Source organism: Ursus americanus, chromosome 21 (assembly GCF_024610735.1).
Source record: "Ursus americanus isolate L20-20 chromosome 21, mUrsAme1.1.p, whole genome shotgun sequence".
NCBI classification, from domain to species: Eukaryota; Metazoa; Chordata; class Mammalia; order Carnivora; family Ursidae; genus Ursus; species Ursus americanus.
The window spans coordinates 12803032-12875120 of NC_142147.1; the positions used below are offsets into that span (position 1 = coordinate 12803032).

The following is a 72089-nucleotide window of genomic DNA, read 5'->3' on the forward strand; positions in this document are numbered from 1 at the left end:
CATGTTTCCAGTTATTTTTCTTAAAACAAACAAAAAACTTCGTTTTAAATACAAGAAGGCACAAAGAATACTAAAAACAAACCACCTTCCAAAACCCAGAAAGAACAAATATTTTTTAAATGTCATATTTGCTTAGCATTACTTTAATAAAAATAAAACAATGCACATAAAACTGATGTCTCTTTTCTCCCGGCCCTGTCTCCCCCTCTCCTTCCCTTCCACCTTCTCCAGAGACTGGACTGAACATTGTAGGTTTCCTTCTTGTCCTCATTTCGGTCCGTTTTCTACCTCTATACAGAGCCCAGGCGCCAGGCATAGCATCCTTCGGTGTGTCTGTGAAATCTACAACTTGCTTTGTCTACTTGACAATCTAATTCATCCCTTTTAATATTCCACTTTCGGATGTTATTTTTACTCTTCAGTTCGCTAGTGATTCATTGCCCGTTTATTCCCTTACTGATTGTCCCACCGATTAGAATCAGCTGGCTTACTACGGTTATTCTGAGAGCCCTTAGGAAAAAGGTTCCCCGGGTCCTTTGATTATAGAAGTAGATTTCAGGTACTTGGACCGGCCCCAGCCTCACTTATGGGAAGATCTCCATCCTCTCCTCCAGGGCTCAACCACGGGAGAACCAAGGCAGGAAAAAAAAAAAAAAATCCCTTCCTCCTTGGCCGTGGCTCTTGCACTTTATACGAGGTCCCTGTTCCCCGCAGTTTGGCTCAAGCTGGCCGAGCCCCTGGAGGGTGAAACGCGTCCCCTTGCCCAGCGCTCACTTCAGCTTCTCCCACTGGCAATAGAGACAGAGCCTCAATAAAGACGGAAACAGAGGAGGCTTCTGTTTGCAGGGGCTCCGGCCTCTGCAGCTGGGGTGTCTGCCGCGCACCCACGATCTTTGGTGTCGGTCTGCTCCCTAGCGTCGCCGGCGGGTCCAGCACCTGACGGCGGCGAATCCCAAGCCGCCAAGCAGCGGCGCGCCGGCTGCAGCCGCCCTCCTGCCTAAGAGGAACAAAGCCCAGCGGACTATCTCGCTATCTTCTGGGTGGCAAGGAAATCTCAATTATACACCCAAGGGATGTGGTTTATGAAAAACTAGAAAGAATGTTTCAATTGTATACGTAAATTGTTTTGTTTTACAAGCTGGGGTAAATCAGCACATTTGCAGCCCATATTTATCTGATCCGCTCCATAAGACTCTTTTTGAATGTATGCCATTGATGTGGGGGTGGCTGCCTATGCGAAGCATAACCGACCCCGAAATTCAATTAGGGCACGGGGCGGGGGGATGGAAATTTCGCTTTGGGGTTAGTCAAGATTGCTGAGAACTTCTCGGAATAGTTCCTTGGCTGTAACCGAAGATTGAAATCGAAGGGTAAAATTTCCAAGGGATACCGGCTAGTCAGAGCCTTGGCTTCGGCTCGCCCTTTTAAGGAAATGATGGCAAACGAAATGCCCTTCTTTTGCCCGATTTCTAGCTCATTTTAAAAAAACATATCTTCTTCGTGTTGCCCCCCAACATGGCATATTCCACATTTCCTGAGCTGGATAGAGGCTTAATGAACATCCTCGATCCTGATGGTAATAAAGGACAGAAGATGGGAATACCTAAATCAACAGGGAATACTTAATTCCACTATCAACTGGAAAAAAAAAATACCCCGAGGAACAAAATATTTGAAAACAGCGTTTTATTTTTACAAAACTCTGAGCAGCAGAGCACACACCCCAGGGATGTGGCTGATGGGAAAACTCGGGAATGCTTAAATTGTATATGTAAACTGTTTTGTTTTGCACGCTGGGGTAAATCACAGATAGAGGTCACGGCGGAGAGAAAAGTTTGAGGCAGCGTGGAACGTAAGCAGGAATAATCTCTTGGCTTTGACCGTGGGTTGCTGAACCCTAATCACTGATAACAGCCGTCAAGCGGCCAGCCGGGAAGCTCCACTTCATACTGATGTGGCATTTACTTCTCCAGAAAGTCCCCCCACTCTGGCCGGCACTTATGGCAAGATAATTAATAGTCCCCTGAGTTATAGATTCTGAGCGAAAGGTAACGTACATAATAGAAGTCAAGGTCACCCATAATACAGTAGCTTCCATAACAAAGGGGATTATTACTGCAATTATCGTCCTGTTGGAAAGATTTTGTAAGTTTTCCTCATTTTAATTCTTAAATCTTCCTCTTGCCGGTGAAGTTTAAACTCTCCGATTTATGATTTACGGGACAGGAATAAAAGCCTCTCCCAGTACCGCCACAAAAGCTTTGTCTTCGGGGCATGCAAGGGACTTCTGGTGGGGTCAGGAGACGGGGGAATGGAGACCCTGTTTAGCAGAGAGGCCTTGAAAGACTCCTTGCAGACCAAATTTGTCTTCCTTGCATTGTCCCTTCCGAGGCCATGTCAAGCAAAATGCAGTCACATCCCACGTGTGATGTACGTTTGGGGTGGTTTGTTTGTTTGTTTGTTTGTTTTCTTTCTTTCTTTCTTTTTCCATACAGAATGGGAAAGAATTTTCTGGTTTTGTTTATAACATTATTATTTATTTTCAGGTGATCGTGTGCCTTTCGTCCTTTTGGAGCCAGTGACTTCTTTCCCCCCTAGGTCCCAGCCATTTTTGAAGGGCCTTGAAAAGTTTGAGCTTCTGGCCCTTTGCCTGTTGTGTCCAGCGAAGGCCACAGGTCTGTTTGCCAAATCCCAAACAGGAGCTGAACGCGAGAGCACGTTTCCCACCCAAACTATCTAGTGTCTAAATTTGCTGCTGGCTGGAAAAACTCCAGTTCCTGTTGTTTAAACCAAAAACAAAACAAAACACAACCTGTTTTAAAAGCTTCTAAAAAAAAAAAAAAGGGCTCGGGTCTAAAAATTGTAATTAATTTAATAAGACATCCTGCCCAGAGTAGATCAGAAGCTACGTGTGACATTTGGGTGAGCCTGGGGACAGTGTCCTCCGAGTGCTTCCCAAAATGGTTTCTAACTAACACAGCACTCATTTCTATGACCCGGACAGTCTTGCCGTCTTTCTGCTCTGGACAAAAGAGCGAGCAGACACAATCATCTTTTGAGAATGATGGCATCGTCATTGTCTGCATAGCAGGGCTGTAATTAAGCACCAGAAATAGGACAGCTGAGAATGGACAAAAGGAGGGGAAGGGAGGGACTGCAAAACGGCGTTGTGGGGCAAAGATAGTAGCTGAAGTCCAGTAGACACATGGATGAGGTCATCCTGGGAAACAGCATGTGTCCCGATGGAAAAAATGTGAAGCAGGCCAGAAGAAGGGAGGCCCAGCAGCCTGCTTAGTGTTCTGGGCCGACTCACATGCCCCCTCCTCCAGGCAGACCTTGGGGATGTCTCCCGGAAGAATTTTTCATGTCTCAAAAGTTTACTGAGGCCCTGCTATGGACCAAATATTGTTTTAGGTGCTAGGGATCCTCGGTGGAGATAAACCAGGTCCCTTGCTTTTTATGGCTACCTGAATGTCGCCTCCAGAAGAAGCCAACCATGAGAAAGTCTGGAAAAAGAGCATTCCAGGCAGAAGGGACAGCTGTGGCGAAGGTCAGAGGGTGAGAATAAGACTGGTTGGTCCCTGCAGTCTAAAGAAGGCCAAGGCGGCAGAGCTGAAAATGCGGGAGAGGGAAATAGGGGGGACATCAGGTATGTGGGAAGGACCTCATGTCATAGAGTCTGTGGGACTCAGGGGAGGGGTCTGAATTTTAGCCTAAATTCCCAGAGCTGCTATTGGAGGGTTTCAAGCATGGGGCTCACATGTTCCTTCACTCATATGGGGTTATGTATACTCACAGGGGCCCTTCCTTCCAGGCTTCTCCCCACACCCCACACTTACATACAACGTACGCCCATAGCAGTCACCTCGTCAGCGTGCACGCAGTGGAATAACAGGGTTAGAATTCGGCTGAATACATGCATAGACTGTGGATGCCAATGGACTCCGGGCACTACCCACAGACCTCACTTGTGCTCAGCGGGTCAGGGCATGAAGGCCAATGAAACAAGAGCTGATTCTGAAACTAAACTCACCAGGAGGGTTCAAAAAGGACACCCACAAAATCTTCATTTTCTTTGATTTTTCTCATCCCACGGCTGATGAAGCTACATAAAAACGTACCTCTTTCCCGAAATCAGAAGGTCAGTAACGACTTGGTTAATACACACCCAGTCAGTACAACCCTTGTGGATTGAAGGCGAACGTATGCATGAAAGGCGCCCACAGGCATTAGCCGTATGAATGAGCAGGTCAATGAATGGATTTCATAAATTGTGTCTCAGAAGGCTCCAAGGGTCTGGGGCCTGACAAAAGAGAACTGGTTTATTTCAGCTCCTACCAATTCCCCCCGAGTGTTTGTTTTGTTTTGTTTTGTTTTTAGAGATCCTCTTTAGTGAGTAGTATCATTGAGCATGAGAGCAGGAAATTTAAATCCAGCTAGAAACTCTGAGGCTCAGAGAGGGGAAGTGACTTGCCCAAGGTCACACAGCCAAAGTAGGGCTGGAATTCTACAGGGCACGTCCTTCATTGTGCTCTGCTTCTTTCTTTAAAGATAAAGAAGAGCAGGGGAAGAAGGCTCAGACTACACACCAGGTGAGCATTAGTTCACAAAAAGGACCTGGATGACAGGTAGAAGTCTCTCCCACTGTCCTCACGGGCACTGCTCTGTAGGCTCAGCCACAAGAGGGCCTTCTTGGCAGGGAACGCCAGGCTCCCGGGTACCAAGGGCACAGACTAGAAGACGGGCATGGGCTTTGAGTGGGCACATCCTCTTAGTTTCTTCATCTGTAAAATGGGTCCAGTTATAAGACCTTTCTCATAAGGTAGTGGGTATAGTAAATTAACCTAGGAAGTTTATCCCAATGCCCGGCACATGATAAGTCCTCAATAAAAAGTAGCCGTTGTCGACATTATTGTTTTTTATGATAGAAAATATAGAAAAATGCACACAAAAAAATCACCCGTCATCCCAAACCTAGAGAAAACCATAGTTAAGATTCTGGACATTATCCTTCCAATCTTTCTCTCAGATACACACACGCACCCATACACACAATTTGTCTATTAATTTCAGGTATATTATAAACATTTCCCATGTCACCAAATTCTTCCAAAATATGATTTTCATGGTTCTTTTAACCAATTTCTTATTATTGGAAATTTAAGTTTGTTAACGTTTTGCTACTGCAAATAAGGCTTCAGTGATTATGCATATACATAAAGCTTTATAAATATGTATGATAACTGCTTCAGGATAATTCCTAAATGTTGACTTGCCAGGGCACAGGGCATACATATTTTTGAAGGTTTTTGTAGAAATTGCTGAAGCAGCCTCTAAAACAGTTGGACCACTCCATACCCTCCTGAGCAGAATACAGGGGAGTACAAGCCCCGTTTCCCCCAGACCCGGGCATTATCACTTTCGATACCTGTAGTTTTTAGATAGGCCCAAAATATTGCATCTTGTTGTTTTAAATCCCTTGATTGCTATGAAGGTTGACTCTCCATCCATATTTATTCATTTAGAAACTGCCTGGTGAAGTCTTTTACTTTTTTTTTCTCCTGGGATATTTGTCTCGGTCAAACAAGCTTGAAGGAGGGTAGCGTCTATATACCTGGGATGTTTGGGCCCCGTATTCACTGAAACACCTCACCTGTCTCATGCTTGTGGGCTTCTAGTATTTTAATCAAAACGTTAGAATAACACGAGTTTGGCTTGAGGTTCGCGTGGCTCTGGCCCTCGGTCACTGGGGGCTGGACAATCTCATTCCTGTTGATCCCTGTCCCCAAAACTGTTGTTCCCGTGGGGCCCAAGCCAGTCCAGTGGGGTTTCACTTTTATGACCATGGGAGCCCTTCTTTAGCTCCTAGCAGAGCCCCACCAGGCGCCGGGGCAACACCCACCGTCTGGAAACAACGCTCTTTAGGAAAATGTTGGTAACACCACTTGGACTCAGTTCCTGTCCTCATGATACGAATTTAGCACCCGAAGTCTCTTGTGGGTCCCAGAGAGGAATATTGTCTTAGAATAAAGTGAGGAGGGGGTGGGAAATGGAAGAGTACTTAGTGTTTGTTGGTTTGTTTGTTTTTTTTAAGTAACCTAATTTAGGTGTAAAAATCAACTTTCCCTCTGAACAATGTGGCAACAACCTGAAAGCTGTGAATGATGGTGCTAAAGCTTCGGGCTGGTGAGGAAAAGCTTTTATCAAAAGCCCCGGGGGAGAGTCTGGCTGTTTCTCTGCTTACAGAGGACATTCCCGACCTGCACAGATAACGCGCTAAGGCTCTTCCCTAACTCTTCGAGAATCTTTTCTTTGTCCCCATCAGTGACCCCTAAACAAGAGCTACATGTCTTCCGGTGGAGTAATGGACATTCATGCCCCCAGCTTCCCTTCCCCCTCCTTCTGGTAACTGGACTCCTCTTGTCTTCTGGCCAATCCCATTCTGGGTTCATGGGTTTGAGGGCAAGTTGACTCCAAGCCTAGTTCCAGGGGTGGGGGGTTGACTCACACCCAGGCAGAGCTCCACGATATTGTGGCCCAAACCATGAAGAGAGCCCTCTCCTCGGCCAGGCTCAGAGCTGGGAGAGCCTAGACCTGGAGCTGCAGGTGGCCATCTTGCCACTCTGGGCACCCACAGAGAGAAGCCCAGGGGATGGATGGAGATAATGGGCCCTGAGGACATTCGCGAGCACATAGATCAAGCCATGCCTGAGACCCACCGTTGGACTTTCCTGCGATGTGAGCCAATCAACTCCCTATTTTGGCGTAAGCCCTTTTGAGCCAGATTGCCTGTCACTTGCTATGGAAGGAGTTCTGATTAATGCAATCTATGCTATAAATTGCCTTGAACATCTGAATTATAGACACCCATTAGTGGTTCTGGGGTTCTCGGCTAAGGCAGGGTGGTGGGAGGTGGGGTGAGCAGTGGGTGGGGCAATGAGCTCACAGAAAAGGGACCTAGAAAAACACATGTGAGGAATAGTTGAAGAAACACAGAGGGGGACTCCAGGGAGATGTGACAGCTTGTTGTCATGGAGACCCCACAGCATAGACCATTGGATGAAGGATTTTTAGAGCTGGATTTTAACTCAGTAGGAGGAAAAGTTGCCGAGACTCTCTCGACTCTGGGCTGTGAGGAGGTAATGAGTTCCCCTCCCCTGTGGGCATGTAAGAGGAAAGTGTCTAACAGGATGTCATCCGGGGGATTCAAGCGTCAGGTGTAGGTTGAACTAGATACCCTTGACATTCCTGCTAACCCTGAACCACGATGAATCCGCTTTCAGGATGAAGAGGTTAGTGTTTGAATCGGGTCTTCTCATTTGTGACCCAGCTTTTCCAGCAGAGAAATTATGTTTATGAGGGTAGAGTTGCTATGGAGACGATGAAAATGACAGATTCAATGCTGAAAGCAAAGAAACAGAGATACTGCCTTTAAGAATATGGCCCCCACTCCCCCACCCCAAAGCCCTCATGTACTTCTCCTGTTACCCGGCACTCGCACATAAACTGGGAGGCTCCTCGACCGGGAACTTGGTTCCCGAAGATCCAGCATTGCAGGCTGGGGAGAGCAGGGACAGAGGGACTATCCGGCTGCTACCCCCAAGGTTTGCTCTATGTGGGTGTCAGGAGGCCCAGCAGGGGGGTGTGGCTGAGGACCCTTCTCTTGGGTCAGTTCCCACTCAGTGTGGAGTCCCCGACCCTGGGGCCGGTCTCTCTCCTCCTCGCAACCCAGAACCACCCTTCATTCTAAAACAGGGGTCAGAGTCCCCGGCTCTCCCATGCTCTCAACCGAAATGGCATTACTGTGTCTTTTTGGCTTTTGTGATTTTTCGGAAACGTGATAAATCACCATGGTACATGCATTCATATTCGGGGCATTATTTTGAGAAGCAGTGAATAGTAAAAGAATTTTCCTCCAGTTGCTGGTGTTCTGTTTATCCGTTCTGATGCTTTTAACGTGTGTGCCCTTTGTTGCTGTTGGTGACGTCCAGTTACAATTCATGGGAAACAATGTCCAAAATACAGATGAGCTGTTTATGGGCTCCTTCGTTTTTTTGAAGGAATCAATGTATTTTGCCATGTCAGCCATTCCTGAACCACAGGTGTTTTCATGGCATTTTTGTAGGTCTAATGGAGCCGTCGGGAGGCAGCTGTCTTTTTACTAAACTTCCCTTAAACCAAACATTAGAAGCTTCGTCCTTATCTCAACGGCTTCCATGCCTCCTTTTCCTGTTAGTGACTTCTCCCCCTCCCTCCTTTGGGTAAATACTGATCATGCCTGGGGCTCTGATGATCCATAATCCACCAAAATAAAATGTACAGATGTTTTTTTAAATGGGCCAAAATGGACACTTTTCACATCTCACTCCTTTGGGTATTTTATGGTTGATTTTTATGTAGGGGGAAAGGATGTATGTGTCATCCCTCTTGGCAACAAAACCAGAGCTCTTCTCTGTCTTTAAAAGCTATGTCCTTGTAACCTGGACACAAGCACCTTGTGTAAGTGGGTCTAGTTAATTGGGACACGTTTCTTAAAAAACAAAGGGGCCAAAACGCCAACAGCATCCTCTCTGGGGTGGGAGAAATAGGATAAATGTTTATTCTCATTTTTATGCTTTCTTTTGGCTTCTGGATGATTCACAGCAATCATGTGCTGGTTTAAGACTAATTAATTACTATGCTACCGCTTGTTCCTAGAAAAAAAATTAAACATGGAAGTGCGAGTATAATAAACGTATATAAGGTTAAAGTCTCCTTTGACCCAAGGCCTTTGCATTCTGGTCCCTTTGTAAGAGGTAACCACTGGGACCAATCTGGTCTGTATCCTTCCAGATCCTTCCTTTAGCAACTCACACACACACACACACACGCACGCACGCACACATGCGTGTCCATGTATTTCTTTAAAAATCAAGGGAGAAAACAAACAATGGATTGGTGAAAGTGTAGCCAGGAGTACTCGTGAACGTTAGCGCGAGAAAGAGTCTTAAAGACTCCGTAGTCCGACCCGCTCATTGAACCAACGTGGCGCTGGGGTCCTGAGTGCCCCCCTTCGCATGAAGCCGCACTGTGGTGTGAGCCACATTTTGATATGTGGGGCTTCAGACGAGCAGGCAGTTGTGTAAATACTCGTCTCCCAGGCCTGAGTATGATTTTTAATAATCGAATATGGAGCCCGAGCCAACATTTTATTCAGGCACTAAATTTAAAAGTGGAGCCAAGAGACTTTAAAAAATTTATGATTCCACAAACGCAGGGAATTTTCCCCCACGATCGGTATCTTAGAACTTAAAGCGTAAAACCGGCCCTGTGTGGCTTGGCTCTCTTTCCCCAGCTCCAGCTCAGAGGTGCTCCTGAGTCTCAAGGAGCTGCCCAGGCTGGGGTCTCTCCAGATGGCGGGGGGCCAGTGCCCTGGGCCCCCCTCCCACCCCCATCCCTGCCCCAGGCCCAGGAAGGCCCTGGTTATCACCCCCTTCCCTCCCTACAACCCTCCGAGCAAGCCAGCGAGCGCCTGAGTGCCCTGTGATAAAGATAGTGTTTCGACTTGAAAGAGTAATTGCTGACACACATTACCGTTTCCCCGGAGGAAATCAGTCCAGACAAATCCACTACAAACCTAGGACAGCAAACTCGGCACTTTATGATGGCGGCCTGCTTGCTTGGCTTTCCGTCTCCCTTGTGAAGTCGTGCTGCTTCCTTTTCAAGACCTGCGTCCAGACGCCTGCCCAGCCAACAGCACCCCGAGTCCTTCCCGTCCTGCCAGGCCCATCACCGGGTTGGGGACAGCCGAAGCTTGGGGACAGCCCTGCGTTCTCCCCACACCACCTGAGGGGAGCTAGGGAGCCCAGAAAAGCCATCCCGTGTGAGGCGCCAGGGACTGGGAGCTGGTGGGTGGTCTTCCGTTCCAGAAAGAAGACGCCCACTGGACAGATGCTACTTTCCTAAGGATCTCTGCTTGCCAGACCTCCTTCATTCATTCACACATCCATTCAAAACGTATTTACAAGCACCTATTATGTATCCACACAGATAGATATCGGGTAGCGATAAGCTCAAGAAAGAAAAATAAAGCAAGGCAGAAAGGATAGCCAAGGCGGGACGTGGATTTGTTATCGTATCAGTTGGGGTCAGGGATGGCCTCATGGATTGGGTGGCATTTGAACAGAGACCAGAAATGGGTAAGGGCATCCATCATGCAGCTACCGGAGGGAACAACAGCCTGGGCAGTGAAAACAGCACGTGCAAAAGTCCTGAGACAAGAGGAACAAAAAGGCAAGGCTGGCTGGAGCAGAACGTGTGAGGGAGTAAATGGGAGATTATATAGTAGCCGGTGAAGAAGCTCACGTACTGCATTGTAGGCCGTTGTAAGGATTTGACTTTTCCTCCAAGTAAGAGGAGAAGCCACCGGCGGGCTTTCAGCAGAGGAGTGACAGGATGAGATTCAAATTTTGACAGAATCATTCAGACTCCCAGCATTAGAAAGACTATGACAAGATTGGAAGGAAGGAGCCCAGAAGGAAGCCATTGCTGTCATCCACCCAAGAGACGCTGGTGGCTTGGACCAGATTGGTAGCCCGGAGAGGGTGAGTAGAAGTCCTGATATATATTTCAAAGGCAGAGTCAACAGGAATTTGGCTTCAGTGATTGGGAAAATGGAGGTATTTTCTGAGATGGGGCAATTGCAGGAGGACCACCAAGGGGTGGTGGATTCAGGAATTTGGTTTTGGACCTGCTAAGTTTGAGATGCCTTTTAGACACCCCTGCAGATGTATGAACCTGAGGTTCAAGAGAGAGGTCTCATCCAAAGGCATGTTTTAAGATGGGATTTAAAGCCATAAGACTGGATGAGTAGCCCGAGGAGAAATTCAACAAAGGCATGAGTATGAACAGAGAAGAGAAGAGGGGAAGAGTCAGGAAGGGGATGGGAGGGAAAGAGAGGGAAGAGCAGGGGTGGGAGAGGGAGGGAAGGAATCTGAGAACTGAGTTCAGGGATGTTGCAACATTCAACAGTTGAGAGGATAATGGAAGATCTCCAACGAAGAAAGCGATTCTATTGTGGGAGGGTGAGATCCAGGGGAGTGCGGTGTATCCTAGAGCCCGAGAAAAAAAAGGCTTCCTCAACATAAAGGATGATCAACTATGTCACACACCGTACAGGAGTTGAGTAAGATGATGTCTGAGACTTGGCCATGGGCTTTAACCTTTAATACGACCTTGAAGGGAGGAGCTGGGGATGGGATGATCCTGACTGGACCAGGCTCAAAAGAGAATGGACGAAGTGCAAGTGAAGATAGTGAGAGGACACAATTACTTTGAGGAGTTTAGTGTGAAACTCCGTAACACCAAATCTTGGTGTGGCCAAGAGGCCACTCAGTGCCACTGTGGATTTCCATGCAAGTGCAAGGCCCAAGGCCCTGCATTTCTGTGGGCCTACACTGGACATTTTACCAAGTGCCAATACTTTACTCATGCATTTTTTTAAAAATAGAAATGGCATTTCTATAAGGTAGAGCATCTCTAGTGCCCTCTTTTCTTTTCAGTGGAAAAAAATCCTACCATGCCAATGAAACGAGCCTCCTAGCTAACCAGTGAACGGCCTCTTCCAGGCTCGTTCCTCTTTATTGGGGTTTGGAGGATTCTGTAACTCTTGCTTAAAGTTTTAGAGACTTCCCAACAATCTGACTCTTTTCCAAATCAATAACGAAAGAAAAAGTACCTGATCTTGAGAAATTCATCTCTATAAAGAATCATGGTCCACGGGCGCCCGGGTGGCTCTGTGGTTAAACTTCTGCCTTGGGCTCAGGTCACGATCCCAGGGTCCTGGGACTGAGCCTTGCGTTGGGCTCGCCACTCAGTGGACAGTCTGCTTCTCCCTCTCTCTCTGCCCCTCCCCCCACTCATGCATGCAGGCTCTCTCTCTCTCAAAAATAAATAAATTTTAAAAATCCTAAAGAAGAATCATGGTCCAGGTGTAGTGCTCACAACTATCATCTTGATAGTTGTGAGGCTACAAAGTATTGTGTTTTCACGCGCATCGTCTTACTTGACCTTGGCAGCTGTATAAGGTGGCAGGAACCACTATCTCCGTTTTACAGAGCAAGAAATGGAGGATGACAGAGATCAGAGATTTGTCCAAAGTTCTTCAGAAGGTAAATGGTGGCCCTTCATGCAGCACGACTTCTGGCTCCAAACTCCAAGGGTCTTCCAAAGCTTCCCAATGCATACCTTCTATGGGATGAAGGGACAACAGCCCTGAGGGTGAGGCAGACAGCCAGAGAATTTCTCGCTGGACGTTTTCCCTGCAATGTGTGGAATTTTCCACTGAGGTGGATTTCCAATGATCGCAAAGTGGCTTCCTCAGCCCAAGTCTGTATCTCGGGATGACATTGGGTGAACATGGAAACCCATCTCTAAATGCCTCTGCGGGCTCTCAGAAACCAGCAGAGCTCACCACGTTCTTAGCACTCCACCTGACCCTTATCTTTTACAAATGTTTCATGATGGTTGCCAAGACTTCCCACCAGCCATTTGGACAATGAGTCAAATGACTAATTGGCAAACGATGTTTCCAGAGCCTTGATGTACCACTGTACTACTCTGATGGAAGACTGCCCGGGCATGCAAAGTCCTGACGGTAATGGGTCCATGTTGTCTTTGACCTCACATCCAAAGTTCTCGGTTTTGAGTATTATTAAAGTGCAGACATTGGATATGGATTAATTTTGATCAATGAGCAACAGCCATTGTGGTATCAAAACACGAGTAGACAGACATCCCCAGAGGAAGAGGAAGTTGAGAAACAAACTCAGATTTACATATTCATTTGTTTGATAAAGGAGGTATTTCCAATAAGTTAGGAAATTAATAATGATTGAATGAAACTGTGCCAAGGAAATTGATTAACTATTTAGAAAATACAAGGTTAGAGCCTCACCTCACTTCCTGTACTCAAATAAATTCCAGTCCAATTAAAGACATAAACGTAAAACTAAACCAAAGCAAGAAGTAGACCAGAGGATAAGGCGATTTTTATCTGACCTTGGACTGGGGAGGCTCTTTGTAAATATCCACACAAGGAAGGGAGCTGTGTATGAAAATGTTAATGGTTTGACAACTTAAAATATTTTTCTGTTTTTATTAAAATGGAATACTACTCCCTTTGGCCTTCCCCCACCCTTCCTGCTGAAATCCCTTTCCACTCCTCTCCTCTGTCCCTGAGGCCTTCCGGAATCCAAGGCACATGGGGGGAAGACTGTCCACTCGTCTTGAGAAGGGAACTCAGAGACCCGGAGAGGGGAAGCTGCTTACCTCGGAACAAACAGCTTGAGAGCGGTAAAGAGCGAGACTGCCTGGGTTTGAATCTCAGCTCTACCACTCACTCGCTGTGTGATCCCGGGCAAATCACCTTCCCTCTCTGAGCTTCCATGTCCTCAGCTGTAAGAGAAGTGGAAATAATATTGTCATAGTGATTTGTTACGAGGATTAAATGCGTTAACCAGCAGCAGGCCAGGAATTAGGGTCAACTCACGGCAAGTGCTCAATAAATATTAAGTGCATTGTTAGGGTAGGGCTAGCCTTATAAGGGGGCAGGATTTAGCTCATACATGTCCTCACAGCAGTAGGTGCCACTGAGGGCTCCAAGCCCTCAGCAGATACATATTTTAGATAGAAGCGGAGTAATTGTGCACAGGGCCATTCCTTTTAGATCTAGTCTTTTCTGTTAGCCTCACAACAGGGGGATGCAAACAGGGCAAATGGGGTTGCACCTGTTTCAAAGATGATAAAGGTGAGATGTGAAAGGCCCTGCCCACAGCCAGAGTTGGGACTAGACTCAAATATCCCGGCTTCTCCACCACAGTTTCACTCTGAAACCTTCACCCTGCCCCCTCACCCCCGCAAACCAAACAGTAGCCATGGTGTGCTTGATGACGTCATCAAAAGCCTCCATTGATAGAGCTTGCTATGTACCCAACCCAGCATAACTCATCCCCTCTAATCTTCAGAACAACCCAATGGAACGGACATTATCATGCACAATTTACACATAAGACAACCAAAGCCTGCAAGGGTTAGGGGAGGAGCTCACGGTCACACAAGGCATACAAGATGAAATCCCTCTTCAAACGAAGGCCTCTATGATGGCAAAACCCTGGTTCTTTACCATGGTATGAAGCCAGGGGAGACACTGGGAAGCCTGAGGCCCAGTTCTTGCCTTAAAGTCGGCAATAATCCACCTCGGGGAGTGAACATGGCTCAAAGAATCCACATCGGGGTTCAGACTCAGGCCGTCTGATTGGGGTTCCCATGTCGTCCTGCCAACTAGCCTGAAAACACTACTACTAAAATACGACATGATCTTAAAACACTAAAATAGTAATACAGATAGAAATCACTGTGTACGTACTAAACCAAAGCCCCGGGCCACGCTAGGTGGGAGCCAGAGAGGGAGCCGCTGATTGTGAAATCACCAGTGAATTCAGCCTGCATAGGCTGAGCACCCTTCTGAACACGGGTGACGTAAGCCACGGCTTACCGAAGGCTTTGCAAAAAAGGCTGGGGAGAAGAGACACAGGCAACTGGACAAACAGGAATTGAAGATGAAAGTGCTCGCTCAGGGCAAGAGTTGGTTGGCTTCCTGGTTCTTAGGCGATGGATCTGTGGTCTCTGCCCTCCAAACACTCAAGACCTTTTTAAGGAGAAAAGACACACAAATCACCAAGAGGAGAGTTCAGAGATAAAAGCCAGGAGCGTTGACGACTGCGGTAGGAAGGCAGTAAATGAATTGACAAGGAAGGAATTTGATCGACACATGATTCTGGAAGGGTTAGCAGAACTGGCCTCGCTGGGGAGGTTCCGTGAGGGCTTCGAAGCCCGAGCTGGTAAAGCTGTGACTGAGATCCATAGTTAGCTAAGATCTTCCTGAGTTTAAAATGAAAAAATAAAATAAAATAAAATAAAATAAAATAAAATAAAATAAAATAAAATAAAAGGAAGCCGGAAAGATGTTGTCCCCCTTCCCTCCCTGCCCTTCCTCCCCTAGTCCCGATCTTGCACGCTGTCTCTCTCTTCTAGATTGCCTGTTCCACAGATCCCCGGCCTGATGGAAATTGAGGCAGGGAGACATTGTGAGGACATGTCCCCTTTGCCTTGCTTGCCCCTTCCCCAAATCACTCGTGACCCCACTGCAAGGAGACAATATTGAAAATAGTCCAAAATAATCCCGCTAAAAACATGAATCAAAAAGTCGCGGCTCCTGGACATGTTTTTAAAATTGCTCAGCTGCATGCAAGTCCCTTTAGTGCTCGGAGGACTTTAATAAAATTGATTTTCTGAGTATAGCCTTTTAGCAGCTACTGTATAAGCTTGAAATATGAACCCTTCATTGTTGAAAGTGTTTCATTTTTGCCCTGTTGCTAACGATGAAGGGAAAGAGTGGGTTTGGGATTCTCCGTGGCTGACATTCTCATAATTAAATAGTGTTAATAATAAAGCTTTGCAGATTTTAAACAAACCGGCACGGAAGTGGCACCGTTTGCCATATTTCATTTAGAGACCACGGCAATTAGCCCTTAATGAATAGTACACAGCGGCATATAAGGGAGTTATTTCTACACGTCGTTTATTTGCCAAATCACAAAAGGCGACATTTTCATTCTGCTGATTGAAAATGATTCTCGGGATTTCTTCTGAAGGCCTCTTAAGTAATTGCCTTGTGAAACTTGGAAATAAATAAATAAAGCTAAAGAGAAGAACATTAATGGCTTTTAATATCTGCAGTCTAATTTCAGCAAAGCTTAGCACACCAATAACTCCTGGATATCAAGCCATACAACAATGGGTCAAAAATAGAAGGCTCATCATGGATGATATATTTAGAGCTGATGTTTTTCTTTGATAATTTTAGGAGAGCTTTGTTCCCGGGCACGATGTTACTCCTCCCTGTGAACTGACATGGGGGTGTTTTTATAAGAGGGCTCATGGGTGGGGTGACTATGAAGTCGTTGCCAGAGGAAAATGACAATGCTTGTCCCGAAGGAGAGACAAGAGAAAGAGCCGTCCAGCTGTCAAGGTTGTGAGTGACAAAGAAATGATTATCCTTCTATGGTCTTCCTTCAAGCTCTCGAGCAGAAGAATACATGATTTTTTCAAAGGTAGGTGGGTCCTAGAACAATTTTTACACACTTGAAAATATTACTTCTTTCTTACCTTTGGGGCTCAATTTTCTCGTTTTGGAAGGATGGGAAAAGGCAGGATATATTGATTTAGCTAGACAATGTCTAAAACCACCTGGATGCTGGGTCAGACATCAGAGTCTCCGTTTCCACATGCATTCTCCTGAATTGGAGTTTCCAAGGAAAGGGCTTAGGAATCCCACCCCTTGTGCAAGCGTGCTAGACGACACTGAGTGTCTGGTAAGTTTGGTCAGCAGGTACTCAGGAATCTCTGGGCCCTTCCATTCCACAGTTGTTAACAGACTGAGGGTTGGCCAAGCTGCAGTGCATTGTGGGAGAGGGCAAGGGCAGCCTGTGCGCGGCTGCTTGAGGAAATCACAGGTCCCAGCCTGAGAAAGTCCTTCCGACCAATCTACCAGGTCCCCCCACTGAGGGCACAGTTGACCCTTCCAGGTGACTCAGAATGAGCAAACGGTTATGTTGAACGAAATTTCCAGGCCCAAGATGGAGTCGCTTCTGCCCACGTGCCACATCAGCAGACCAAAACACAGTCTATCCAGACCCCAAACCAACCCACTCTGGGCTCTATACTTAGTTTCTTTGTTCCTTGTTCGTTTTCTATTCTTCTCTTCCTCCTTCTTTATTCTTTATCCTATACGCACTTCCTGCTTTCAGCCCCATTTGGCCGTTCACTCAACTCTTGGGAGTGGAGACTGCCCACTTGAGAAATAAACGTTGTCACCCAAATTGTCTTCTTGAATCATGTTTAACAGTTATAAGGAACAGGATTAAGGAAAAGTAAGTTTTAACAAGGACTGGAGGGGAGGTCAGCTGACAACAGGGGAGGCAGAAACCCCCATGGGGACATAGGTTCTCAGCAGGGCAAGGTACAAAGACAGATGAGCAGAATATCATGAGCGCACCCCCTTCTGCAGCATAAATCCCTGAACGTTGCTCAGGGTCCTTCCCTTTTCCGGGTCACGGGTTCCCTAGCCACAGAGTGAAAGGCATGAACCAGACACCAAGGACCCCTTCAGGGCCTGACATTAAGCTCATAACACTTGGCAGCTTGGCTGAGGGCTGGTCCTGACTTCTGCTCGGACGGTCCAACCTAATCCCACCTTGCACTGAGGGCCCGCGGAAGGTGCCTCGGTCTGGCCTTCTAGTGAATTCCAGATGAGTGTAACAGACGCAGGCCTGATTCAGGTGGCCAGTGCTCAATTCACTTCCAGGGGTTTTAGGAATGAGACACAGTCTTAAAAACTGAGAGATAGGGTAGTTCGGCTTTTTTTTTTTTTCCCCCTTCAATATCCTGGTCTTTCTAAATGAAGAAAAACTCAGAACAACCCAATAGAAATACCTGTCATCAGACACGAACCTGCTTTTAAACATTTTCATATTTTATTATCACTTTACCTTCCCCCTCACCACCCAGCCCTCTTGCAAGCTCACTGGTAGGACGTGGTCCCTATAACCCAGATATGGGACATCTTATTGGCATACAGCAGGTGCTCAATACGTGTCAGGTGAACTCACTGACATCTTAATAATTGATTTAAGGTTTCACTGTGCTAAATATTTTCCATGTATTTTGTTGCCCAGTCTTGGTGGTCACCCTTTGAGGTAAGTGGGTAGTTGTGAAATGGTATCTCCTTGTGGGTTTGATTTGCATTTCCCCCACGATGAGGGGTGTGGAGCATCTTCCCATGCGCTTATTTGGACCTTTGTATATCTTCTTTGGAGAAATAGCTATTCAAGTCTTTTGTGCATTCCTGAACCCGTGGCTTGGGTTTCTAAAGTTGTTGGGCTTCTAACTCTTGATACCTTCTGGATATTGATCCCTTATCAGATACGATTGCAGCCCCATTCCGAAGGGTGCCTGTTGGTTCTGTTGATAGTGTCTTTTGATGCAAAGAAGCTTTTAAGTTTGATAGCCCAGTTCATTTTTTTTTTCTTTTGCTGCCTGTGCTTTTGGTGTTATATCCAAGAAATCATTGCCTTTGTGATTTTGATGTAGCCAAATTTGGGAACTATGAATCTGGCCCATGTCTAAATTTTTTTTTTAATAATGTCACCTTCACCTCTTGCTCTTTTTGTTTCTCCAAACAAAAACTCAAGTCAAAAAACCTGTCTGTAAAAGAAAGAACTGCTTGGAGGACCAGTTCTCCCCCAAACGAGTAACTGATCCCTGGTCCATGGATGTCCCCCAGCAATAACTCCTGAACAACCTCCACAGGTTTAAAAAGCATTGCTCTAGTGATCTAACCCCACGCCTTTTTAAATGGGGACCCTGAATCCTTGGGAAGGAAAATGAGTTTCTAGAAATGGACAGTCCCTCTGCTGTCTGTCCCTTAGTTCTCTGTTGAGGGGCAGCTGAGGGGACCTGTGGGGGCAGCCAGAGGTGGCGAGAGCCCCTTGATTCCCCACTGATCAAGATGGCCAGTTGGTGTCAAGATCAGTGAAGAAGATAATTCTGTGCATATGGAGAGCTTTGGAATGAAAGCACAATGCTAAGGTAAAGTAAGATAAGTTTTCTGTCTTTTAAAGAAAATACCACTCAAGTTTAGCTAGGTAATTAATTAATTCACACGTAGGTGCAGAGTGGGAGCGATTACTGAACAATGACTAATGGTAAAGAATAAACCCTAAGGGAAGCGATGATCAAGAAGATGAAACAGTTTTAGTTTGGAATCCTATTACAATTCTATTTCAATATAAATAAGCCGACACCAGAAGCAAACGATTAACCCCAAAGCCGCTGGCTGTTCATTAGCTGAGGAATAATTTTACATTTCATTATTATTCATGCTGGCTAAATTTCCATTAAAACCAATTTAGTAAACTGGCCCTCTGATGGGCTTGAAATTAAAAGGAGGTAGAGAAGACAGGGAGGGGACAAAGCAGAGGCCATCATTTGAGCATCTAGGGATGAGAAACTCATGGGGGGCAGATTGCCACTTTAATTAAAGATAATGTCTCAATTCACTTTCAAGATGAGCCTCCGGAAAGTGCCTGGGAAATTTTCCCTGGCCAGAGCCTCTGGCTCATTCACGGAGGGGCGATTTCTGTTGCCGGGATTTCTGATTGAAAGGAGGAATAGCCGGCTCATTCCCAGATCAGCTCGCTTCCCGAGCCTCTGGCTCTCGGCTGAGCTGTCTCCAGCGGGGGAGAAAGGGCTTTGGAGCTCCCCAAATAGCTCTCCCAGAGCCTGGGCAGGGAAGTCGCTGCTTCATTCTTTGGGCCATTACGCAGGCTTAAGGGCTTTTATTTAACATACCAATGTGACCAAAATACCAAAGACTGGCTTAGCTCACCCTTCGCGAGCACTCGCTTTGGCCGAGCCCTGAACTAAGTACTTCCACGAATTAACTCATTTAATGCTTTTAAGCTCTCTAATGAGGTAGATTCTATTACTGTCCCCATTTTACGAATGAGAAAGCTGAGACACGGGGCTGAGTAATGATGTTGCCCGGTCAAGACGGCGCAGAGCTGGAGTTCAAACCCGTGTCATTGGACCCTAGACCTGGGTACTTAACCGCTGGCTCTACAGCCTCTGGACAAAACAACAGAACAACTTTACATTTTTTGTTGTCAGTGGGAGACAATGGGCCAAGGTGAGTGGGGGACAATTTGTGGGGGATTTTGAATGCCAGGCCAAGGGATTGGAACTTGACTCTTTTTTGGGGAGGGGCTCCCCAGAGTGCAATGCCCAGCCCACTGGGAGTCCGCGGACAGAATTTAAAACTATATTTAACAAGTACATGCTGGTTTTTTTTTTTTTAAGATGATAAGAAATAGGGGCACCTGGGTGGCTCAGTGGGTCGAGCATCTCTTGATCTCGGCTCAGGCCTTGATCTTACTTACGGTCCTGAGTTCAAGCCCCGTGTTAGGCTCCATGCCTAAAAAAAAAAAATGGGAAATAAATTTAGGTTGCATATACAATCGGGTGAACAAGACAATCCTTACTGAAGAAAAAAGGCAAATTTGTTTAACGCTTCCCACGTACTCTTCCCATTTATCAGGCATCGTTTCAAGTGATTTGCAATTTAACTCTGAATTCTTGAGACTGTGTAAATCAGGCACTTGTGTTCACTTTACTACAAATGAGGAAACCGAGGCAAAGAGAGGTTAACTCATCCTAGATCTCATAGCCAGTGGATGGCAGAGCAGGGATCTGAACCCAGGTGTTTGTCTGTAGACTCTGTGCTTTTCGCAATTATGCTCAGTGATTAAGTGTATAGGAGGCTGGGATATAAAAATCACGAAGGTGGCTGCCCCATGATGGGCATCTGCTCCAGGTGACGCACTCGGAAGTGCAGTCTTCCTGAGGACTGCCAGGGGATGTCGCTGAGAAGCTAGCTCCGGCCTGCGGGAGCCCTGGAAGCAAACCTGTGGTTCTTAGCCAACAGGGCAGGATTCCCAGCACATTTCAAGGATCAGGTGTCCACATCAGCAACCAACCCAGCTCCAGGAGCCCAAAATCACTTTGTGGGGAGAGTGGAGCTTTTTCTTTCATGGGCCTGGACCAGTACCACACCCACTCTGGAAGCCAGAGGTCCCCTGGGACTGCAGAGCCCAGCTGCTTTGGAATGTGGCAGAAGAAAGAGCAAGAGTCTGACTTTGGGTGGCTCCAAATGAGCAAGAATTATGTATCCACAGAAGAAATAGCCATGCCTTCTCCCCTGGCCGACGAGAGTTCTCGAAGGCTAGCTCATCAGCAAGCCATGGAGCAGGACTGGTGTCGGCCCTCCGCTTCCCATCAGTGGATAGACTGTCCATGTCCACCGGAAACTCTATGGTTGGTGAGTTCGCTACTTGGGTCACCCTCACTAAGGATCCCCACTGCCGCCCGGCCTCACCTGCTCTCCCCTAAGCCTCACTGAGTGAGAGACTGTGTCCTGTGCACCTTCCCAGGCCTGCATGGTCACCGGAGGCATCTGATGTCTGATCCAGAAGAGCAGGGTGGCCCCCGACCCCGGCTCTGCCTCCACCCTGCTCTCCCACCTGCTAACTTCATGGCCCTGAGCAAGCAAGCCGTGTAACCACTGTGCCCATTCTCTTCATTGGAAAAGGGTACCGTCAGGAGGCCGACTCCATGTGGCTGTGTTGTGAGGGTGACCTAGATAATGTATCTGAAATGTTTAACCCAGTGCTGGGCACATCTTAAATACAAGATAAATAATGGCCATAAGTCCCAATAATATGAATGCAAGTGTCAAGTTCGACGGCCAAGATCTGGGCTTTGGAAACACGTAAGCCTCATTTACGAGTCTACCACTCGTGCCTGGACTGGGTTCCGCACCAAGGATCCACCTTAACCTCCCAGACCTGACGCCTTCTTCCTTTTAATAGAGCCACTTTCCCTCTGGCCCCTACAAGCCCTCACTTCTTTACCTAACGGGAGAAGCGATTCTTTGCCAGAAGAGGGGGAGACATCCTTAGAAAGGCTAGTCTAAAAGCCTGCCATTTACGGTGCAGAGAGAAGGCCCTAGCTACTTTTTCAATGACACATGCACAAAAGCTCTTGCTGCGGACACAAATAAGAAAAGTGGAACCCTTGGCCCGGTGTAATTCACTTCATTTATTGACCGGGGTTCTCTCCCCCAACCCCCGGTTCCTTTGCATTTATCAGCGGTTCAGAGACCCCTGGCATTCAGAATGATTTGTAATGTAAATTATATAATTGTACTTTCACATATTTTAACATCAAATGAAATGATTGACTACAGAATAGGAGCTGTCTACAGGTGGGGGTCAATTACCATCTGAATAATCACAGGGCCACACAAGAATAGCATAGCCGCTGAGCGTGACATATTTTTATCTCTATGCATTTCAATGAAGTCAGGCTAGTACATAAAAGGTTATCACCTAGGAAACATATTTTCCTAAGCACAAGTTAAACATGCAAGTGAGATCAGCAAAGATATTCAATTTAGCCAGTCAACCCTAACCTATTAATATTTTAACAAAATCCAGTGAGGATAATTTTTTTCTTTGATCCCATTTCATGTGAGCAGCCGGGAAAGGGAAGAAAAATTAAAAACAAAATAGTCAAGCATACAGAATGAGGTTATGCATTAAGTGGGCTATTTAATGTTTCTGGCATTTCATAGCCCAGGGGAAAGTGTGGATGGATTTAACAATCGAGAGCTGTGTTCCCTTGGCCACAAAGTTCGAGAAACATAAAATAATCTATACTTCCAAGCTGACAAATCGTACCTGACACCCAGCTTCAGCTCACCGGGACTCCAGAGATCAGCATTAATCACATGTTACAGGGGGTAAAAAGAAAAGTAAATCACGCCAGCCTGAAAAGTGAGATGGAAGGTCTTCGGGCAAGGATTTTAATCAATAAGATGTGGGATGATCACCAGAAGCTATTGTTTTAATCTTCCAATATGAAAAGAAATGAATGCAAAACACAAAACTACCAAAAGCCAGCGCCGCTTGCAAGATTACTTGTAAGAACGGAAACCAGTCGGGCAGCTCCCCTGTCCTTTTTGACTCACGACACACACAAACGATTTCTTTCTAATGGGATAAAGTCAAGCCCGTCCTTTAAGTTGCCTGCTCTGGAGCCTCAGCTGTTGCCCAGCCCCTGGGTCATGGCTTCTGGCTTGCTCGGTTTCCCTCGTGCGGTCAAGGTCCACTGCTCTTGCATATCTGGCGTTCATTCATGCTTCTTATAAGGGCACCATCGTTGTCCTCGAGTGTCTCCCCTCCCCAGCTCTCAGTCCCCGTGGTTTGGGTTGTGTTGGCTCCACCGCTGACTCTAGGGAAAGACATGTCTTCATCCTGGCATCGCAGCGATGAATTGGTTCAGGGATGGGTGTGGGTGATTCATTAGAGATCCATGAATTGCTGCCTTGAGAGTCCTTGGTCTCTTGAGAGCCGTCATGGAAGAGGCTGCTGAGGGTAGAAATGTGTCCCCCTCCTCCCCAAATTCATATGTTGAAGTCCTAACACCCAGTACTCCTCAGAATGTGCCACTATGCCTTTATTTGGGCCCAGGGTTGTTGCAGACGTGATTAGTTACGATGTCGTACTGGAGTAAGGTGGACCCCAATCCAATATGGCTGCCATCCTTATAAAAAGAGGACATTGGGACACGAAGAGGTGTGCACGGAGAGAGCACCCAAAATGAGGACGTGAGGATGATGCTTCTGTAAGTCGAAGAACACCAGAGATTGCCAGCAAAGCACCAGAAGCTCCATGAGAGCCTGGAATGGATTCTTCCTCACGGCCCTCAGAAGGAACAGAAGGGGTTCAGGACGAACCTCCCCAAGACGTGCCACGTTGGCATGTGGATTACTGTGAGCTGACGTTGATCAAGGCCAACAAGACTAAGCAAGAGCTTTTACCACGCCCGCCCCTGCCCCTAACCCCACCCCATTAATTGCTTAGATTATTTTACTAAAGGGTCTGGTCCAGAAGGAGACCATCACGGGACATAACTACAGAGAATACAGGCTAAGTATGGTAAGCTGTGGGGAAGCCCGGCAAGACCCAGACCCCAAACACCTCTCTGTGTCCCGTGGTCTCTGCGTGGCCTGGCAGACACTTGTTTACCACACATTTACTCTTCCTGTCTTCCTGTCAGTTGTCTTCCTCCGCTTGGAAGCCCCAGACCCCTACCCCTTTCTCCTTAGCTCAGGATGGCAATACAAGCCTCAATGAGGCCTGGGGCGCTCCTAGTCTTCTGGGGCTCCCATAAATAGGTAATTAAATTACTTTTTTTCCTGTTAATCTGTCTTATGTCCATTTAATGAATAGATCAGCCAAAAGAGCCTAGAAGGGTAAAGGAAAAATTTTTCTCCAGAACCAATCCCGGCAACATTCTGATCTCACGTCTCCAGAACCGTGAGACCATCCATTTCTGTTGTTTGAGCCACTTGGAGTGTGGTATCCGTTACAGGGGCCCTAGCAAACGAATCCAGAGGCCCACTCTCTTTTATTCCCGTGTATTGGGAGCTTTGAAAATTTAGGTTTAGCATGTGCTGTGGTGCGAACGTGTCCTCTGAAAATTCATCCATTAGAATCCTAACGCTCTCAGATGGTGGTATTAGGAGGTGGGGCCGTTGGGAGGTACTTAAGACACGTGGGTGGGGGCGTCATGCACAGGATTAGTTTCCTATAAAAGATGATCCTGGGAGTTCCCTTCAACCATGTGAGGACACAATGAGAAGTCTACAACCTGGAATACAGTGCTTGCCCTACCACACGGGCACTCCGACGCCAGACTTCCCATCTCCAGAACTGTGAGAAATGAATTTCGGTTGTTTATAAAACTCCTCAGTCTGTGGTATATCGTTATAGCAGCCCCAAGGGACGAGGACCACGTGGCTGGCATTTATCTCGCCTGGCAGTGGAGCCAACAGTTGGAAAAGCTGAGCCGTATTTACAGAGATACCTCCCTCAGGCGAATGTTGCCGGAGCCCCTGGATCCAGCCATACCTGACGTTCAACTCTGATTCTGTGGTTACGTGAGCCATTAAATTCCCACTTTCATTTAAGCTGCTTCAAATTGAATTTTCATCACTTACAACCAAACAGCCCTAAATGATTTATTCTGGAAAGCAGTCAATGTGATCTGAGGATGAATTAAGAGATGTGAAGTCTTTAGAACAAAGGACATAATCATGTTAATGAGACCACAGGAAGGTTGCATTCAGTTTGAGGCATCATACTTTCAAGAGGGATGCAGATAAATGTGAGCAGAGCAACTGGGTGATGAGAGAATGGACGCGAATCTCAGGAGGAATAAGGGATGCTTGTCCTAGGGCAGGAAAAGAGATTTATAGAAAACATGGTAGATGGCCTCGATTATCCACAGGACTGGCAATTAAAGGAAAGATTGAGATTTATTCATGTGTCCCCTAGGATAGAACAGGGAAACCACAGGAAGACAAATAAAATGGTGATTTTCCAATGCTTCCAGTCATCGGAAAAGGAAATGAGATGCCCGGGATAGCAGTGAGTGCCCCGTCACAGGAAGCATTCCAGCAGCAGAGGGGAATTCCAGCACCTGGTGGGTATCCACTGAATGGGAAGATTGACTGGATTACCTTGAAGCCCTCCCAGCTATGACTTTTAGTTCTATAATCCTTTCACTAAAACCCAAGTGAACTTGGACACGTCCTTCCCCATTTTTGGACCTCAGTTTCCCCATCTGTAAAATAAGGAAGTTGGGCCCAGTGGTCTCTAAACATTCTTCTGATGGGAACATGCCATGATTTCAGGATTCCAAGTCAGTTCTTTCCACCTCAATTTCCATCCAGACCCTGGGAAAGTCTTGGAATCACTCCGAACACACAATGTCACACCACTAACCTTTGATTAAAGCAACAGCTGACACATGGATGTGGAATCGGTGGTGGCAGAATGCAAAGCAGGGATCATTTCACATTCTTTCCCCCTTTGCTGTAATTAAATTACCCACTCCACAGCTGAGAATTGAGGGATAGTAGTAAACTTATCATCAATCTGACTATAGAATTTTTTTTCTACATGGCCTATATTAGGCACACAGAACACTTGAAATCAACGGGCCAGTTAAGCCACAGACTGGCTTAGGAAGATTCTGGGACTTAGGAGCAGGAAGTGGGACATTCAACTTATCTCAGGGCCGAGTTTGTTCCCTTCATTTCTATTGTTACCCTTTGCAGCCCCTGGTCAGATTACCAGACACCCAACTGCCAACTCAGCCCAGCCTCCGGGTTTGAAATTGCAAAAGAGCCTGAAAACATAAGAGAAAATATTCTAGTTTTGCCCAGCATGGATGTGGGCTGAGCCAACAGGGAAAAGAAATGTCTGTTTATAATCAAGAAAGAAATCAAGAGCTGATTATGGGAGAGTTTCTGTCCACTGTGCTGGAGAAACAGGCTGGAGACCTGCTCAGTGAGTCAAATCCCAGCCATTTTGAAGAGACCCCATGGTGTTCTCCACGATTTTAACATCTGCTTATTGTCTTGGTCTAATTAAGCTCTCCCTTGATGCCGAATTATTTTTTGAGTTCAACAATCTTTTTTCGAACATAATATTTAAAACCAACCTCCCCCCCCCCCCAGCCCATGAGCAGGAGCGCTCTGTTAAGACCATCTACGAGTTGCCGTTATTTTGAGAGCTTTGCCTCCTTCAGCAAGTGAACCCATTTCTCAGGCTGGGAGGGGTTCCTGGAGACTGAGAAAGTCACAGTGACTTTTTTCTCAGTAAAGACTGATGCGTCATGAAAATGAACCTTACGGTCTCAAATTGTGAGGGTCTTTCACCTTACAAGTCTCCCAGCAGAGGACTCACACATCGAAAAACATGAATAGACCAGAAACAAGCCCCCAAGAGCCTACAGTCTCAATAGAAGTCTCTCGTACCTGCATGGACGGTCTTGAGTACGTGCATGGCTGAGGTCACTGGCATCTCCCCACACCCCTGTTCGAGAAGGAAGGCTATAATTATTATTCTCAGCTTCCAGTGGGATGGGGGCGGGGAGACTGAGATTCAGAGAAGGCAAGCGTCTTGCCCAAGGCCACAGAGCTGGTAATGCAGGGTCAGGGTTGGAATCCAGATGTCCTGATTTGATTTCTACCAGACCAGAAGCTTCTAAATATCATTTAGAGCAGCCCATATTTTAAAAGCAGGCATTTCTGACTTTTTAGAAACCTGTTTGCTGGGGCCCCTGGGTGGCTCCGTGAAGCATCTGTGTTCGGCTCAGGTCATGATCTCAGGGTCCTGGGATGGAGCCCTCTGTTGGGCAGGGAGCCTGCTTCTCCCTCTCCCTCTGACCCTCCCCCCTGCTCATGCCCCCACTCACTCTCTCTCTCTCTCTCTCAAATATACAATCTTTAAAAAAGAAAAAGAAAAAAGAAAAGAAACCTGTTTGCTAATCCCTTAAAACAGTGGATCCTAAAGTGTGGCCCCGGACCAGCTGCTCCGGCATCACCCGGGGAACTTGCCAGAAATGGGAGTTTCTCGGGCCCTATTCTAGACCTTCTGAACCCAAATCTGGAGGGGGCAGGGGAGCCAGAAACCTGTGTTCTCAGGCCCTCCAAGTGCTCCAGAAGAACTCTCAACCTTCAGAACCTCGACCTTAGAAGATGGGGAGATTTGTGAGGTTACTTGAAGGGCTTCTCTGAAATACAGGCACCGAAAACATGAACGCATCCCCCCCGAGTTCTGTTTGCGAAGGCCAGAGCCCAAAGCCCTGAGAAGCTTGGTGCGATTCAGAGCTGCCTCAGTTGGCTCTGAGAACACAGGAATAAACACTGGCTCACACGCACATGCAGGGCCGGCCCCGAATTCTCTGCCAGTCACTCACCAGTGGTGCAGAATGGAGCCCAGCGCAGCCGTGCGGCGGACTGTAGTCTGGGACAGGGTGACCAGTTACTCTGATCCTGTCGTCTTCGGGAAACAAAGAGCCAAAGTCTCCTGGATGTCTGGGGTCAGCAGAGGAGACCGCAGGGGTTCCGGTCTCATCGGTATTATGCCAGACGGACTACGACTGCGTTGTGCATTCCTGCTACTCCCCACACTTGGTCCCTTTTGGATGTCAGCGTTCTGCTGAGGGACACATTAATATGCAAGGAAAGCAAACATCACTAGAAAGATGGGAAGGACAAAGAGGCAGTGGTTACTCAGTTGGTTCTTTTCCCCGCGCGCAGATGGTCTCCAAGGCTCGCTGGAGAGCAGGCTTGCTTTGGAGCAAGGGAGAGGATTCAGTGTCCAAGCATACCAGGCTCTCGGGTCTGGCCACGGTTCCGCGTGCAAAATCTGCTCACAAGGCCTGCTGTCACGGACGACGCCAGGAAAAGAGACAGACAACACGAAGACAAGTGCGGTGTCTTCCAAAGGCGGGACAGTTTCGGACAAAGTTGAACGTTACGCCCAATGATCTAAACCGAGGATCTTTGCACACGGGTGGTTCTCGGGCTGATCTTGGCTTGCAGAAGAGTTTCATTTCATCTACACTTGGTCCAGTTTGATGGTTTCATCTTAAAGGTGAATTTGTTGCCTCCAAACAGACATCAGGACATTTTATACAAAAACTCAGGATTGCTCCGGTCTTGAAAAAGACCACAAAATCCAATCACACTGGGTCCGCTTCCCCATGTGACAGTGACCTCCTGGTCCCAGGTCTGGCCAGCTTTTTTTTTTTTTTTTTAATATGACTCACCTGAGCTCAGCAAACATTTGCATTTGCAAACCCTAATTTTAGCACACCCTGAGTTTCTACCCTTCAGTGTCTGAAACCCGAACTGGTTTTCGTCCCAGGCTATAGCAGAACTGTTTTCTCCTGGGCGCTTGCTTTCCAGTGAGTAATCGGCAACGAGACATTGACAATAAATTTGGGATCTTTAGAAGGGAAGTCATATAGAAATTTAAAATCAATGACCCCATAAGTGTTCACATTCTCTGCCAATAAAATCAAATGAAAAATACCATAATCTATAAAATGCCAGTTATTAAGAAAATCTAACCAAATTACTTAAGAGTGTTTCTAGCCATTTATGCGTTTATTACCCACCTCCCTAGGTGACTAGAAGCCCCATGAGGGCAAGAATTTTGTTTTGATCGCTGCCGGATGCCCAGTGCTCAAAACAATGCCTAGTAAATTGTGGGCACTTAGCAAAGATTTGTCGGGCAAACAGTAGGATTTATGGACCCTTCACTGATGCGAGGCTTTGTTCCGTGCGCTTTATGAGGATTAAGACTTCAGAGATGCTCTTAAACTAATAAAGAAATGGAGACAAAGAGCAAGTAACCAATGTGCCCACTGTTGCCCAGCGGGTCAAGGATGCAACAGGACTAAGGGGCAGGTGGCCCAGATGTCCAACCACTGGGCTGTCCTGCCTCCTTCCTGAAGCTCGTACTATGGCTCTGTTTCTTGGGCTGGAACTAATACACTGAGGTTCCCTGAGCCAGTCCAGGCCCTTGAATCTCCTTCCGGAGCAAAGTAGCTATTCAGTAAGAGCATGCTGGATTTGCGTTATTAAAATTACTGTTTCTCTGAGAATAAGAACAGCAGGACTATTAACGAGACCCTGTAATCGAATGAAAAAACAAGAAGTTAGGACACTAAAGACCCTCCCGGGGCTCTGTTTCTATTTTTGTGTCTTCCTTAAGCCTTTATAGGTTTCTGTTTTCCCATCTATAAAAATTGGGAGCATGCTTTTCCCCAGCATCCTTTCCCTGGGAACATTTGAAGGGCAAGATGTGATGGAGGAAAATTCAAAACATGGAAATATTTATAATAACACAACGTCTCTGATGAGTTTAAAACACTGTTTGCAATTCATCGTTTCATTGTCTGTCTCCCCACCACCCCCTTCCCACCAAGAGCTCTATTAGCAGGACAAGGATGGTTCCCTCCGTCAAAATGGGGGAAGTGAGACCAGGAAGCATTGCCTCACCCATCGACCGTCACAAAGTCTGCCAAAAGTAGGTCTAGAACCCAGCCATTTCTTTTAGGCCGAGTGTAGCAGCTGAACAAAAAATAGAGGAAAATGGGTCATTGTTCCAGACAAGCTCTGTGAAGTCTGGGCCTGGAGAGGCTATGGCTCAGACAGGCACAAAATCAACCATAGTAAGAGGCAGGAGACCCCACCAAGAAGAGGAGAGAGCAGGCTTTCCAGAGCCGTGGCAGACCGTGAGCAAGATAAGAGAGGAAGGACGAGGGCAGAGGATCCCAGGTAAAGGGCATCTGCAAGGTGCTTTAAGGAACATTCCAGAAATGGTTAAGTGGGCAGGCTGTGTTGGAGCAGAATTGCTGACAGAAGAAGGGACAGGTGGGTTGAGACCTTGAAGGCCGAGTCTGAGGGCTCCCCTAAACAGCGAGAAGCCCGGAAGGTTTTCTCAGTGGGAAGAATTTGGGTACCAACAGTAGCCAGTCCCGGGTTCAAATCCTGAAGCTGTCTCTTTCTGGTTCCAAGCGAGCATCTCCATTTCCTCACCGGTTTGGCTGATGTGAGGTGGGAAAGAGGGAATGTCTGCAGGCCCCCAGAGCCTGGCATGCAACAGACAACCGTCCTGCTCTGGTCCTCCCGAGGCTGGCTGGACAGGAGGTGAGAAGAGACAGGCAGCGGAGATGAGAGGCTCTCAGATGCCGGGCTGCGAATTCATTAGTGATGTGGAATGTAGCGTCACTTCCCCCTCAAGCCCCTGCATCAGGCAGACGCATCTCAATCCGTCAGCGCAGGGGGGCTTCGCAGGCTCAGGTGTGGGTTTGCGTTCCAGTGTTTTATACAAAGAGCTCGCTCTCTTCAGACTTGCACCAGTCCCGTAATTGGGGAGACACGGCTGAGCGTCTCCCTTCACATCAACTTTCATGTGTGTCTTTGAGGCTTCTCTTCCCCGATTGTTCAGGGGAGTCTTGTGTGAATACATAATCACCGCCCTCCTCCTTGCTGACCGGCACTCCCCTTCCACGCACTTGGCCGCCTCTGTGCACCGGGCAACGCATCCTCTAGAATCAGTCTTCTTCCGTGGAGAGGCCGGCTATCTTGTTATTATTATTTTTTGAGAGCTAGGAAACAGATTCATTCAAGGGGGAAGCAGGCAGCTACTCGCCATTAGAGGGAAGGAGATAAATAATTGCTTTTTAATACATTATTTATCGCCCGTTCAATTCTCACATCTTTCTTGCGGAGCTTAGAACCTCAGCCACGCCGAACGAGGCCCTTATTTACCCACCGCTGTATAAATGTAGATCATAAAAGTGCATTGAGACTCGTGGCAAAAGCGGGGATTCGTTGAGAAATCGCTGTCCTGGCATACAAGTTTTCCATACCACTCCGATTTGAACATTTTTTTTTTTCTGTGTCAAGTCATTTCACAGGTGGTAGAAAATAACTTCTTTCTGGGCTCGAGCCCAGTTCTTAATTAAACAGCCTTTCCGTTCTAGGGTGTCTGAAGGATGTGTGCTGGAACATGGGTATGCGTGTCTCACTATCCACTGAGGGTTTGCGAATTTGCTGGGGTAGTATTGGGGTCTGGATGTGTGTGATATTGGATTCCCTGAACTTCCTCTGGGGCTTTGCAAACTCCCCGAGGCCCTGGGAGCACAAGACAGGAAGGAAATTCACCAGGAGGCCTGGCGCTGGTGGCCCAGGCTTGTGTCCTTGAAGCAAGGTCATATCCATGCCCCGTCATTTTTCAAAGCACCCTTACACTCAGCTCTTTATTTGATTTTCACAACCACTGGCGGACAGGATGGTGGTTGTCTCCATATCATGGATGAGAAAACCAAGGCTGAATGTCTCAGGCCAAGCATCCCACGTTTACCAAAGCCCAGGGCTTTTCTCATTTACCGGGCGTGGCATGTGGGTATCACTGGGTGCTACTGGCTGGGCCACTGTCTAAAGAATCATCTGCGCTAACCGGAAGAAGACCCATTACATGCATGTTGCAAGTGTCCTGGGCACAAGGATGGGTGACATTGAAAGGACACTTGAAAGTCACCTAATACACCAGTCACAAACTGGACGTAAGCAGGAGCAAACGTTGGCCCCAGACTTTTTGGACCCGCAGTGCTGTGTCTGGCTTTATAACCATGTAAATCAGTTGTAAACACTTAAGCATCAGAAGAATTCACATTAACATGCGAATTTCTATCTCTCTTGAGAAGTCAGGTCTGGCCACACTGACGCCCCACCTCCCCCTCCAGCCACCACCGCCATTAAGTTGGCTGAGTGACAACTGTCCCTTTGGGTAGACTTGAGCACTCCAGTTCAACAACATCCCCGCTGCTCCCTGACATTTTATACTCAGCCTATTTTGGTCAGTGAGGTTGCCGATCTGGTTCTGCAGGCATTTAAAATATTCTACAATTTAATTTAATGTATTGATTTAATCATGCCTATGGGGAAAGCTTCACATCATACCAAGGGAATATACCATGAAAAGGAACCCTCCCTTCCGCTCGGTCCTGCAGTTTCCCAGGACAACCACTGTGACCAGATCCCTTATGCGTTTTCTAGAGATGCCGTATGCACCTGCAAGCATATTATATCATCGTCTTTTTTAAAAATGCAAATACACACAACATTCATCATTTGACATAACGATACTTTAGGTATCGTGCCTTATCTACGTAGAGACCTGTCTTGTTCTTTCCAAAGGCTGCGTCCTATGCCTTTGTGTGGACACATCACAGTTTATATAACGAGCTGCGTGCTGATGGATATTTCGGTTGCTTCCATCACAAACGGTGCTGGTGTGAATATCTTCGCCCCTGCTTCTCTGTGCAAGTGTGAGTGCATCTGGAAGAAAGACTCCTAGAGCTGGAGCTGCTGCATCAGAGAATGTGCCTTTACAATTGCGATGTTGTCGGGGCGCCTGGGTGGTTCAGTTGGTGGGGCATCTGCCTCCGGCTCAGGTCATGATCTTGGGGTCCTGGGATCGAGTCCCGCATCGGGCTCTGCTCAGCGGGGAGTCGCTTCTCCCTCTCCCTCTGCCTCTCCCCCCACCGCTTCTGCTCTCTCTCTTTCTCTGTCTCAAATAAATAAAAAAATCTTTAAAAAAAAAAGTAAAAATAAAATCGTGATATTGTCACATGACCCTTGAGAAGCTATGCCAATGGGCACCCCCACGAACAGTAAATAAGAATGCTTCCTAAATCTAGGGCCTCTTATTCCAGCCAATCCATTTGACAGGTGAGCAAACTGAGGCCCCGAGATGGCCAGCGACGTGGTTGTTAAATAGCACAGCCCAGACTTGAAACGACCCAGGACCCGTGATGCTCTTCGCCGCCTCCCTCCGCTAGGCCCCAGCTGTTCTGCTGTCCCTGTCTGCCCCCCCCCCCATAGGAAACTAAACCAAGGGGCCCTGGGATTAGCTCTGGGGTTTGGCAACTAGACCGAGGCCAGCTCTGGGGGAGCAGATGTTCTGCTAACAAACACTTCCATCGTGACTGGCACACGCTGTCACCTTGGTGGGCTCGCACAGCAGCCAAGGCCAAAGAGTAAATGGACCATGGAAGCTGATTTACCAGCCCAGCCCTCAGTGGTTTTTAAATTATAGATTTTTAAACAAAGCTAAATATAGAGCAATTAAGAAATGGCTCCACGTTCTACCCCCAAAAACAAAACAGCTGAACTGGAGCTAACGCGGCACATGCATATGCATGTGAAATTGGAGATGAACAGAGGTTGCTGCTTAGAGGAAAATCCAAGCCCCTTCCCTAGGTTTCTCTGGCTGAGCCACATATTCCTGCCCCAGGGCCTTTGTACACGCTGTTCCCACCGCCTGCTAGGACCCCTCTCTTCTCCATTCTTCTCTTAGCTGACTTCTCTTTCTTTCCAATACAGACCTCAGGTTTTCTGTCTCTCCCAGTTCCTAGCCCAGCCTCATTTTATCCTTTCTCGTGGCTTTTGGACAACTGGCATTTTCATTTTTTGCTTTTTTTTTTTTTTTGGTCTGATTCCCCCCACTAGTCTCTGTTTCTTCCTCTCTACTTTTATAATAATAGTTCCACTCTGCCTGTTATTGTGAGGACAGTTGAGAGCCTGATGGCCAACCACCCGTGGGGATCTCTTCTCCTTCGAACTCAGCAGGACTTCTAGTCTGCAGCAGGAAATTTAAATCTGTGTTTCGTACTACGGCAATCCCCCGAACATACACTTGTACTGTGGAGAGCATATACCACAACGTCAGGTGGGATGGGGAGAAACGTCAACTACATTTTTAATGGTATTACCTTCCGCTGCCACCCTGCTCGGAAGCGCATAATTCCTGTCCTCTCACTAGTATTCCTGCCTGCCTACCTTGCTTCTTCTAGTCTATTCTACACTCCAGAGCCAGAAGGACCCTGTTAGAGAAGTCTGATCATGCCACCCCTCTACTCAAGTCCTTCCATGGCTCCCAGTTTCGTCAGAGGAAAGTCGCAAGTCTTGACAATTATATAAGTGGGCAGCAAAGCCAGGCCATCCCTTGTCCCCCCCTCCTGGATGTCACCTACTGTTCCCCCTCCCCCCAGCTCACCCATCTCTAGGCACATCGATGTCCTCAAATATATCACACATTCTTGCCTGAGCACCAGTGCATCTTTTGCTCGCAAGCCTGGAAGCTTCTCCTCCCGGCTGTATTGCATGGTTTGTGTTCTTAGCTCCTACCAGTCTTCAGTCAACTGTCAGCTTCTCATGCAGCCTTCTCCAGCCACCTCGGTTAAAATGACTGCCAACCCATCCCCTCTTCCTGTCCCTTTTCTCGGCTTCCTTTTTCTCCAACACACTGACCCCCCTCCCTGTGTTCCATCTATCTTCCTTATTTCTCTCCCACATGGTCTGTCTCCCCTACCAGAATGTAAGCTCCAAGAAGACAGGACATTTCTGTTTTGTTCACAGCTGCACTGCTCATGCCTTGAACAATACATTTGTAGGAGCTCAATAATTATGGTCAGCAGAAGGAACGATTCTGGATTTCTGAGAGTTAGCAACAGAAACTGACTCTGGGTAGCAGAAGCAGAAGCAGAAGCTGCTAGTTACCTGGAAGGTTGGGAAGCCCCATCAGGGTTCAAATAGCAGGCTCAGAAGGAGCAGGAAGCCAGCAATCTCGGGAGAGCTGGGTTACAAAATTATAGCCGAGCTGATGGAAGAAGGTGCTACTTGTGACAAATGACCTCCCCGAGCTGCAGCCACCTGCCCGTGTTCCAGAGTCCAGGGAGCCATGCCTGGCTGCTTGTGTCTGCCGCCATCATGGTCTGGGGGTGGGAAGGCGGACTTGGCCGTGGCGGCCTCTGCATAACGGGCCATTTCCCGAAAAGAGAGATTGCGATGCTTTAAGAAGGGAAAACTTGGATGTTGGATAGAAAAAAATAAATAAATAACAGCAATAAATTGTTCCCTTCTTTACATTCTTTTCTATGCAGAGCGAGTACGGTTGTCAAGAGTGCAGTCTCCGCTCTAAAAGTTGAGGGAGAAGAAGAGGAAAATCCCACAATGGGAAACTCTATTTTGTCACTCACAATCAAAGGTGTACCAGTAATCCTTAAACACGTGAAAAGATGCTCAATTGAACTTAACATAATAGAAATGCTAATTAGAAGCAGAGCTTAGACACTGTCTCTCACCCATCACATTGGCAAAAATCCAAAAACTTACCAACACACGTTGCTGGAGACGCTGCAGGGAAACAGGTGCACTCTCGGATGGCTGGAGGGGGGGCTGGAAGGCACGCCTCCAACGGAGGGATTTGGCGTACCTAACAAAACTATGTATGCCTCCACCCTCTGCCACAGCCATCCCCCATATAGGAATTTACCCAGAAAATACACTTCCACAAATAAAAATCACATATGGAAGAGGTTATTCACTGTGACATTTTTTGTTACAGGAAAATACTGAAAACGACCTAAATGCCCATCCACAGAAGGCTGGCTGAATAAATGATTGTAAATCCATACAACAGAGTCCTATGCAAACCACAAAAAGGAATATGGAGTGACTTCCAGCAAATATTAAGTCACAAAGCAAGGTACAAACGATGTATACAGAACCTCGAGGACGGTATGCTAAGTGAAATAAGCCAGTCATAAAAAGAGAAATGCTGTGTGATTCCATTACCTAAAGTAGTCGACTTCATAGAAACAGTAAGTACGGTGGTTGCCAGGGGCTGGAGGGAGAGGGGAGGAGAGTTGTTGTTTAATGGGTGTAGAGTTTTAGTTTGGCAGGATGGAAGGTTCTAGAGGTCTGTCACACCACAGTGTGAACATGCTTGACAGGACTGAACACTTAAGGTGGTTAAATGGTAAGTTTATGCAATGTATTTTTACCACGATTTTTAAAAATGTTTAAATATATATATAATATGCTTTTGTGTAACAAACATGAGGGAAGAGGAACATATATAGTATTTGTGTCTTTTTCTAAAAAGAAACCCATGAAAGATAAACCAGAAACAAAGAAAAATGTTTTCCCGTGGGGTGGGCTGAGAAAGCCCTTAAAGTCCTTAAAGAAAGTCCCTTAAAGACAAGGGACGGAGACTTGTCTTTATACACCCTCTACACGAAAAGCCTCCAATGCTTGAAACTTGGGAATGTTTTAAAAGAACAAAATAAATTTAAAAGGGTCTAGGAAGCAAATCCTAACTTTGAACTCGAACAGAAATGGATGCACTGGGCTGTACGTCACAATGATACCATCACACACACACACACACACACACACACACACACAGTAATTGTGGCAACTTTTGAACACCATATTCCGACTGCCCACCTATAGTGGGATATAGTCTGGGAACCGAAAAAGAATGAAGAAACCTTCACCTGCATTCGGAGTGCTTTCTGCGGGTAGGGGTACAAGGCAGCAATTCTGAACCTATCGTGTGTGTTTTGCAGGCTGGGGTGAACGACTAATGTATCAGTAACCTTGGGACCCAGAGTCCTCGTGGTGAGAAGGGGAAAGGGGGAGCAAAGAAGAAAGCCCTGTGAGTATTGAATTGAATTGTAGGCATCCTAGAAACTCAGGAATTGTTACTTGGAGCAGAAATGACATGAGATCAAAACTGGTTGGAACTATTCTCCCTAAACAGGGCTCCCAGAAGAAGCATCCCATGGGCTCCTACTATTTGGACTTCCAGAATAGTCCCTGATCCTTTCCGTGTGGCTTTTCCTTAATTCTTGGAGTTACTCCATGATGGTCCATTGCATGTGTTGGCTCGGCTTGCCTATAGTCCCCAGGTATTTATTCAAATCTAGCTGTCACAGTGAAGGTTTTCTGTAGCTGTGATTAAAACCCCTAATCAGTTGACTCCAAGGAAGAGAGCTTATTCAAGATCACCTGGGTGGGCCTGACCCAATCAGGTGAAAGTCCTTAAGAGCAGAATGGAGGCTTTCCAGAAAAGAAGACATTCTGCCCATGGACACAGCTACAGTGCCTCAGAGCGCCAGCCTGCCCTCCCAACAGCCTCGCCCTCGGACGTAGGACTTGCCTAGCCAGCCCCACTGGCATGTAAGCCAATTCCTTGTGATAAAACACTGAGTACATATCTTCTACTGGTTCCATTTCTTGGATTGAACCCTGACTGATACACCTTCTAATAAATGTCTTTGATTTCTCCATTAATTTAGTTTATTTTGCTTATCACCCCGGAGTAGAACCCCACTTAAACTAAGGTACTGGGAATGTCCCCATCATACTTCCCATGGAAACTTCTCAGCATGGAGAAGGCCATGGGTTCCATGTTTACCAGGGCCTGTGCCTTCCGCATTCGGGGGGGGTCCCACCAGGATTTGATGAATGAATAACTGGTTCTATTAACAACAGGCCGTAAGGTCGGGCAGTTCTGGGTTCCTTCCTCTGTGCCTTCCTGATCAAGCTCAGGATTTGTCAGAGGCCCTGAAATATTCATGAACACCTGCTCCGGTGATTTTAACAGCTGCATAAATAGAGAGGGGCCCACAGGGGAAGCAGGGAGCCAGGGGACCTGGGCTCTTCATGTCACTTCCCACCTGTTCTCAATCCCACTAGCCAAAGAAAGTATTTAGGAGGTCCCGAGGAGCTCTGAGATCCAGAGAGGGCCAGGCCTCAGGCAGGAAGCTGCAGGAGCCCAAGGGCCAGGGCATCAGCATCCCCTGGGGGGCCTGTGAAGACACAGGTCACTGGTAAATAGGCTGTAGGTCATCTGAGTCAGTAGGTGTGGGGCGGGGCCCCGGATCTGGCATTTCTAACAAGAGATCCTGATGCCGCAGGTCTGGGGAACTCACTGCTCTATGGTATTAAAGCAAAGGCTGCGAAAGAGAAAAGTGTAGACAGTAGATGCTTTATCCGTCTACAGCAGCCAGCCCAAGTCTACACGCGTCCGAGGCTCTTCTCTGCACTGCAGGGCTTGCGCCGAACTGCTGGGGCTACCTGCCTATTCCGGGATGTGGCCAGAGGCCCCCGAGCCATCAGTCCGAGCAAGACCCACCTCACTGTCCCCAGATTCCCATCACTCACATGAGACCCGATCCCTACCTGTGCACCTTGGCTGATGACTTAACGTCCCTCTCTTCGGTGTGCTCATCTGTGAAATGGGGCTGACAACGGGCACTACCTCGCGGACCGCTGTCAGGACTCCGTGAGGTGACGTGCACAAAAGCACTGACTCCCAGCAAGCCGTTGGACCGGGCAGGATCCCGGCAGGAAACGGAATCCCACTCCGCGGGTGCTAATGAGAAGCCTCTAACGAGCGAGGCAGGAGCTACTCACAGAGGTGTGCGCAGCGTTCTGCGAACCGAGGAGGTATATGGAGGCACCTGGAGGCTTGGCGATTGAGAACAACTGATTCCCTCCCCCAGCGCTGAAGAGGCAAGGAGAGGAACTGGCTACCAGAGGCCAGAGAGGGCTGGGGCTTGGAGGAGGACCGGCCTGGCAGGAGCTGAGCTTCGGAGGGAAGCCGTTGCCAGATAAGCTACAGCCGTGTCGGGAGGTAGCAGGGAAGAAATACTCTGACTTCTCTCCCCTCTCTCCCTCAGATCTCCTGCGAGGCTTCCCACTGGCAGCGGCCAGAGGACAACGAAGCCCGGAGATGTGGTGCAGAGAGATAGAGACCCACTCGCTGGAGCACAGGGCAGGGAGAGAAGGGCAGAGAAGGACCGCGGTGCGGCCGTGGAAGTAGAGAATCGGGCACACAGCACTTCGCACGCGTGCACTGTCGTTATCAGCAGGGTGAACGTGCGTTCTAGCTTCCCGGGACAATTCCAGCTGATGTCCATTGCACATTTTCATCTCCAAAGGTGTCCCCGTTGCGATAAAATCTGCAGTCACCCTACTTATTAGCTATTATCAAAGCAAGAGAAAATCTGCTCTGCAAGGGGAAGCATTGCAAAGAAATCACCTGATCCTTTGGGTACGTGTTCAAACCCAAGGTCTGCTCATTGACGCAAGTGGGGGCGACTTGGGTGTATTCCGTTGGTGAACACATGCATATACAACACACGGATAGGAAGGTGCCCATGTACGGCTTACAGAAAAGTCTCTTCTGTATTTGTCTCGTACATCAAGAGATAAGATTATTGTTTTTACGTACCTAAGCCACACTACTTTGGGAAACTCTCAGCTTAGCTGAGCCGAGAGCCCAGAGAACGGCTACTTTACCAGAGCCTTCTAGGTGCTCTGTAAAAACCCCTGGGTGAGGGGCAGCAGGGCCCCAGGCTCACACAAGAAATCCCCCAAGGAGGCCACAAGGAGCCAAGACAGAGTGAAGTCTCTGGGTCCAAAGAATCTACCTCTCGTCTCCTACCGGCTTGCTTTATCTGTTTAGCAAACTCACTCCACATCTCGCCTCCTCTTTGAGCCTGACATCTAGCAGGATCTTTGAAATTTATTTTCTCCTTTTAGCCTGCTGTATTTTTAATGTCTGAGTGAAAGAACAAAGGAAGGCGAACACAAGACAAGATCGTTTCATTCCTTCAACGGGCTGTTGTGTAGCCCAGCTCAAGCTCAGCCAACATAAATGTTTTAAAATTCCGCCTTTGCACGAACCAAGTGCCGGTGTAGTCATCAGCTCCCAAGCCAGGCCCTGTTTCTGCCTTTCATTTGGTGACTTAAAAGGCCCCCGCATCAATCATTAACAACCTATTAACACAAGCAGCCCAGAGAAGTTTTCCTGGTCTGGTCAACCACAATGGAAGAACTCCTGTTGCCCAGCTGGCTGGCCATCCGCCGGAGCAGAGCGGCTCACGCAGGCTGCTTTCAGCTTTGAAAAGGGCCTGCTGATGCCTCTTTCATCTCTGTCTGAGTAACAGATACCTGGTAGGGCTGCTTTCCTCCTCCCCCACCGCAAAACTATCCACCTGCCTCCCCGGCTTCTGGTGTTCAGAGATGCTTGCACAACACCCACGGTATCGATCGCGTGCAACTGACATGCGGGGCTGCAAGATGTCCTCTCGGCATGTGGGCCACAGCTCACGTCTGTGTTTTCCACTCATGTCAGACCAAGGAGGGGCTCGAGGTGTCTTGAGAAGACCCTTTTCTGCCTGGTGTTTCCAACTCTTGTATTTAATTGGTTTTGATTTGAAGCAAAAACAATTAACATGAAGAGCCTTTTGCTAGTCAGCTCGAACCTGGCCTTTTTTTTTTTAAAGTCCATGGGATTTGGACAAAACACATTCTGGAACTTTGCAGACCTAGAGAATTGGATTCGAGGCTCGATGTTGACACTGATTCACCAATGACCTTGAGGAAGTCACAGGTACGCACCGGACTGGTTTCTTTGCCTTGAAATGAGAAGGTTGGTCTCCTCTGACTCTAGAAACTCTGACCACAAAGTTTTCACGCCAGCTCTGGCACTGAGTCTGGCTGAGGGTCTTACTCCCCTCCATGCTTTTCCCTCGCATATGGGGACAATAAGACTGGTTTTTCTTCCCTCCAAGAGCTGCTATGCTGGCCAAGGATGGGAAAGCAATTTAAGGGACTTTGGAGGACAAAGGAATGAAAGCACCAAGGACTTGAGCAAAATGTGTGGTTGTTTCATGCAGGTGCTGGTGGACTCCCTCCAAGGACCTTGGACATGGGAGTGAAGCGCTCACATTGGGTCTGTCTCCATAGGCTCTGCAGGGAGTGAATAGATCGTGTCGTATCCATCCTGTACCTAACCCAGGAGCTGGCACCCTGGAACTACTCCCAATATCTACGGGCCGAGTGACTGGGAGAATGTATGAATGGATAAGAGCAGAGCGCAGCAGATAAATTAGCACTTTAAGCCATGAGAAAGGAGAAATAGGGAAAAAATACTAAACACACCACGTGCTGATTCCCCTGCCTCATTTTATCTCCGCTGTCAAGTATTCATTCTGTCTTTCCGCCCTTTTTTTTTTAACTACCAAGGCACTGCTGATTCAATATCTAAGGGTGATATTTTAAACTCTAAGCCTGCCAATGAAACCGAGTTGAACAGGCACCAGCATTCCCGTTTGGTAACTAGACCATCTACTTCTAGATCCAACCTACCCTTAACTCTGTCTCTATTCCCACCCTCACTCGCTTCCTACTCCGTTCACTTACATGATATCTGCTCCTTTTGAAGGTAAGGGAGTCTATCTTCACTCGTACGCTAATTCAGCAAATAATTATTAAGAGCCCACAAGGTAGAAGTCAGGCACCATACTGAATTCAGGAGCCAAACACGTGACTAAGACTTGGCTACTAGTCAGGAGAGGCTGGATCATGCCGCAAAAACAAGCAAGTTCACAACCTCAGAAACCTGTTAAGTACTGAGTCGACCTCTCATTCATGCTGCGTGTCCATCCGTCTCCGGTCACCAGGGGGCGCTGCTCCTCCAAGTCTCTGAGACCCCGTCTGGCCAGGTACTTCCACATTGCCGCTGCAGTGGGAAAAGGACCTTCCTCGCTCTTTAAAGCTTCCTCCTGGAGGTGATATACATCGCTTCTACTCACATGTCATTGCCCATGCCTGGCTTTACAGACAGGCAGGAAATGCAGTCCTACTATGCGCCGGAAGGAGGAAAGAATTGGAACGTTCATGGTCAGCACTAATGACCACCCCCGACACAACTCCTGCCCTCTGGGAGGTTACAGCTAGAGAGAGACCCGGGTGTGTAAATCCACCGAACACTAGAGTCTGATCGACCCCGGCCCTGGCAGAGGGCCACCCAGGGAGCCATGGAAGGGTAGAGAAGAGAGGCTTGGTCCCTGTCTCTGCAGCATCGGGAGGAAACCTCACCTTTATCCTGCTCTGTTTAACAGAGGTCTCTCAAGTCAAACTGGGTTGGGCCTATCATGTCAGTGACAGCAAAAGGAAATAGCATTTGGTGATGCAAACAAAATTCTTCAGTACTTTGTCTTCCAATTTCATTTTCTAACCTATTTCCCCTTTTATTCCAAAGTAGGTGGAGCTAAGTTTTCTCTTTTAAGTTCCAAGCAATTAGAAATTTCGAAGGCCGACCTGGGCCACCCATTGCTCATTTAACAAAGATTTCAGGAGTCCTTACAATCTGCTAGGCTCGGGGCCCGGACAAAGCGGCGAGCTAAACAAACTGCTCCAAGCTTTGTCCTTTGAAGATGAAGAGACAGACATGAATCAAATAAACACACCAATAGCCAGATGACTATACACTGTGATACGTGCATAGGCAAAGCACAGACTCCTGTAAGTTGAGTCAAGGGAAGGGAGACAATCTCTCCTTGCCAATGACAAGGCCCTGGACAGCTGATTCTCCCCCTATCATTTATTCATTCAATCAACAGACATTTACTATGAACCTCCTATGCAAGAGGCCCTGGACAGGGTGGGATGGGAGAGGAAGGCTCTGATGGGGGTGGGGGTGGGTACCAAAAAGCAGTAACGCCCAGGTTTCACCTCTGCGAGCTCACCGTCTCGTTGGGAGGCAGAGAGGTACATCCATCAATGGTTACGCAGCAGATTTGGGCTCTGCTGCAAAGGGACGGTCTGCGTACTTAAAACAGAAGGAATTTAATGCAGGGAATTGGTTACCAATGATAGAGAAAATAAGCCCAGTATGAGATGGTGAGGTCCCGCCAGCAGCTGGGGAGGAAAGGGAGAAATATCCAGGCGTCTCCCTTCGCCCCGCCCTCCAGGCCCCTGACATGCCTCCCATTGGTTGAATCCAGCTGGACGCCAGTTGATCAGGACCTGGGGAGATGTAGCCTGCAGGTGTCTGACTCTCCCTCCCACCCCTCACCGCTGCAGTTCAGAGCAGAGGAAGGACGGGGAAGAGAGTCTTAGCACAACAGTCATGAACAAAAAATCCAGGAAGCCTTGAAGGATGAACATAGCTTAAGAGAAAGTGGAAGAACATTCCAGGCAGAGAATCAACAGGGGTAGATGTTTAGGTGTAGGAAAGCACTCTTTGCCCAGCTACATGGCAAAGGCATCCATTGTGGCCAAGCAGAGGCTACTCTCGGCACATGCTCCCCGCTGGCTACGGGTGCACACACACTCATGTACCCACACATACACACCCCGCCACTGGGGCCCAGTCTTCCCAGAATACGGCGCCCAATCACCCTCTTCCCTCTGTCTATGTCTGAAGTCTCTTTGGTCCTCTCGGGGCTCATCCCGGCTCTCCCCTTGTACTGTCTGTCCTGCTTATGGCCTCCGCTTGTGGGAGCAGATGACTGGTCCCTAGGTGACCTGCTGTGCAATACATTAACACTTTAGGTCCTGGATCCAGGGGAGCTTCATAGAGTCCAAGGGAGAAGACAAGAAAGCCAGGACAACAACAGCCTACGGGGGGTTATGTGTTGGATAATGTCCCCCCTCCCAAATTCATGTCCCCCACAACCTCAGAAAGCTGACCTGATTTGGAAACAGGACCTTCGAAGATGTCATTAGTGAAGGACCTCAAGAGTAAGGATGCAGCCCAAATCCCACGACTGGTGTCCTATTAAGAAGGGGAGAGGACACAGAGAGACACACACACAGAAGAAACCCATGTGGAAACAGAGGCAAAGGTTGGCGCGACGTGGCCACAAGCCAGGGAACGTCCGGGACCACCAGAAGATGGGAGAGGCAAGGAAGGACTCTCTCCTAAAGCCTGGAGAGCGAGTGTGATCTTGCGGCCACCTTGACTTTGAACTTCCAGCCTCCAGAACAGTGAGAAAATAAACTTCCACGGGCTAAGCCACCCAACCTGAGGCTATGTGCTACCCTAGCTCTCAGAAACTTCTTACCAAACAGAATTTCAACAATTAACAAATCGTACGGTGGAAACTTAGCTTATCAGCCCAATCTAGCCCAACCTCCTCGTATTCTAGGTACTAAATAGCCGGGAAGCTGAAGCCTGCCATTAACAATGGGTCACGGACGACGTTGGACCGCAAAATCAGTCCTATATTCCTTCTCTGGCATTCTCTAGCTAAGGCAATGGAACTGGGAAGGCAGTGGGGGTGTCCCTTCTCTGTCCCCAGCTCCGTCCCCTTCCCCCCGCCCCCTCCTCTGGTCTGTTTGTGTTTCCCCAGCCACCCCAGGCCACCCTGCCTTGTTTGCCTGCTGGAACCTTTGCCAAAACCCGTATTTAGTTGTTGAAAGAACCTTGCCTGAGTGCCTCTGAAGTTAATGATTGGATCTTTGAAAATGACATTAGAAGCAAAACATAAGCAGCAGAAGACAGGAAACCACCTCGAGTCCATCTGTTCCAGCGCGATCCACCTCGGAGCTCCCATTTCTCATGTAAAACAGAAGATATGATTTATAATTTATATCTCACCAGTACAACCCCGATTGAAGCAAGGCACTTTGATGAAATGTTGGTTTTCATGCTAGTGGAACACCATTCCAAATCAGAGACTATTTAGAACTCTAACTCCTCTCCTGCCACTTTGAAGTAGAAAGATTTGTATTTTATGTGCTTTTCTTTAAATAAAAAAAAAAGAAAGAAAGAAAGAAAAAAGAAAAATATGTACCCTCCAACATGCATGTGGTGGAAATATGAAAACATTTACGTGCGAATCAGCCCCGAAATGTAATTACCGCTTTAAGCATCGAGAATATTTATAGACTCGGATCTCGTGTTGAAGACCTGGTTCCAATAATTCTCAGAAAATTGCAAAATTCATACTTTGTTTTCTTGGGACTAACTTAACTTATTTGAAATCTACAACACGTGAAGGACAAAATCAAAGGGCGTCAACTTTCCATCACCTCGACTAATGACCTAATAAAGTTGTTCTGAGTCGATGTACGCATATATGCAGATGTGACTTTGATTGATCGAAAAAGTGAGAGACAGCGTCAGAAAGACAGGCAGAAATGGGAAGGGAAATAGACTGAAATTTGGAAGACGATTCCTCCTATACTTACAGGAACATCTAGAAAATACCGGCTACCATACAACTAAAAGATGGATCAGGTTAAATCTCTTAATTATGTCCCCAGGTGACAAAACTAGCCAGTGAGTCAACCTCATAAAAATCCTTCTTTCACAGGTGTTCACTGATCCTTTTTTGGGCCGGGCACCATTCTAGAGGCTGAAGGGACTGAAGTGAGTGTGACGAGCAGAAAACCTCACTCTGGAGTAGGGAGAGCAGCTGAGGGGAAAGAAGCACGGGTGAAATGAGGGCGATCTGATGATCCCTAGAAGCCTAGGGAGGGAGAGAAGTTGCTGGTGGAGGTGACGGTAGAAACGGGAAGAAAAGCGAGCAGGTTCAAGAGAGAGATTTAGGAGGATGGGATAGGTGTCAGGCTTGTGTTGGACGTGCCAATGGGGCTTGGGAGCAGAAGTGACATGTGACAGTTCCAGGTGGAAGGGTGATGGCCCACACTCTGTCTTTCCCTTTGAATGACATTTGTCACCGTTTCAAATGGTGGCCGTTTAGATATCCTGGGTGCCTCGTGCAGGGGCGATACGGAGCAGAGCCCCAGGTGACCTGCTGGATATGTAGCAGGAATCGGACTTCAACTTCTGCCCACTTAAGCCTCTGAGGTCAGGGGATTGCTTGTTACTACAGCCTAACCCTGCCTGTGCAGCCCCCCAAAAAAGAAATAAGAAGGCATGATGGGGACACAATTGTGAGGAAAGAGAACGGAAATGACAGTTATCCTGAGCCCTCCGGCGCATGTTTTCAAGCACCACTCAGCACTCCGAGGGAGTCCCCCCACTCCGCGTCCCCTCCAAATTCAATCTGACGCGATCCGGTGTGACACAGAGGAAAGCGAATCTATCTTCGGCAAATGTGGCCTTTAATGGGAGCAAAGTGCTTTGAAGATGAAAAGTTCTCTGGGAGGGCCAAGCATGACTATTCCACATCAGATGTCAGCACGCACTTAGAAAAAAAAAAAAAGGATTCAATTAAACTGCCTCGCCATTGTTTTATGATACAACCATCAGACGTTTTCAAAAGGGTCAAGTCATGACAGGAGTATTTAACTCCTAGGACGAGCAGAGGGTAATTGGAGTGGACCGAAGGATGAGCTCGAACTGAAAAGCTGTTCAGTTAGCGTGGGATTCATGGGCGAGAGTGGCCACACAAGAGAATCAGGGTTCAGGGTGCTCGGTGAAGGAGCCCAAGGGTACAGAACCTGTGGGGGGACTGGCTAAGTGGGTCTGAGGCCCCAGCGTCTGTGTGTGGGCAGGGGAGGGGGACACAACCCATCTTGGGCGTAAGAAAGCAGGGAGGGAGACAGGCATGCAACTGCGGGCACTGCTCTTTCCTGTGCATCGGAGTCTCAGACCAAAGAGGCTGGGAGCTAGGAAGCTGAGCCTCGGCCTCACGACCCCCACTTGCTGTTTACTTCTGGACTACGACAGTCCTTCAGCGCTGGGCTTCTCCAGTGCAAGAGAGACGGAGGACGATGCAGAGGAGGACAGCCTGGAGGAGAAGGCACGCTCGGGACCGTAGGGTGGCTGGGCTGCGCCAAGGGCAGGGATCTTACGGTACAGCGTTCAGTGCTCTGCTGCTACGGTGCTACCTTGCGGGGTGGGGAGACACCTCCTCGGAGTTCACATCATCTCTTCTGGTCCTCACGTGTGTGACACTGGAGGGAAGGGACCTCTGATCCGAGCCGTGCCTTCTGAGTACTTGCTGGCACCTGCTGGTGTCGGCTCTGCCCGCAGGACCAGAGCCCCCCAGCGATCTGTCCCATCTGGACAGTCGAGGTGCTGCTCTTGTGGAGAATACGGCGTTTCCCGCGGAGGACGGCGTGTGGTCGGAGCTTCCCTAGCTGGCCCTGCCCTGCGTTTTCCTCTCACTGCTCCCCTGCCAGGAAGGGGCTTTTCACTTCCTCTTCTCCTCCGTCTCCTACCTTCTATCATCCTCCTTCCCAAGGTGGCATTCACTCTTCATTGGAGCAAGCATGGTGGAAGGGTTGTGGACAACGTGATTTATGGAGGGCTTGGATGAAAACCACGGCATTTAATATTTTTAAAATATTTTCTCCATCACGAGAGGTGCATTCCTTTAGCCTAAGGTTTATTTCATCTCATAAAATGCAGATATGCCTCGGAGATGGCAAGCAGGGTCTCTTCTTCCTAAAACACTGTTGGATAATATGAGTTGGTTGCAGGTTCATCTGCACCTGAGACAGCAGAAGCCTTGCCGTCCACCCATCATTCATTCATTCATTCATTCATTCATTCATTCATTCAGCAACTGGCCGGCACAGCCCTGGGCACCAGGGATCGCCAGCTACCCAGAAGGATATAAAAGGACAAGGACAGTAGCTAATGATAGCTGTGAGCAGAGCCACCCAGGGGCAGTACAGGACGCTCAGGGAACGAAGAACTTAGAGAAGGGGATCCGGGAAGGTGACCTGAGCAGGTGACAGGTGGCATGTAAGGACAAGAAGGACTCGCGGAGATGGCGTGGGGTGGGTGGGAAGGCACTCACAGCAAAGCCAGTGTATGCACAAGCCTCGAGCTGGAAGGAGCTTGGCAGGTGCCCTCCAGAGTGGCCTCCGGAAACAGGCTCTAGGGGGAATGGAGAGGCTGGCAGAGGAGAGAGGCTGAGAGAAAGGAGCCAGCGTGGGAGGGAACTGAGGCAGCCAAAGTTACCTTGAGAAACTGACAGGTAAAATCGGGGGCCACTCTCCTAGTTGATTGTCAAAACCCCACAGATTTTTTAGTCCCATCTTCTTTGCTTTCAAACTGAATTTCGATGTCACTCCACCTTGGCCAGCTTTGTGTGTTTTCAGATTTTCTCCTAACTCCCTGGAGGGGGCCTGGCTTGAAGGGACCTCGATGCCACCCTGACCTCGCAGTTGTCGTAACCAGGTCAGGAGCCAGGTGCTTCTGGGGAGGGAACTAACCATGGTCCTCACCTTCGAGGGGCCTGTTCCACCAGCTCCCAGCAGCGGGGAGACTCAGGCTTCCTTCCTTCAGCCGGCATCTTGCCCACCCTTTATCTGGGGGCACAAATCCCAAACCTCAGAGGCAATCTGATGCCTTTTTCTGTCTACACCTCAAGGCTAATCTTCCACTGAGTCTTCCCAATACTACCTGCAAAACACTTCCAGGGTCCTTCCACCTCTCTCGGGCCTCCCTGCCTCCACTCTTAACAAACTTCAACTTTTCAGCTTGATAATTGTCATGACCTCTTTAACAGGTAACCCCAAATCCAGTCTGATTCCCGCCCCCATAGGGCAGCCAAAGTGATCTTGTCCAGTTGTGTATTTGATCATGTCGTTCTCTGCTTTGCTCACTTGAGAGGCTTCCTTGCTCTCAGGAGAAGGAGGATCCCTACCCAGCCCACGAGGCGTGGGGAGACCCAGGCGGTGGCACTGAGCCAGCTTCACATGCCCACCACGCTCCCCATCGCTCTCCACCTCCCAGCCACGCAGGCCTTCTCCGAGCTCCTGGAGGGGACCCACCCAGCAAATGCCCAGTCTCCCCACCACTGTTCCTTCTTCAGGGCAGCCTTCCCTGGTTGCCAGACTCAGTTGCCCCTCTAGCCTCTTACCCCATCACCTTCAGGGTAGTGGTCTTATTCTTGTATCTTTATTGAAGTAATAGCTATCTACCCCCGCTTGATTTTTGAACTCCTTCAAAGCAGAGACGATGGTGAGTGACTATGACATAGAGTGAGTGCTACATGGATACGAACTGGATGAAAAAAGAAGTACCTGCGATGGGACTGAGTAAAGAATCTGGCTGCATCCCCAGCATCCCTGTCCATGAACAAGCTCACAACAGCCTGTAAGTCCTGACATGGTCTGCACCCTTTCCCCAGCCTCCCTCCTTCACTGACTTCTGTTCTGCCACCTTTTCCGGAACACTTAGCTCTGGCCTCGCTGGTGTTCCGGCTTCCTCAGTGTTCGGGCAATGGGCCAAACACGTTCCAGCCACAGGGCCTTTGCATATGCTGCTCCTGGAATTCTCTTTCTCCAATATCCACATGGCTGATTCCCCCTCTTCATTCTGATCTCTGCTCATGTAACACCTTCCCAGTGAGGCCTTCTCTGATCTCCACACAAAAAAATAACCCTTCCTTCACAGTACTTCCTAATCCTCTCTTTGCTGCTTCCTTTTCTTCTCATGTCCTTATCACTTTCTGACATTTATTTTGATGTGTATCATCCATCTCCCCCCACTAGACTCTGAACTCCTTGTGGGCAGGGATTTGGTCTGTTTTGTGCTCTGCTGTATCCCCAGTTCTTATTACACTGCCCGGCACACTGTAGACGTTCAGTAAATGTTTGTGAGTGAGTAAGTGGGTGAATGAATGAATGAATGAATGAATGAATCAATCAATCAATCAATCAATCTTTGGTCCAGAGATGCCCTGGACCTTGTGCTCAAAGACTCCTTTTCCCTTGATCCTGTGGCAAGAAAAATGAAGTTCTAACCCCAGCTGAGCTCTGGAATCCGGGCAGGCTCCAAATTCCCAGCTGCTGATTAATAGCAGTCCTAATAATGACTAAGTGCTAACTCTAGCCCAGATTTTCTGCTAAATGTTGTATCTGTGTATATAATTCGTACAGTTCCACTACGGAAAAGGCAGTTAGAAGCCCCACTTGGTAGCTGAAGAAAATGATTTTCAGGCGGGCTAAGTGACTTGTCCCATGTCCCACAGCTGGGATTTGAACGCCCACTGTCGATTTCGAGAGCAGAGGGGCTGGCAAACAATGGCCCAGAGGCCAACCCCAGCCCTCTACAAGCTTTTGTACAGACTGCAAGCTGAGAATAACCATTCTCATTTTTTAAATAGTTGGGGGAAAATCTGCAACAGGACCATACCCAGCCCACAAAGCCTGAGATGTGCACTAGAATAAATATATCAACTTATGACTCCCCTGGGTGCTCCCCGTGCCTACACAGGGGGGTGTGGAGAAGGGGTGCACACGTAAGTGGCATTTATTGGGTCTCTCTTATGCTCCAGGAACCAACTAAGCCCCTTCGTGGTTATTCTCCTACCGAGGCCCCTAGAAGCTCCGCTGTAGATAGGCGGGAACGGAGTCCTGGAGACGAAGTGACAGGGACCAGGCTGGACGTTCAGAGACAGAAGAGAATGCGGAATCACTAACTCATGGCTGGAGAGGCCTCTAACATTCATCCCTTACCAGCAACTTGTTTTATGGATTCAAAACAGAAAGCGGCCCCGAGTCCCGGGGAGTCCCGGGGAGGCCAGGGGCAGCCGGGTTAATGCTGCAACCCTATTGCCATCCCTTGACCAGAGGTTTACCCCGGTGATGTTGGCCCTTCCCTCCCCCCTCGTTTCCAGCTCCTGGGGCGTCTTCCCCAGCCCTTATCCAGCCCGCTTCCTCTCCCGTCCTGACCTTCCTCCTCACCCACCGCCGCGTGCCTGCCAAGACGACTCCAGCTACAAAGTAAGCGGAGGGGAAAACTGAATTGATATGATCTGAGCGAGGGAAGCACAAAGGCCCCAGTTTCCTCTGCACATTATACAGGAAGATCTGGGCCACGTGGGGAGCGGGCACGGGGCCTTTTGATGTTTGCCTTCCTGCAAGGAACAAGCAGAAGGACATGGGAAGCCTTCACCTCCTCCACGCAAACTCACAAGAGCAGATTTCCAATCATGCTTGAAACACATCCAGAGATGGAAAAAAAGAAGAAGAAAAGAAAAGAAAAGAAAGAAAGGAAGCCAAGAAGGAGGAGAGAGATGATTGTTGTTTAGAGAGCTTTCAGGACGACGAGACCCTTTAAAACTGACTACAGGACACGTTAAAGAGCTTACAAACACCCCCACACAGCGCTGCGCTGAGCTCCTGAGGGGGTGTCGGCAGGAGCATGGGCCTGAGCTGAGGCCCTTCCAGGTGGGGACACCAGGCCCTCCTCCACACACTTAAGCTGGGATTTCTGGAAGCCTGGTCCAGGACGCTGCCACCTGCCAGCTCCCATGTTCAATTTCACCAGCCAGGGCACCTGGTCTGTAAATATAAGTATCTAGAGACCCTCATGCCTGACTCCGGTATTTGTGGTTCAATGCGTGACATGGGCCACAAATCATGGCCGCATTTAGGTGCTAGGGGGAAGAACTCATAGATTGATCTCTCTCTCTCATTCTCCCAAAATTTTTATTGCAAAATGAAGTGGGTGGCTAATGTGTGGGTCCCAAATCACCTTGGGCTTATTCTGTAGCATTAGAAGTTCTGGAACATTCCAAGGTGCCAACTGGAGATCAAAGCTCTTGTACCATTACAACACCTTCCTGCCTTCGTTCACCACATTGGCCAAAAAATTTATTTAGGAATTATAGCAAAAATATACATTGGCAAGAAATAGCGATAGGATGTTCCTTCCAGGAAGTGGGGAGATTGAGTAAGATGAATTAGTCCTCTCTCTTAGTTGAATCATGTGTGGTATGATTTTTTTTAATTTTAATATCCTAACAACTCTATTGTCATTATTCTACAGGTAGCAAAACTAAGGCTCAGCAAAGGTAATCGAGTGGCCCAGAGATCATAGATTTCTAAGTGATGAAGCCGGACATCCAGCCCAGGGCTCTCTGATTTTAAAACCTGAGCTCCTTCAGAAATATCCATTCATATTCATCTTAAAATGGTCATGGGCGCCTGGGTGGCTCAGTGTGGGTTGAGCGTCTGAATCTTGATTGTGGCTCAGGTCATGATCTCAGGGTCATGAGACTGAGCCCTGCGTAGAACTCTGCTCTCAACAGGGAGTCTGCTTGGGATTCTCTCTCTCCCTCCCTCTCTGCCTTGCCCCCGCCTCAAATAAATAAATATATTTTTTAAAATGTCTATGTGGCCCCCTCACTGACAGCCTACGCATTGAAAGTGTCCAGTTGATGTTCTTTGAAAATGACACCAGAGTAACTTGGACTTGGCACCTGCCTGGGCTTGGATGTGTCAGCATCGTCCACTCTGCCAGCAAAGTTCGAAGGTGAAGGTCTGCTGCTGTGGACATAAGTACAGCATGCTCTGTACTCAGATTTCTTTTCCCATCCTTAACCTCAACCCTCAAGTCCCTAGACTCGTATTTCCACCTGACTACTCGACAGTTCGGCTTGAATCTCAAACTCAACACGGCCAGATCCACAGTCTTGACATTTCCCTTCCAAGCCTTCTCCCTGACCATCCCCCAGGTCTTTCTTATCCCAACAATGGCGCTGCCACTCACCTGGTCAATCCAGCCAAATGCTTTGGAGCTATCTATTTGATGAGTCCAGGAATTGGAGCCCAGATCCTGCCCCAAGGGACCAACCGATCTGAACCCATGGGTGCAGAGTGAGCAACTGGAAAGAATGGGGGGGAGTGGGCCTCCCAAGACCAATCATACAGAGAGGAGACTGCACAAGGGAACAGAATGTGGGTCTCTAAGAAAGAATGTCTCAGTAGGAGCGTTTAAATTTCCAGGAGAGAAGAAAGCTTCCAAGGAACTATTTGGGCCCTTCAGTCAAAGCAAGGCCTTGGTGGGAGCTCTAGAGTCTAAACTTACGTGACACTTCCCCTGTGCCTGGCATTGCCTACGCCTTCTAACCACTGTCCATCTATTAACTCATTTAGTCCTCACAATAACACAGGCAGGGGGAAGGTTTATTTCTCTCCCATCTAGGACTTCCGGGGTTGGTGGTCAGGGTTTGATTTGATTCTCTTCCCTCTTGGGGACCCTAGTTCCTTCTATCTTTTTCTACAACATTCGAGGTGGCTGCTGGAACTCCAGCCTTCATGAACAGTCCCAGCCTGCAGGAAGGAGGACACTATAAAGAAAGGAAGATGGAAGACAGTGTCTCTAGGGAGGGCACCCTCCGGAAGTTGCACATCCCGCCTCCACATATGACCACTAACTAGAACGTGGTCACGTAATCACACTTAGCTGCCAGGAAAGCGGGACAGTACCTCTTCCAGGCAGCCAAGGAGCCATTTAAAAGCCAGGGGTCTCTCTTGTGGAGCAAGAACAGAAAATACCTATGAGGGGACAGCAAGGGAACTCTGCCCCACAGATTGAGTAAGCTGACTTACAGAGAGCCTTGGGGCTAGTTCAGCGCTGTATCAGTTATCTCTTACTGCATAACAACTTATCCCCAAACTTAACAGCTTTAAACAATGCATGCGTTCTATCACGCAGTTTCTGAAGGTCAGTATCTATAAGCAGCTAAGCTGGGTGGCTCTGGGTCTCTCAAGGAGCTGGGGCTGCCGACATCTGAAGACTCAGCTGGGGATGGGGTACCCACTTCTAGACTCCCTCACATGGTTGTTGGCAGGGCTCAGCTTCTTACTGGCTGTCGATTGGAGGCTTCCGTTCTTTGCAGGGTGGGTCTCTCCAGAGGGCTTCTGGCAACATAGCAGCTTGCTTTCTCCAGAGCCAAAGATCCAAGCGAGGGAGGCAGGGAAGGAAGAGAGAGAGAGAGGACCCAACATGGAAGTGAATCTTTTATGACCCATTCTCAGATGACATATACCATTTCTGTCGCCAGTTTCTTGTGGTCACACAGCCCTACCCTGGTGCAAAGCAGGAGAGAACTAAACGAGTGTGTGACTATCAGAAGTTGGGATCTCTGTGGGCCATCTTGACGCCTGACTACCAACCGTGGGTAGGCGAGCGAGAGGCAGGAATTAGACACAGGTCATCCGCAGAGAGAGTCTCTTGAAGCCTGGAAGACTGCACAGGCTCAGGAAGTCTCACTGGTCTTGGCCAGCAGCCGGTCAAAGGGTAAAGAGTTCAGTAGAATGTTCCTTGAGACGGCCCCCTGATACCTACCCAATCATCCGTAAGGAATAAACCTTTTTACCAGTTCAGGAGGAAAGACAGTTTAACTAGCACAGGGAAGGAGCGGCACTGGTACCCACATTTCATGCCCCTAAGGCCTCCCCAGATGCAAAGACAAGACCACTGCTCGGGTGAACATCCTTGCAAAGTATGGGCGCAGGGCACCACCAGAGAAGTGAACTCACAGAGCACTTCGCCAGCTCCTGAAAGACCGCTGCTCACCGTCTGAACTCACTAATACGGACAAGCCAGTCATTCCAGAGACTGACAGTCTCCACCGGCTCGTTACTTGAAACTGAGGACCCAATACCACGTAGAAGGTATAAGTCATTACAGAGGCAATGAAATGCTGTCCGCCATAGCCAAATGCCAACACGTAGGCCTTTGTGCGTGGATATCTTAACTCTTGCAGCAGGAGAAAAAAAAATCTTTAATCTTATTTTCTCTCAAGCCCAGGGGTCACTCAGGAAGCCAGCTTCCATGACTTGTACACAGAGGCTAATTTGCACAGCCATTGCCTAAAACTGGGGGACAGGGTGGGGTGGGGAGGACGATGGCACGCAAAGCACATTGCTGGAGACAGTCAGCCATTGAACTCGACCCTTAATATTCTAGTCCATGAGCCAGCACTCACACTAGAGCCTGGTTTTTAAAAAAAAAGGCAGGAAAAACCCACACACATTCTTTCAATTTCTAAAGGGAAATTTGACTCGAGCTGCAGAACAAAGGATAAAGAAATAGAAGTAAAAGGAAATCAAAGAAAAAGTGATTTGGATTCAAGGGGATCAGATGTTTCATTTACTGCAGGTTGGAGACCTTCAATCAGTCAAATGAAAGGAACATTTGTATTAAAATACCTACGAGGCAGAGAGAAAAGCCTTGATCGGGCGCGGGAGAGTAAAGTTACAGCAATCTTGCTGAGAGATATGAACCCACCTTCGAGGCTATCTGTTCCCAATATTGGAGGTTTTCTGTGGTACGAACCTGAGATGAAAGGTAGTCGTTTTAACGTCTGGGTCTGGAAGCCAGACGCTGAAATTAGCAGCATTCTCGAAGTGCGTGCTGGCGGGATGGGGAGCCCAGGAGGGGGAGAAAATGTAGTTGCTTGATTAAGATGAAAAGATGTTAATGTAACACTGAGGGATAGTCACCTATGCAGGCAGGCAGTGGACAGGAATTATGAAAACACCTTCTCCCATCTGGGAGATCAGAGTCTCTGTCTGACCTTATGGGGGCCACAGTCTAGTGCAGGGAAGGCACACTCGACTGGGAGTCAGGGGACCTGGGATGTAGCCTGTAGGACGGTAGCTCTATGATGATGGGACTTGGCCTGTCTGGTTCACAGCACCAGGCATACAGGCGGCGCCCCATGGATAGACATCAAATGAATATATGAATGAGTAAGTGAATGTGACCTCGGGTAAACCCTTCTCCTTTGGGGTGTAAGTCTTGCAAGCAAGAGAGGGTTTGACTAGCTGCGGATTTCCGCAGCGGGATGGGTACCATGATGGCTGGGTACCATCTGGATGTGACTGGGTGATAAACATGAATATGGCATTAAATCATATTGACGAGAGAAAGGGATCGCTATTGAACTACCCTTCGAGCTTTCTGAGTCCCTGCAAGAAAAAGTGTCCGTCTGAAGGTACTATGACTTTAACACTGCTCTTCTGCTTCCAAACCTCTTTTCATCATTATAAGAGGGGAGGCCTCAGACTCCCATCCCTCCTCGGACCTGGCATCCAACTCAAGTTAATAACATGAGGTCTTTTCTTTGTATTTATTTTTATAGCTACTTATGTAGGGCAAGCGGTAATAGTTTTTCCTTTACAGGACTGATTTTTTAAGGTTTCTTTGTCAGACAGAAGTATAGAAATAATAAACAGTTCAAGAGGGATGCGGATAAGGCAAACATCTCGATGGGGAGACTCGAATGCCTTGGGCTTGGGAAAATCTGTCCCAGCTGACCTGCAAGCTCCCTTCTGGCAACACGGACCGTGTAACATCTAGAACGACACACATCTGGCTTGTGAAGAGCAGAGCCAGCTCTCCCCAGCAGAGGCAGGTCCAGCCATCCAATATACATTTATCAAGGGGGCGCCCGGGTGGCTCAGTCGGTTAAGCGTCTGCCTTCAGCTCAGGTCCTGATCCTGGGGACCTGGGATCGAGCCCCGCATCAGGCTCCCTGCAGGGAGCCTGCTTCTCCCTCTCCCTCTGCCTGCTGCTCCCCCTGCTTGTGCTTTTTCTCTCTGCCAAATGAATAAATAAAACCTTTAAAATATAATATTTATCAAGGGCATTCTATGTGTTCACTGCTGTTCTAGGTACTGGAGATACAGCGGTTGGGGGGGGGAATAAATCTTGCCTTTGTGGAAGGCCTATTTTAGTGCCTTGAGACAAGACGGGGGCTAGGTCAAGCAAATGAGACACACCAAGTGCAAAATTTAAGAAGGTAGCCCCTGTCAAGGTCACGCACACCCGGACTTGGCTGGAGCACGGTGCCCCATCCTGACCACGACTTGACATAGTTCATCATTATAGGGGCTGCCGACTCTGCCTCTGGAGGGTCTGGTGTTTGATCTCGGGTGGGCCCCAGAATCAGTATTTTGCCAGTTTTCCAGATCATTCCATGTCCATCATGATTGAGAATCACTGAGTTATAGCTCATTTTTACAGTTTGGCATTTTTCAAAGGCATCGACCTTCTAAAGTTGATCAATGCTTATCAAACGATTTAACTAATAATTGAATAAGTCAGTGAGTTGCCACTCACCCTAATGACAAAAGTAGCTCCTTTCCTCTGTGTGTTTATCGGGTGTCAGGGGCTGTTCTGAGCTCGTTACACTTGTTGCCTTATACAGTCTTGCGACTCCCTACAGGGTAGGTATCATTACCGTCATGACCCCACTTTGCAGATGATGAGACAGAGGCAGAGAGAGTTTAAGGAACTTGCCTAAGTTCACTGGAAGAGCCACGCTCCCAACCACCATGCCCTACTGCCTCTGTGGAATGACCTTGGTGCCTGAGTCCTTGGGCACAGGGGTCCCAGTGAAAGTGAGTGAAGGAGGGGGTCATTTGCCCCTTCAAGCTAGCACAGGAAGCAATCTTTACTTCTACCAAAAAGAAGTAAAGACTCTCTCTCCCTCCAAACGTTGGGCCCACGCCACCTTCATTTTGCTTAAAGCCACGTGTTAAAGCCATGACTATATAATAACAGTTCTTCTAGGAGGGAAAAAACAACAATGCAGGCCCAATAATCCATAACAACTGTCCTCCCACCCTAGTGCAGGGGTTATCTTGGGGAATGGTGGGGAGTGCGGTAAACTGAAAAGAAGAGACTATCTAACGTCTCCAGATCTGATTTATTTTTATTTTATTTTATTTATTTATTTGACAGAGAGACAGCCAGCGAGAGAGGGAACATAAGCAGGGGGAGTGGGAGAGGAAGAAGCAGGCTCCTAGTGGAAGAGCCCGATGTGGGGCTCGATCCCAGAACACCGGAATCACGCCCTGAGCCGAAGGCAGACCCTTAACGACTGCGCCACCCAGGCGCCCCTCCCGGTCTGATTTAGCAAAAGAAACAGGAAGTTCAAACTTAGAGTGAGGTCTCTCAATTTCTCTTTGGGCTCTCGCTTATAAACACCTGCGCGGGGCGGACACAGGCTTTGTAAAATGTGAAAGGCAGAGCTGGAGAAAGAAGTCCCTCAGGATCTGGTCTCCGATCTTCGTGTGATCTAGGACAAGGGCTTGGCTTTCTCTGAGCCTTGAATCTAAAGCTGTAAGAACTGAAAAAGCAGCATTTATTCTTTCTTCAACTTTTAGTGACCATTTCTATACGTTAATTCTAGTCAATACATTGCTGTTTCCAAAACCCAGATCAAGCGTTTCCCCCGGGGAAGGCTTCTCTGGCTGTCACGCCCCCTGGGGCCCGGCAAACTGGGGAGGCAAAGCGAGAGACTGAAGACCATGAGGTAGGTGGGGTCTCGAAAGTCAGACCGAGAAAAGCCTTTCTGAAAGGCCACTTTTGCAAAAGCCGCCATCTGGAGAACTCTGGGGCCAAGCATGGAACCCACCCGCAGAAAGAAAGAGGAAGCAATTTCACGTGCTGGAAAAAGGCCCAGGGCAGAAGAAATGAAAAGCCACCAGTTGGCAACAGGTGCCCTGGAAGTGGAGCGGAAAACCCAGATCAAGTGGGAGGCTGGGACGCGTCTGGGCCGCATATGGGCCCCAGCCCTCAGCAGGCTGACACTCGCTTCTCAGGGGCTCAGACAGCCACACGGGGGGCCTCCTGCTTGGCCAACAGGCGGGGAGGGGCCACTCACCCAAGGCCGGCTCTGGGCTACAGCAGCTGGCTGATCGTTTTAAGGCAAAGCAGGCTCCGGGCTGTGTCTCCATCGGTCACCAGGGAGGAGACTAACACCCCCACCAGGGGCATCCCTCCTTTTCTGCCTTGAACTTCCAGACCTTCTCCCTGTAAAGCAAACTCTCAAACTCAAACACCAAAATGCCACCCGGCCGGGACGGGATGAGCCCACGGTGGCCCTGCAGGCCGGCCCTCTCCTGCTCAGCTCCCGCTGACGGTGGCCAGATCCGGATTTTCCTAGCGACACCAGATATTGGCATTTTCATCGGAAATCTTTTGTTATTAAGCTGTTTGCTCAGTTTTTGGAAAATATCGTACAGCACAACATAGAGAAGGCCACCCGTGTCTGAGCTCTGATGCAGAAGCCAGAGAAAGCTCATTTAATTCAGATGAAACAAATATGGCCCTTAAGTCTGCATTACTCCCTCTCTTTGGCTGAGAAGTAAGATTCTGTTGTCGAATTGGATTTTTCTTAAGATGGAGATATTTGGCTCCATGGGAGACAGGGCTTCAGTAGGCAATAAGTTATCGCCTACTGAATATATTATCACTAGGCAATAGGCCTACTGATAATAAGCCTATCCATAATATATTATCCGTTAGGCAATCAGCAGTATATGGGCAATCAGTAATCAATAGACGATCAATAATATATTATCATGGTCATTTTTCTGGGCGTTGCTTGTGCATCTGTATTTTTATTTGAGAGCAGTCTCCATAGTATTATTTTTTGTTCTAAGAACAAGAAGTGCTCTGAAACCTCAGATAGGTTGGATTTCACACCACAATTTTACAGTTCGGGAAACAGGCCCGGAGAGGCGACAGGCTCCTGGGGCTCACAGAGCAGGTTAGATGCCCCACTCCCGGGCTCCTCCTCTATCTACCCTGGGTCTGCACCCCTTGGCTGTATTTCTCCAGCCCGCACGCCCGCACCACTGTGTCTGTGTTTTCCCTGGTCCCAAAGGGAAGCCCACCAGGTTGCCAGATGTCCCGGGCTCCAGGGAGCCCGCGGAAGTGGTCTGCCTGCGATGAGAAGCAGGCCCAGGCTGGGGTGTAATCTGGCCTTCTCATCAGGCCCGACTTTCCGCCCACAGCAGATAAGAGGCCAGCGTGGAGGGGACTGACGCCCGGTCACGCACCGCGGGGCCCCCTCTGTGCTCTCTCATCTGGGGGCTGTGGCCGGCCTGCCCTCCCCCTCTTAGGCACCAGGGAAGCCCCGGGACCCCTCAGCCTGTGTGCGAGGGAGAAGCATCTCTACCCTTGCTGGGTCCTGTCCTTTCCCCTTCCTTCCCTTTCTCGGGGTCCCCCATTTCCTGGGCCATCTGTTGAAGGAAAGCGCCTGAAACCGAATTTCTGCTTTATGGTCAGCTCCCGCATCTCCGCAGGGAGCCTGCAGAAGCCCAGGGAAGCCAAACTCAGGCTCTTAGGGGATCGCAGGCTGCTCGGCGGTGAGGGCCTTCCTGGCTCATGTCTGAGGGCACCTCTTCAGGGACTCTGCTCCAGCTTCTGGTAAATTTGCCTTGACGCTCAAGGGGCCTCTGGCAGACTGCGCCTTGCTTGTCCCAGTGTCCTGTGCATTCCCATGTCAGTTCAGACCTTGGCTACACAGTCCCTATCTTCCCTTTGAGTAGTACGCACTCATGGCTGGGCAGGGGGTATATGAGATGGGAGAGAGGGGAGGAGAGGGGGAATGAAGCGCCTACGACGTGCTCAAGTCCCTCCGAAGTCACCTACCCCACGAAGTAGCTTCTAGTATCCCCATTTTCCAGACGGAGACGTTGAGGCTGCTCTCTTTCTCTCCATGCCTTGCCCCCGTGTCTTCCCCTCCCGTCCCTGCCTCCTTTCCCTCATCAACGTCATCGTTGTTTGCAACGTCGGAGTAGGTCCGGGGGCTGCTGCGTGCCTGCTGCCATCACAGCAGCGACAGGTCACAGGCCTGGAGCCCATGTCACCCAGGGCTCCACACAGCGGGCTTCGTGCCTGGATGGACACCCGGCCTCTCTCGGCAGCTCCTGGGGATTCTCGGAACGCCACACAATCCCAGGAATGATGTAACCACGGAACGGAGGGGGGAGAGAGCCCCAGCTCTGGAGGCCCAGAGAGCAGGGGTGTCCCTGCTGGCTGTGCCACCTCAGGCTAACGGAGCAGCCTCTCTGTACCCATCAGATGGGGTAGTACTAACGACTGATACTAGCACACCAGCACAGGGTTGTTGCCAGGAGGAACTCAGATAACAGAGTGTTTGGAAGCTTACAGAGACCACACGTGATTTTATTTATTTAAATGAAATTATTTTATTTATTTATTTATGTATTCATTCTTTCATTCATTTATTCATTTGAGAAAGAGAGAGAGAAGATAAGCAGTGGGGAAGGACAGAGGGAGAGGGACAAGCAGGCCCCCCGCTGAGCAGGGAGCCCGAATCGGGGCTCGATCCCAGGACCCAGAGACCATGACCTGAGCTGAAGACAGACCCTTAACCGACTAAGCCACCTAGGCGCCCCCTGAAATGATTTTAGGTGATACTCAGACAAGGCATTAAATACTGTTGACTCACAGTGTAAGGACGTTATGTTATATTTTGTTTTAGTTTTTGCTTTTTGTAAGTAGGGTCCGTGCCCAACGAGGAGCCCGATGCAGGCCCTGAACTCACAACCCTGAGATCATGACCTGTGCCGAAATCAAGAGCCAACTCTTGATTAACTAACTGAGCCACCCAGGCGTCCCCATTATGTCTTTTTTAACTCCCTTTGGACCCTCCTCATTACATCATGAAAGTCTCCGTTTGATGATAGTGTGTCTTTAACACCTGACACGTGCTGAGTATTTCTGTCATTTCCATCGTGTTTTAATGAAGAGAGAGTATATTTCGGCCTCGAGGCTATTCCAGGTAACAATACAAAAGTCGAATTTAAGAAATAGTTTCTTTTGATTGAAGTGATTTGCATGGTTCCTAACTACATGCCTATTTACGGTAGTGATGTGAAATTCGCTTTGTAAATCAGTAGGTCTAATTCTTAAAAGCAGGTCTGTTGAAAGGGGGAAAAAAATCATTACGTAGGTAAGTTTCGATGACACTCAGATATGCCCAAATTTATAAAGGGAGCCACAAGGGAAGGAAGTTCTGGAATCATTGAGCTGATCCACATCAGGGGGTGGCAGAGTGGTGACGATTGCTGTTTTCTGGTGTCAGCTCAAGAGGTGCCATGACTCCTGAGAAGCACGACGTGTTCCAAACCCAGACCCGCTCCCCCATCCCCTCCATCACCAGGACTCAGGCTGAAGAAGAAACTCAAAGATACTCAGGCTGGTGCTAGGACACTAAGACTCAGCCCCATGGCCTCAGCGATCCTGCAGAAACAGGTGGGACAAGCTGGATGGCCTTTCCAGTTCTGAGCTTCAGACAATCCTTGCTTGTTTAGTCCCTCAGTTTTCTCTGATGGGTTCAAAGCCAGGTTCTCCAATGAGACGCGATCTTTATGTAATGCAGCCCTGGGCTTCTGCTGAAGAACATCGCTGCAGAAGGATGCTTGAGGCTGAAGATCTCTGGGGTCAGGCAGGGTCACCTTTCTGAGCCTCGGTTCCTCATCTGCAAAATGAGATGCGTGTGAATGCTGTGTGGACAAGCATTAAGTGATTAAAAACTCGATAAACTCGAGTTTCTCTGCAGCACCAAGGGGAAGTCTCAGTTTGGGACTCACATGGCTTGACCACTCCTCTGACACTTGCCAAATAACCCTTTACTGAGGCAGAGAGCAAGGCCTTGGGCTCTTGCCCTGCGGTGACATCCAGCTGGGATCCGGGCAGCATGCTTAGAGGGATGTGAAGAATGTGTCCTCAGGTGAGCCCTGGGGACAGAACAGAAGCCGCGGGGACAACGCCGTATGAGCCGGGCCCTGAAGAGGACGGAACATTCCTCCGGGAAAAGCAGGCATGAGGAAGGGCAAGCCCTCCAAAATCAGGGGGTCTCAACCTAGTTTGTGACATAGAGCCCTCCGGGGAGGCCTATGAACCCCTCTACAGGGTATATCTTTTTAAAAATGTGATATGAAAATATCTGTATTGTTCCCAAGGATTTTTAAAAAGTGTGATAAAATATACGTAATATAAAATTTACCATTCTAGCCATTTTAAGCAGAGGGTTCGTGGCATTAAGCACACACTGTTGTAACCCATGACTACCATCCATTTCTAGGACTGTTTCATCTTCCCAAGCTGAAACTCTGTTCCCACTAGACGCTAACTCCCTCGTCCCTCCTCCCCCAGGCCCCGCACCATCCCGCTTCCTGCCTCCAAGAATTGGACTCCTCTTGCTTACCTCATCTGAGTGGAAACACACAGTACTTGTCCTTTTTTAAAAATTTTTTAAAAGATATTTTACTTATTTATTGGAGAGACAGAGCACAAGCAGGGGGAGCGGCAGGCAGAGGGAGAGGGAGAAGCAGACTCCCCACTGAGCAGGGGAGCCCCATGTGGGGCTCAATCCCAGGAGCCTGAGATGACTTGAGCAGAAGGCAGACGCTTAACAGACTGAGCCCCCCAGGCTCCCAATGTTTGTCCTTTTGTGCCTGGCTCGTTTCATTCAAGCATCATGTCCTCGCGTTTCATTACAGAGTAACATTTTCACAAGGATACCAAAAATAATAATAATACGACTACAAAGAAAACAATATCTATTGAATGACCGTTCTCCAAATAATTTTAAAAGATACAGTCATTCAGGTGCTTTTATTAATCTTTAAATAACACAATATAGAAGTGGGTCTTGTAGTTCTCATTTCAGAATAGTATTGAGTCTGTTTCAAGATACCCTGTAAGAACTCTCCCATGGCATCGAACACCTACGGCATCTATGGATGACAAAGACACAGAAGTCACAAGTATTGGTGCTGATAACGGTTGTGCTTTGTTATCTGAAGGAGCTTTCCTTCGAAACTGAAGGAAATGCTAACTTTCAGTTAGAAATCTGCACCCCAAAAAATGCATTTGTGTGCGCGTACGTGTGTGTGCAAGTGTGTGTGTGCGAGAGCTTTTCCCGTGCAAGCTCATGCACTCCCTGAATTCTTCCCACGGATCATCCATGAAACCCAAGTTAATGAGCCCCACCCGAGAATGGGTGTTTTTATCCTCCACCAGCTATTTATTTTTTAAAGATTTATTTGCTCATTTCAGAGAGAACATGTGGGAGCAGGGGGAGGGGCAGAGGGAGAGGAGACAAGCAGACTCCACGCTGAGCATGGGGAGCCCCACGCAAGGCTCGATCCCAGGACCCTGAGATCATTGACCTGAGCAGAAATCAGCAGTCTGATGCTTAACTGACAGAGCCACCCAGGGGCCCCTCTCCACCGGCTTATTTCCGTCCTGGCTCCGAGGTGGGGCAGAGCCAGATTCTCCCCATTTCGACCTGACCCAGAAACTGACCCACTGGCGTGGACAGTGGGCTGGGTTCTGAACACCAAACCACCTTCCTTAACCCCCCAGCCGCCCTGGGGCGAGGTGTTTGCACAGCGGGCTGCGGAAAGGACTGATTCAGATCCGGGACAAGCCCGTCATCTCTGCTCTGAAAGCTCTTCCTCTTAAGCCCGGTGGCTCATTTCCATTTGTCGCACCGAGTGGCACTCCGCACTCGGAAACATAGGAGACCCTCCCTGAGCGTAGACAGCCGTGTTCCCACCTACGGAGGAGACACACTGCCCGCTTCATAGCATTGTTTCATTTTTCTCATCTGCACACAGGCTTTGGATCGGCAGCCTTTAATGAAGATGCAGTTTTCTTGTCAAAAGCAATGTGTTCTAATAACTACCATCTGAGCTGGGGTGGGGGTGCCACAGAAATTATATCTGTAGCTGAAAAGCCATGAGGGCCTTCTGGAAGGGAATAGTTTCCATGTGCTTCGGAGAGGAGGACACGCCTCGTGGACCATGTTCTCCGGCTTCAAAGCCAAGCCACTGGGCCGGGGGTTCTGCCTTCTCGAGTGGAGGGAGGACAAAGACAGGCAGGGCATTGGCTTACATGACCCCTGCTCTGGCATTTCGACTTTAGAATCAAGAAGGTACAGGGTATGAGGTGACTGCGGGTGAGACCCGTGGGCTTTGGAGGAGGGAGTTTCTAGAAAAGAAAATGTTTCTGCGGGCTGACATATCTTAGTAGCCCTGTGACCACCCCTTCACCCCCACCCCTTAGAGTTGCCAGATAAAATCCAAGATGCCTAGTTACATTTGAATTGCAGATGAATAATGAATCGGGTTTTTTTTAGTGTAAGTGTGTCCCGTGCAATATGCTAGAAATATACCAAAAATATTATCAGCGTTTATCTGAAATTCACATTTAATGGAGTGTCCTGTATTTGTTTGCTAAATCTGGCAGCTCTCCCACCACTCAAACAGAACTCTCGAACTTCTTCTTATAAAGAAATGCTGGGCCAGCCTGGGACATGTTGAGGTCAGCTTAGAGAGATCTCTATAGTCAGCATAGTGGTTAAGAACGTGAACTTGGGAGTCTTAAAGACTTAAAGTGGCTTCTAATTCAGGGCAGTCACTGCCTAGAGGGTTGACCTTGAGAAGGTTCCTTGGCCCCCCAGATCCTCACGTCTGTCCTCTGCAGAATGCGGAGGCTGAAAATCAGGGCCGATATTCAGCCAATATCCAGTGGGACAGGCTTGTACTGGTTATTTAAAAATTAGAGGACTTCCCAGGCCAGTTGCTAACAACCTCCCACACGCCTGTCCATCTGGCCAGCCACCCTACCCGTCCCCCACCTCCCCCAAACTCTGTGTCTTCTCATCTTCAGTGAATACCTGGCACAGACAAGGGCATCCAGGGCTCTGCAGGTGTCCTTTCTGATTGGCAGGTGTCATGGTTTATGGATCATTACACAGATTGACTATCACTCCTGTTAGGAATGCCTATCTTGAAAGGTTGTTCAAGGGTTCAATGGAATGATGTAGAAGAACTGCGTGTGTCAGGACCTGGTCCATAGATATCACACACACACACACACACACACATACACACACACTCACGGTGAATGAATGAATCCATATTCTACTTATAAGGAAGAGCCTTGTTCTTATACATAACAAAGTTCTCCTCTCTGTATATACATATATACACACACACACGTGTAGAGACACACATATGTGATGTGTGTGCTAGAATCACGAATTACACCGGTTTAAAGAAATCCTAAAGATTAATCTGGTTCTAGTTCAGTTCCTTCCCTTTTACACAGAGGAAAACTGAGATCTGGCTTAATTTACTGACTTACCTAAACACGGCCAACTCCACGCGTGGGTGGAGGATGGTTTTGAGGAATCGTCAGAAAGATCTTTTGCTCAAAAATATCCCTTTCATCCGACTGCCACAATACCTGAAATTCCACCATTAGCATTTTATCCATCTTTTAAACTCAAACAGGTTTATCAAGGTATTTCTCAAAGCTCCCTCTCTTTAAGCTTGCATGACCCAGGGTCACCCTGAGAGACTTGAGTGCTGGGCAGACGGGGAGAGGGGGTGGTAGGAAGGAGATGCTAAAAGAAGCTGAAAGACACATGTGGCCAACTTTAAAACTTTGTGACAGGCTGGCTATGCATTAAATTGTCCCACTGTGACAGTTGTACGCTTGTGCTGTTGCATAATACAGAAGGACAAAAAGCATAAATACTAACTGATCATTTCATTCAAAAGAACTCCAACCAGAAAGCCGGACCCCTTGATGCCGTCTCATGCTAAACAAAGCTAAAAGCCTCTCTTATATTGTTGGCCAAGGGTTTTTCGACTGGGTGGCTGGAAATGTTTTTCAGAGATCTACAAAGCACGATGGTAAAACAAAGTCTCAAAATGTCCAGGGGCAAGGATGTAGCGGGGACTGTATCTGTTCACATACGCAAATTGGTTCTGCCACTTGGGTGAGTGCTAACTGTTGGAGCTCACCACCCCTCGCATTGGATGTGTCCTTAACTGCTGTCAGTGAAATTCAGCCCACCTATGTGTTATTTTGGGGACAGTTGGTGAGAGCTAGTCAGTTGCTGGGATCAACTAGACTGTTTTCTCCAAAACCAAATAAACACAACCTCCTCTCATAATTTGATTGGCTCAGTTTGGAAAATCAGCATCTAAGGAGAGGAAGGAAACTTCTAGAAAACCCGGCGGGGGGGGGAGTGGGATAAAATTCTGGCGATTTCTTCTAATACCAATATTTGTGACTTATTAATTACCAATGGGTGATCACTAAACGCAGAGAGATCTTTCCCATCAGAGTCTAATTAGTTTCATTGTCTTCTCTCTGAGTTCTATTGTATTCCACTCTGCCCATCGGCTGCCTGTTTTAATTAATTTTGCACCGCATTCAAAGGTTTTGCTTTTGTGCCTCTCCATTTGATTTAAATTCCTTTTTGCAGATAAATAAATAAATAAATATCAAAGCTAATGAGGCTCTGAAGATTCGAGATGTAAATATCATATGCAGATTTCTCTTTGGGTCCCAGCTCAGCGGAAGACCAAAAATAACACTTGGAAGTTTGATTAAGAAATCTCAGGCTCCCCTTTCCAGGCCTCCCTCCAGACAATCTTTCTGCTGGCAGTTTTGGTTATTTGACAAAAAATCATGCCCCACGCACTCGAAACCCCAGAAGCAAGTTCCTTTCAAGAGGAGCACAAACGGGCGTCAGATTGTGCTGAACTACTAAAGATCTTTCTCCAACTGACTGATTCAGGTCTATCCCAAGAGGTTTCTATCTGTGCGGGTGGGTCTGTGCACGGACTCACACATTCACACACACATCGTTCAGACACACGCGCACTCACAGACACACACACCACAGACACACGCACACACCAGTTCCTACAGACACCCTCTGCACACGCACTCTTTCCCACAGACGTACACCAAATGCACATGTGCACACGCACACACTCATGCACGTTCACACGCACACACACCTTCTCACGCACACCCGCAGCCCACATTTTCACACTCACACGCACACAACCTCGCACTCCTATCCATACATGCACACGTGCATCAGCCACTCCCACACATGCACTCATTCACCCACACATTCACACGCATGCACGCAGATTCTCCCACACGTGTGACACAGGTATCGTGCTTGGGCCGGTCCAGCTTTCGTGTTTCAAACCTCTGTCTTTCTTCCGTATCCTCCCGAAGGACACCCCTGCCGGATACACCAGGACCCCCTACCCCCTCCTGTGAGGTGCAGGGCGAGCTCTGACATTGCGCAATCTGCTCTTACCCGGGACATTTGTATCCTTTACTGAGAAAGTCTGATTCATTTCGCAGAAATGTTCATCTGCTATTAATCTTTCAGGATATGGTTAGTGTTGTGATATTTGCAGATATTGTTTTCGGGTAGCAGGGGGAGGGGAGGGCGGATTTCACATGGCTGTCCCCTGGCTCGTTCTGAGCTTTACTCAGTGCTTATAAGCAGCTCAGAATTTTGTGACAGCATTTCCATGCAAGGGACTTACAATCATGTTTCATTAATTCGACGTGAATGAAGCCTCATTTCTGGCCTTGAGGAGCTTAAGATTTATGTGAAATTAATAACAGAACAGATGTCTTCACAATTTGGTTCCTCTGGGGAAAAAAAAAAAAAGGAACCTGATTACTTTGAAAACTTCAATGCTTTAAAATGCAGACCCAGGCAGTTTTTACTCCGGGGTAAAGAGTTATGCCTTGATATCGTCCACATCGCAGAACTAAGTGGAATTTAAATGTCAGATTTATATTAAATAGTCATATTCCCCATTATGACATATAATCAACAACAGCTTATTACTTTCATTAATAAGATGTGTTGGACATTTAAACTAAAGCTTCCAAGATAAAGCCGGCACCTCATAAGCAGGAGACGCTGGGGAGGTGTGGGAAATATGCGTGCAGCCTGGTTTTTAGCTTGGTTTCTGATAATTTAATCATTGATTCCTCCTAGGAAAACAAAATGCATCTGTGCTCACACAAAACTCACCACTTTCTAAAGGAGTTGAGTCATCTCCCGCAGACATGTGTGCCCAGGGCCAAATGCTCTCCATTTCACAGGACATTTTTAAGTCTTGCCTCTTTATTTTTTCCTCTTGCCTGAAATCCTCTCCCTTCATCTAGGCTTCTCTAACACTAGGTGCCTCCCCAGCTGAATTTTAACACTCCTCCGGGCTCAAGTGTGGCTGCACACCAGCGGGGGCCAGTGCTCTAGAAAGCTCCCCCCGTGGGGTGGGTTGTTCTGGAGGTGGGAGAGAGCGAGCTAAGACCCCCCAGGCACCAGGCAATTCGCCTCCCTCTGGCAAAGCAAGTGAATGAGGGCTGCAGGGGGTGGGAGATGTCAAATGGCAAAGCCCAGGGATACGGATTAGCTTCCAGAGTCCGTTCCCTGTAACCACTGTGATGACCCTTTTCTCTGTTCCAAACCAACCCTGGGGGTTGGACTTGGAACTTTCCCCACTTTCCCCATGAGAAAACAAGAACAGCGAGCCAAATAATCTGAAAGCCCCTCACTTTGACACGCTCCGTCTACTCTAATTGTTGCCTTTCCTACCCTTGTTTTCTTATTTCTCTTCTTTCCCTCTCTTCTTCCACACCTGGACCGGGTTGGGGATCCCACGGTCCAGTCAGCAGAGTGACTGACCCACAGACGACGGTCCAGAGAAGTTCGACAGGGATGTCACCGGCCCCAGCACTTCCTAAGGGTGTGTGGCCTTGGGCAGGACACGGAGTAGTTTGGACCCTCTGTCTCCGCATCTGAAAGGGGACAGAATCCCCCCGATCCGGGGCTGTTGTGACGATGCTATGAGCTGATGCGTGAAGAGTGCTTGGCACTAAGGAGGCTCTCCACAGCTTGAGCTACTGTTAGTATTACAGCTCCTGGAGGGGTGATGAGCCCTTCAGAAATGCGCAGCTTTGAAAACATCATACAACACACCTGCCACTTATTACCCGACATCCCTGAGTGGGGCTCTGGAGCAACGTGACACAGTCAGACTCACTCATATCTCTGTATCACAGGGCCGGTCACCACTTCCTTCCCCCATGGGGCACCAGGGCTGGCAGGCCCTCACCACGCTGGCAGGTCGGGAGTGTCTTCTGGCAGAGGGGGGCATCCGTGGTGGAAATCTTGTGACCCAGTTTCCTACAGCCAGCCCCACTCACTTTAGAGAGGCTCGCAGGAGCTGTGGACCTTTGGGATTCCAGAGCTGAAAGGCGTCTGATGATCACAGCATAAGCCAAGACTAAGTCATGGGCTCCAAGTGATGGAATCCCAAGTCGAATTGGGTTCTGCAAATAATGGTGATACCAATCCCCTTCACTCGCTCATGCAACAGAAGAGTACAGAGGTGGGTCCAGGTGCTCTGACAAGGTCCCTAGGACTTAGTTTCTCTTATCTCTCTCCTTCACTTTCTATTGTGTTGGCCCCAAACTCTAGCAGATGCTTCCCTCATGGTGACAAAATGGCTGCCAGCAGCTCTAGCCACACATGTTTCTGAGGTTGGGTCCCATGAAAATCAGCATGTCCTTTTGCCCAGAAATCTAAACAGCCATTGGGCATCTCCATGGCTCTGATGGAGTCACTTTTCCATCATGGAACCAACCACAGTGCCCAAGGTTACACATCCTCCTGGACCTGGGGATGGATTCCTCTTGGCTCAACATGCCCAGACTTGGGAGTGGGGGATTCTGAATGGAGGCTGGGGCTGGAGGCAAAACCACAGATGCCTGTGACCATGACGACCTCTCTTTTCACCCTGAAGGGATGACAGCCCTCTCATTTCAGCAGAGGGGGTAACAAAGCGAAGGGAGGAGAATCTTGGCCAATCACCCAGCAAGGTGCTGGCAAAGCCAAGACTCTGACCCAGATGTCTCAGCTCAGGAATCCCTTTGCTAACCACCGGGGCTGCCAGAAGAGGTGGTGGTGGGACCGAACCCCCAGGGCTCCAACCACCCCAGGCTGCTCGATAGACCCAGCTCCAAAGCCTTCTTCCCGATTTCTATGCCTCCCCAACCCTCTGGCCACGGAGAAGGGGGAAGCGATGAGGAGAGCCAGCACTCTAACAAGCACACATGCGCACACACACACACACACACACACACACACACGGCATGAATGAGCGTCAGCGCCCTCCTGCAACAAGTCTACTTTGAAATGACTCTACTTTCCCTTCCTCTCTTGTACCTCCCACACCCGGGACAGGCCTCCACTGAGACTAGGGCAGAGTCAGCGCTCAATCCATATCACTGTTACTATTACTGTTGATGTCATTATTATGATTATTTCCAGTACTATTATTTACTCTCCCCTACACTCGCCTTGGCCACACCTATCCACTCACCTCTGAGGCACAGATGAGTAAAAGCAGGGGGAGTATGGGGGGCAGGGGTGAGGAACAGAAGGACCGCAGAGTCGGCATTCTTAACAGGAGCCACAGCCTGAAATTCAGCAAAAAGCAGGAAAGCCCTGAGAATTCTTGTTGGGAAGCTCCTTCCAACACGCAAATGACAGCCTCATCCATCACCTCATTGAATTCTTAAAACACAAAGACAAAACCAACCCTGGAAGTGAGGACAGGAAGGAAAATGATCTCCGTTTACAAACGAGGAAACCGAGCCCTGACTCAAAGATTTTCCAGGCATTCACTAGTGGAACCGGAATGGAACACGAGTCCTGGTTCAGGTCCTTTGCTGCTAAAGCGCGTGTGTATGCAGGCGACGCTCCGCACATCCGCTCGCACGCGTACTCCTGGGAATGCAGACGGCAGAGATCCAAATAAGCAGAAGGACCTAAAAGCCTGCAAAATAACAAACGCTCGTCCGGCCTTCCATGACTGGTGTCTTGATTCAACGTGGCATAAAAGTAGCCAAAGCTCCCTGGGCTGAAGGTCTGTAAACCCCGTATGAAATAAACCCCCTTCCCCACCCACCCACCCCAACACGTCTGCTCTCAGCTGTTCTTTTGTCGCCCACCCTGGACAGCCACCCTGCCCCCTTCCTGCCTCCCACCCTCATAATCTCCATGGCGACCAAGAGGTTGCTCTTCCTTTTGCTGATAAGAACTCCATTCAATTCCATCAGCCTTTTCTGATCGTGAGACGAGACAGTTCTCACTTTCCCCATTTCGCTGACCAGGAAACAGGGACTCCAAAAGTTGGTGGAGTCTCTATGCTAAACAGTATGGAGGCTCCTCGAAAAATTAAACATAGAACCGCCCTATGATCCAGCAATCCCACTTCTGGGTATTTATCTGAAGGAAACCAAATCACAGTCTTAAAAAGATATGAGCACCCCCATGTTTATCGCAGCGTTATTTACAATAGCCAAGGCATGGAAACAACCTATGTTCATTGACAGATAAATGGATACAGCAAATTCAACTCACACACACACACACACTCACACACACACACACACACTCACACACACTCACTCACACACACTCACACACACACACACACACACACACACACACACACACACACACTGGAATAGCATTCAGCCACAAAAAAGAAGGAAATCTTGCTGTTTGCAACAACACGGTTGGACCTTGAGGGCATGCTGCTAAATGGAATAACTCAAACAGAGAAAGACAAATACTCTAGGATCTCACTTACATGTGGACCCTAAAAAACCCCAAACCTACAGAAACAGCTAACGGATTGCTGATTGCCAGTGGCGGGGGGTGGGAGTCGGCAAAATGGGCTAAGGCCAATGGTCAAACTTCCAGGTATGAGGTAAATAAGTTCTGGCGATGTCATGGACAAAATGGTGACGAAGGTTAACAAAACTGCATTGTGTATTTGAAAGTTGAGTCGGGGTCGCCTGGGTGGCACAGCGGTTAAGCGTCTGCCTTCGGCTCAGGGCGTGATCCCGGCGTTCTGGGATCGAGCCCCACATCAGGCTCCTCCGCTATGAGCCTGCTTCTTCCTCTCCCACTCCCCCTGCTTGTGTTCCCTCTCTCGCTGGCTGTCTCTGTCT

The 72089-nt window shown here is 48.4% G+C and overlaps 1 long non-coding RNA gene across 2 annotated transcripts; it reads left to right on the forward strand.

The window, feature by feature from the left end:
• Positions 1-15952: 15952 nt before the first annotated feature.
• Positions 15953-37136, forward strand: LOC148108220 (uncharacterized). Of its 2 annotated transcripts, XR_015720846.1 has the most exons (4): positions 15953-16151; positions 35496-35751; positions 36502-36590; positions 36696-37136. It is a non-coding gene; the product is annotated as an uncharacterized LOC148108220 (long non-coding RNA). The 2 variants fall into 2 exon arrangements; XR_015720845.1 differs by having other exon boundaries at positions 36502-37136.
• The last annotated feature ends 34953 nt before the right edge of the window (positions 37137-72089 follow it).